General features: G+C 28.8%; 3 protein-coding genes across 3 annotated transcripts in view; 2 read left to right on the forward strand and 1 right to left on the reverse strand.

The window, feature by feature from the left end:
• The window catches only part of LOC136091762 (uncharacterized), a 1,661-nt gene extending 1,246 nt beyond the window's left edge, over positions 1-415 (forward strand). Inside the window, exon 3 of the mRNA XM_065819473.1 lies at positions 1-415. This exon is cut by the window's left edge and continues 586 nt beyond it. Coding sequence (XP_065675545.1) covers positions 1-415 — 415 coding nt within the window.
• An 8,907-nt stretch (positions 416-9,322) lies between these two features.
• LOC136071965 (carbonic anhydrase 2-like) lies at positions 9,323-60,283 on the reverse strand. The gene is made up of 9 exons (XM_065818609.1): positions 60,215-60,283; positions 51,778-51,859; positions 51,602-51,646; positions 32,480-32,707; positions 26,470-26,567; positions 20,165-20,257; positions 15,914-15,989; positions 14,228-14,388; positions 9,323-10,077 (listed from the first exon to the last, which is right to left on the reverse strand). Exons 2-9 carry the CDS (start codon positions 51,839-51,841, stop codon positions 9,862-9,864), a joined length of 981 nt encoding a protein of 326 aa, XP_065674681.1. The 5' UTR covers positions 51,842-51,859; positions 60,215-60,283; the 3' UTR covers positions 9,323-9,861.
• Positions 60,284-70,531: 10,248 nt separating this feature from the next.
• LOC136091763 (uncharacterized) overlaps positions 70,532-71,769 on the forward strand; it is a 1,308-nt gene continuing 70 nt past the window's right edge. Inside the window, exon 1 of the mRNA XM_065819474.1 lies at positions 70,532-71,769. This exon is cut by the window's right edge and continues 70 nt beyond it. Coding sequence (XP_065675546.1) covers positions 70,532-71,769 — 1,238 coding nt within the window.

The raw sequence follows: 71,769 nt of genomic DNA on the forward strand, positions 1-71,769 counted from the left end.
CATTGGTATAACTCCCTCAGGTGCTGTAAGTTTTTTATCACCTGGATGGGGTGGCAGAGTGTCAGATAAAGAAATTACAATTAAATCCGGATTTTTAGAAAAAATAACCCATGGAGATTGTGTACTTGCTGATAGAGGATTTACCCTTGTTGAAGAAGTTGCTACACAGGTAGGGATTTTAAAATTACCAAAATTCACCAAAGGAAAAAAGCAAATGTCTTCTGCTGAAGTCGATGAATCACGTCAAATTGCACATGTAAGAATTCATGTTGAAAGGGTAATTGGACGGTTAAGAAAATTTCGAATTCTTCAGAGCATTATCTCAATAACTCAAGTTGATTTACTTGACAATGTAATGGTAATGATAACATCATTAGTAAATATTAACAGTAGTGTTGTTCCTCCAAGCTCGTAGGAGTGAAAAACCTTTTTTTCTTAAAAAAATTTTATAAATATAATATATCCTTCAGTTTATTTGTATGCATTCCTTGCAGAACCATTTACCTTTAGGGGCATTTTTTATTTCAATACAACTGTAATGAAACCATCCTATTTTGCAGTTTTTTCCATCGCATCCAATCATTGGGGTAAAAATTGGGCGTTTGCAAATGCAGTATGTTTGATCGGTCAAAAGGTTATTTGGATCATTTTTTCTAGACACTATTTCAGGTAGTAAGAATTTTAAAAATATTGTTGTCAACTTTGTTTCCAGTTTTTAACAAAAAACCTTATCAATTGGAACATTAATTAACATTGTATCGTTTTCATTTTTACCTTCGGTCCAAATGTAAAAATGGCAGTATGTAGTATTAGTAACATACATTTCTTGCTGCACTTGAAAGTAATACCGGTGTGTTTTCTTTACTGTATTGTCAAAATTTACAGGAAAATCCGTATCAGTTTTCCAATTTTCTAACCCTTTTCTATATTTATATGGGCACTTAATTTCCACTACCCCTGAACCATGACAATCACAACACACCATACTATCAGGTGAAGCACCAAGGCATAGATTTTTGTGAAGAACATGCAATCCAGTTTCTGTAACAACTATATTTGTATGCGTTTTCGCGACTAGTTGCTTGTAAGACTTTATGGCTTTAGTCTCCATTTTTTAACCATAACTCGTAGGTTTTGTAATGATTTCTGCACTGTATTACATCACTGTGTTTATAAACGACTTAAGGTATTTATCAACGTTTATGTTATAAGTAATTTTCGATAACGATGCGGTTATTCTACCTGCCATGTGCAACTTCCAGATTCTGCTAGCGCTTTGAATCTTTGTAACTTGAAGTAAATTGCTGTACATGTTAAAACTCTGAGTGATTTTGTACTCCTCGTATGATTCTGCGCAATATTTTGTTAATGTGGAATATTCAAAATTAATTGCTGCAGGCAAATATAGCGAAGTAAGTGGTTCCGGCAAATTATATTCATTGTAACTGTCATCCTATTCTGCAGTATCTGTATCACTACAATGTTCTTTGCTTTCATTTTTAATGTCTACAGACTGAAGAATAGCAGCATTCTTATACAATTTTTTGAGTTCTAACAACTTTTTTTTTTTACTATCTGAAGTTGGTATAGGATCCTTAAAGCTGTAAGGCCTTTCATCCTGTGAGTTTTCATTGTCACTAATATTTGGAAGAGTTTTATGCTTCTTTGGTCGGGAAAAATTGATTTTTTTAAGTGTAGCTGGCGTTGCTGATTTACGCAATTTTTTCTAACTGCACAATTTGCTTGTGCAAGATATTTTATTTATACCAAGCTGTGCACATGCAACAAGCTTAAATAACAAAGCACCGATGTGACTACACACAGAGCCCAATCTATAATTTAAAAAAATATATGATCGATTCAACTTCTTAAAACACTTGTTTTGAGAAAAATTAGAATTAAATTATTTAACTAATGCGCTCACCCTGCCATGCATTTGCAATTTGCTGTTAAAATCCAGCCATTAACTTTATTTATTGCTACCCACACATCGTAACATTTCTGCTTCTTTCCTTGTCTTTGACTTGGAAGCATCTAAGACAAATTAAACGTCGATTAAATAAAAAAAAGATAAATCATATTATATTTCACTCAAAATGAATTTTATGGTTTTAACTTTTCAAACATTTTTTTTTTTGTCAGTTTCACTGTAGACTTTGTAATATGCAACGATACCTCAGATTTAATGAAACAAAATTGATTCTTTTATTCAATTAAATTATAGTATACATCCTGAACATGCCCACAAATGTAAAAGTTGTACGATTCCAATGATTTATAGGCTTTCATTGAATCGTGTGTAAAGTTACTTGGCGAGTTAATTTTTTTTTCTTTTTTTTTTTGCGCTCTAGCTTTTGCGGAAGAAAGACATATTATTTAATAGCGAAAAGTTTTTACATAAAAAAAAATGGATATTACAATGAAAAACATCGAAAAAATGATTTCTAGTAAGCTTGAAGAACATAAAAAAAGTATTCTCAAAGAAACGGAACGCTTATTAAAAGAACAGGAAAAATCATTTACCTCAATAATAAGTGCAAATCTCAAAATTATCACAGATAGATTAGACATGCTAGAGAATGACATTAATAACAACAAATGTAAAATATCAAATATAGAAAAAGACCTACGTGACATTAAAGACAGCCTAAATTTTCAAGAAAACAACATCTCGGAAAAAATCTCACAAATAAAGAAATACTACGACAAAGAAATCAATTCATTATATAAAAAATCCATAGATCTAGAAAATCGATCGAGAAGAAACAACTTAAGAATAGATGGAATACAAGAAACACTAGGCGAAAGTTGGGAAGACTGCGAAAAAGCTGTTAAAGAAATTTTCAAAACAAAACTGAAAATACAAAGCGAAGTAGTGGTTGAACGAGCTCATCGTATTGGACAATTTAAAGACAACAAACCAAGAACATTAGTTATAAAACTTTTAAACTTCCAAGACAAAAACAAAATTCTCAATGCTGTAAAGTATCTTAAAGGAACTGGCCTATACATAAATGAAGACTTCGCTCAAGAAACAATATATCATCGAAGAAAGCTCTGGGAAGAAGTTAAAAAACTAAGAAGCGAAGGTAAATACGCCATTTTAAAATACGATAAAATATTTACACGAGATTTTAAAAAATAGCGCAACACACTTTTGTTTTACTGAGTAAACGCGTTCTAAATTTTACATTCTAAAATAATGGCAATAAAAAATAAAACAATAGATTTTGAAACGATGCGCTTTAATGTCTTTGAAACCGCGAATAATATTCTCAATGACGCTGATACGCAAATTTTTCAAACGTATAATTTTAACTCTCGATATTTTGAAACAGAAACTTTCAAAACTGAACTTGAAGCTTATAAAAATAATTTTACGATAATTCACATAAATATAAGAAGCATAAATAAAAATTTTGACAAACTTAAACATTTCCTAATTGATTGCAATTATTCATTCAGTATGATTTGCCTAACAGAAACTTGGTGTTCTGATGAATCAATCCAAAATAACTCTAACTTTCAAATTCCAAATTATAAATTATTATCTTCTGAAAGGAAAGCATACAAAAAAGGAGGAGGGATTGCAACTTATGTTCGGAATGATCAAGTGATAAAAGTGAGAAAAGATCACTCCATTTCTAACCCCGATAGTGAGGTCTTTACAATAGAGATCATCAACTCCAAATTTAAAAATATTATAGTCTCTACCTGTTATAGGCCACCTGAAGGTAATATTAAAAAATGTTCTAATTATCTAGAAGAAATTTTTCTTAAAATCAATAAAGAGCAAAAAAAGTTGTTCTGTATCGGGGACTTAAACATAGATTGTTTAAAATACAAAGAGTGTCCGATCACTAAATTATTTTTTGATAACATGTTTCAACATTGTATTTTACCAATTATTAATAAACCCACACGGGTAACCTCGAATACTATTTCTGCTATAGATAACATACTAACAAACTCATTTCTAGATACCTCCTTAAAAGCAGGAATAATAAAAATTGATATAACAGATCATTTTCCAGTTTACTTTACAATAAAACATGATACAAAAATAAATAATAACTCGAAAAAAAAAAATTTATAAAAGAAAAATAAATAAAAATTCTATTAAATGTTTTAAAGACGCACTATCGGCAGTAGATTGGGTTAACGTGTATCAAGAATGTAACCTTGGGAACACAAACTCTGCATATAATACTTTCACAGATATTTTTCTAAAACACTATAATAATCATTTTCCAATCAAAGAAAAAGAAATAAAAGTAAAACATTTGAGCTGTCCATGGATCACCAGCGGAATCAAAAAATCTTCAAAAACTAAACAAAGACTATATGTTAAATATTTGAAAAACAGAAATGAAGAAAACCTATCTACTTATAAACAATATAAAAATCTTTTCGAAAAAATCAGAAAACATTCTAAAAAAGTTTATTATTCTAAATTACTTCAAAAAACTAATGGAGATACCAAAAAAACATGGAACATCATGAAAGAAATAATCGGAAAAAAGTATATAAAAACAAACAGCTTACCAGATAGAATTATTATAAATGAAATAGAACACAACGATCAGAACTCTATTGCCGAACAATTCAACAATTTCTTTGCAAATATTGGCCCTAACATGGCGTCTAAAATTCAAACCGCAAATAACTCCTTTGAAAATTATTTTACTGATCTAAATAGCGAACTAACTTTCAACGGATTAAGCTATGAAGAACTCGAAAATGCAAAAAACTCTTTAAAAATCAACAAAGCACCAGGAATTGATGAAATTTGTAGCAATATTGTAATGAGTATCTTTCCGATAATAAAGAAACCCCTCTTCGAAATATTTAAATCTTCAATTACAACAGGAACCGTTCCAGAGAAATTGAAAATTGCTAAAATTGTACCAATATATAAAACTGGAGAACCATACTTACTAAACAATTATAGACCAATCTCAATTCTTCCTGTATTCTCAAAACTCCTCGAACGAATAATTTATAATAAATTATACCAATATATGACAAACAACAATATCTTAAATACAAAACAATTCGGCTTTCAAAAGCAACATGCAACCGAACATGCAATCGTAGATCTTGTAAATAGCATCAACTACTCATTTGTTAATAAAGAATTTGTTTTAGGAATCTTTATAGATTTATCGAAAGCATTCGATACTGTTGATCATGCTATCCTGCTAAAAAAATTGGAAAAATATGGCGTTAAAAATGTTGCATTACTCTGGTTTAAAAATTTTTTGCTAAACAGACAGCAATGTGTTAATACTGATGAAAATATCTGTTCAAAATTGCTTAAGATTAAATGTGGCGTTCCCCAAGGTTCCATTCTAGCTCCCTTATTGTTCTTAATATACATTAACGATCTTCCTTAAGTCTTAAACAAACTTGATGTAATAATGTTTGCAGATGATACTAATTTATTTTATTCATCTCAGTCTATTGAAGAACTCTTTGAAACAACGAATATCGAACTTGAAAAACTTAATATCTGGCTAAAATCTAATAAATTATCTTTAAACACAGAAAAAACCAATTACATTTTATTCCATCCCAACCAAAAAAGAAAAAAAATACCTAATATATTACCATTGCTAAAAATAGAAAACAAAAATATTGAAAGAACCTCAATAACAAAATTTCTAGGTTTACTAATTGACGAAAATATTTCATGGAAAGCACACATTGACTATTTAAATACAAAAATAACCAAAAACATTGGCGTGCTATACAAAGCTAGACCAATGTTATCCCAAGAAAATCTAAAACGTCTTTATTTCTCATTTATACAGACCTATTATACATATGGTAATATAGCATGGGCAAGTACCAATAAATCCAATTTGAAATCACTTTATCGACGTCAAAAACATGCCGTTAGAATTGTCTATAAAAAAGACAAATTCACTCATGCTGAACCTTTGTTAAAACTCCTTAATGCACTAAACGTCTATAGAATAAACATTTATCAAAACTTATTGTTTATGCTGAAATATAAACTCGGGCTTGTCCCATCACATTTCTCAAATGATTTCTTTAAAAGCAATAGAAATAGATATGACACTCGAGAAGTAGGAAACTTTAATATACCGTTTAGAAAAACAAAACTATCGCGTTTCACAATTTCATATCGCGGTCCCTATCTCTATAATAAACTGATATCCAGAAATGCCATAATTACAAAATTAGATAACCAAAATTGTTTGAAAATCTTACTAAAAAAATTCGTTTTAAATATAAACAATTATATGAACTTACACTAAACTAATACTGAAACTAGAGCCAAAATTAACGTTGAAGCGAAAATCCCAAAAAACTTCAATAACAAATATTAATATAAAAAATATATAAATCAAAAATAATTTTATTTATGCCTAATCATATATTTATGTGTGCAAAATCTAGCATTTATCAATTATTTTTTATCTTACATTTTATTATATGTGAATCCAATATAAAATGAACTACCATTATATTTTGTGAAACTAGAAACATGTAAAAACAAAAATACAAAAAATATTACTAGTACAAGCGGTTTCTTGATGACAAGACCATCTGGTCTTCTGCAAGTTTCCCGCGTTCTTTTAATAATAATGATACCCTGCAGTTATATTCTTTGTATTCTATAAAGTTGTGAGATTTTATTTTTTCTCCTACCATCATATATTTTATAAAAATTGTAAATTTGTATCAGTTATATAGATAGAATCACAATATTGTAAAGATAAAAGAACAAAAAAAAAAAAAAACAAAAAAAAAAAAAAAAAAAAAAAAAAAAAAGTTAATAAGATAATTGTACATGTCACCCCATGTAATGTCGGGCATCATTGAAACGTCATTCTTTCAATTTACAAGTACGTAAGGGTCGGGAAGTAACATTCCACTTGACAAAGTTAATTTTTTTTTATATGCATCTTTATTCTTTTCTTCTAACGTTGAAAAATATTCAGATTCACTCCACATTTTCTCTTGCGTGTTTTCTTTCTATCGTGCCAGTGTCCTTCGCGTCCGAAAAAATGTAAACGCGCTACGTTACTTTGAAATTCATCTATACTTCGCACAACCGTAAGCCGTGACTGGTGATTTTTTTTTTCATATATTTTTAACAACTCTGCTATATAATTTATAAGTTTGAGCCTAAATTAAACTAATATTGTGTTTACCAAATTCATTTAGAAAGTTTATGTAAAAATTAGAATTTTATAAAAAAAATTAAACGCAAAGAAAATATATGTATTTAATGTAACAACGAAATAAAAAACATTTGTTTTTTCGTACAAATGTATAAGTACAATACTTTTAAGGCAAAGTCTTTCTTAGATCTCAGTGTAGTTTGTGCATAATAATTATTTAAAGTTGTATTAGCAGTAGTATAAAAGGGGCGTTCGAGGCCAAAATTTTTAAACTATATCTATAACCATAAACTCATATCATATTTAACTATAAACTTATCTATATTCTCATAAGTCATTTCAATCATTATACTATCTATAAATTCTTAACTCATTTCAACTATTGTCCTAACCATAATTTTTGAGCTAAAATAATATAATATAAAGATAAAATAATGGTAGTATAACAACCATAATTTATTAATATATTATGGTTACAAACTACTAACTCTAAGCTAAAAAAAATTTTGTAATTTTTTATAAATCAATTTTTTAAGTTATAAGCTCAAAACATAACTGAAATCTAAGCCCAATTGTTTGAAATGCCCAATTGATTGAAATACAAATGAAATCTAAGCGTAAATGTAATATAGCTTAAGCCATAGATCATTGAGGCTCTACGCGTAAAATAAAGCATATCCTATTACAGAGAAACTTCCAGATTGTCAAACTTGTGCATGCCCAGAGTTTAATGTTACCATTAGTCTTCTTCCAGTAGGAACACTGAGTTGTAAACTTCACATGGTCATAACTTTCGAGCACCAGAAAATGTAAAATTTAGTATAAAAATAAATGTAAAAAACCGTGTAAAATTTTTGACCTTATGGTCGAAAATTTTACATTGTCATAACTGTTAAGTTGGAAGATTATTAAATAAAATTAAAAAAACCGGCAATGAATACAAATTTATTACAACAAGTTTAAAAAATATATTTTATTCTCATTGTCCTCACATTAAGGGCGGGGGAGCACAACTCATTAGGTATTTTTGCTCCCAGGCTCTAATAACGGCGTTTTTATGCGAAACACTTTTAATTGACATAACCATAAACATACTTGAGTTTAAAATTTGCACGATTTCTGAAACTGTCTTAGCTAAAACATTAAAAAATTTTGCCCATGGGCCTGTAAAGCTTATCATTAGTTTACTAATAAAGGCTTGCATTAGAATTTTAACTATATCTAAGGCGTATAATATACATCTCATAGTCGTAAAACTGCTTAGTAGGTTCAACGTTTTATTAAAATTTGAGCGTGCATTGGTCCGAGATTTAGCTAACAGAAAAAAACAGCCAGTTACAACATTTATTAAGCAAAGTTCTTGACATGACAACAGGTTTTTAAAAAGATTAGACATGTGCACAACGCGGGGGTAAATTGTTAACTAAGCATTTATTATTTATCGTTTTTTTACCTACAGAAGTTAAAAAATAATAAAAATTGAACTTACATATTTCAGTGCTAAAAAAAACAAAGACTGGAAAAAGTAAATAGTTTTAACAATTTATAGCTTCATAGACGACTATAGTATCAACCAATTAATTGAACTGAAAATTACTTCTTTTTTTACTTTAAAGAAACGTTAACGCACCATTGTTTCCTACTCATCTATTCCATCGCTATGTTTATAAACGGGTTTATAAACAAAAATTAAAAATACCGTAAGGTCATATTTTACTTATTTAAAGCTTCATACCAAAGTACAGCGGTAATACTTTTGATCGCTTATTTTTAAAAAATGTTCCCAAATTTAAACGGCACAAAAATATGGTAAAAATTATGGAGGTACCAAATAAGGTGAAAAAACATTTGAAATTCCTATTTTTGGATTATTAAGCGGAAAAAAGTTTATTAAAAGATAAATTAACTTTATAAAAAAAAACTTCTTGTTGTCTAAAGTTATCATGATTTAATGTTGACAACCGTCTAGGAAAATCAAAAATTTTTCTTGCATGCTTTTTTGTTAAAACATTAGGCTCGGTTCTGCCAAATCCAAATGAATCTTAAGGGCTTCATCTTGCATTCATAATTTATACATAAACATTGTACATGTATAAAGAAGTTATATGTCATTATAAATTATTATTTTACGTTTGTAAATAAGCATTTTCGTACTTATTTGAGTGACGTTTTCACAACCATTTCGGATTTTTTTCATAAAAATAGTAATAATACAACATATTTAAAAAAATATAAAATATACAAATGCTTTAATAAAGTAAAACAAGGACAATAAAAATAAAATAAGTAAAATAATGACAAAAGCTTAACTGGTTAAAAAATCATTCAAAAAAATGTGCTTTTTGTGCTTTTTGTACACATTTTTTGACAAACTATTATATTTTGTTTTAATTAATTTACAAAAATAAACGAAATTTAATTGAAAAAAAACAATATTGGATAAAAAATACATTTATCGACACTTAATAAAAATAAGTGTCATTAAACGTTAAGATCAATGCTTAACTGCCACTAAACATTAAATAATCTGTGTGACTATAATTAATTGTGAATATGTGGATATTAACTAAGCAACTAAAATATTTATTATCACAGAAACATGTAAAACGTAAGAAAGCAATATAAAAAAGTCATAGAAATCTAAATAGACATAAAAAAAGTTTAAAGATAATTATTAAAGAACTTCGTAGCAAACTTCTCTAGATATTTATAAAAATACCGAACTAACGAATGAGAAAATAATGTACAAAGCAGTGGCAGTTAGTAAAGATGACGAAGAAGAACCAGTAAAATAAGGAACACTAGTGAAAACCTTTCTTCCATTTAAAGGCTGTATTGGTCGATCATTCTCTGTTAAAACTTCGGGCTCAACTGAATCACTTACGTTGTGTAAATGTCCTTTTAATAATCGAAAAGCTTGAAGCTAAAAGTTTAGAAAAATTTAAAACAAAATAAAAAGATATTAAAACTTAACTTTGATGTATTTATTAAATTGAAATTTTATTCATTAAAACTCAATTTAATAAATACATCAAAGCGATTTTTTAGTAAAAAATTTTAACTGATAACAATAACATACACAAATTTAACATTAAACTTCAATTAACTTCAATAAACTTTTCACTTGAATTGTTTTAAAATGATTTTTAATTGTTAAAATCAAATAAAAGCACTACAACAATTTTTAACTACAACATTATTATCATTGAGTAGTGCGGAATAACTAAAAATATGTTACAGATTGTAAATTTGGCGAAAAAGGTACGTAAAGCCATTTGTTTATACCGATAAAAGTAAATGATCTAATTTGCTAAATGTCAACTTTATATATTAATTATCTCTAGCTTCTAATCTTATGAAAACTATGCTTGATGACGGTTCTAACTTGTTTCTCATTTATAACATTTTGATGGTTTTCTCATTCCATCACATTGATTATTTTAAGCAGGTACTTTTTCAAGTACCAGCATAACATACTTTTTTGAGTCAAAATTTCTGAACATTTTGAATTAAAATAATTTATGTAAACTAAGTTATAGGCTACTCTTTTCATCGATGATATGCATATTAAAAGAGATTTTGCGACAAGATTTTCAAATTTCTATAAAAAAAATGAAAAAATCGCCACCAAATTTCTAGTACCGCACTTAATTAGTTTCTCTATTTAACAGCTCGTTCGTCAAGGCTTGTGTTTTGGAGTTAAATGTTGAAAAAGGGTTAAAACAAAAAGTTAAAAAATAAAATGAGTAGCCTCCTCAACCTCCTCCAGCCTTAGGGAGATAAATAGATTTAAAAAAAATTTGGGGGAAAACCGCAATATTAACTTGTGCAATAAAATGTCAAAAAGAATATGTATATTCTATACAAACTAAAAAGCGATCTTAACAAACTTAACGTAATTCAATTATATTTCTCTTTAAATCATTATCACATTAAATATGCAAATATTGCTTGGGGTAGTACTTATAAAAGAAAACTTAAACCTCTCTATTGGTAAAAAAAGCGTGTAAAACACTATTTAAATTTCAAGGACTGCTCATTTTTTATATGAAATAAAAGTTCTCAATATATGGATCTAAATGATTTTAATGTTTTAATGCACAAAAAAATATAGCGACTAGACAAATTATATATTAAATAAACAAAAAGTACAGTGAGAATCATTCAAAAAGATTAAGAAATATGATTTTTTAGATTTGCAAGTGCACTATTATTTACTTTCACAAAGTGAATAATAATCTCATTTTCAATTAAGTAAAAATTTCCTCCTTGAATTTATCAAGCCTAGCGAATTTATCAAGACTTGCATATTTATCAAAGATACAGCTCAAGTTTTAGCCTTGGAAAGCTTCAAAAAATGATCTTGGACTTCCTTGAAAGGTGTCAAATTCTTCCCAAGAGAAAATTGTTTTAATGAGACCTAATTTAAGTTGCAATGGTGGCTCGAAGTTGTTCATTAATTGGGCAATAAGTAAAGAAATTTTCCGATAAACAATTTAAGGTGCATTTTTGATTGATATTTGGTATTATCAACAATGCAGATGAGCAGTTACATAAGTAGTTTGTTGATTGTTGCCATATTCACAAGATAGGCAACATCATGGCTCTTTTTTTCCCAGTACAAAAATTACTTACTACAGGGTATAATATTAACATATAAAGTACACTAAACTAAATAGAACCTTTACCAATTGTAATTTCTTAAATTAAACTACATATAGCTGCGGACAAAATGATTAGTGTTTAGCAAAATAACCTAATAAAAATCTTGTCTAATTTCAAGTATAAAATAATATTTTTTTTTACATAGTATGATACAAATGTTGAATAGGGAAATTATCGCTATGATTGGTAGCATTGTGAGTCATAACATTTGGTAGCATTGTTCAAGTTACTGTGAGAATGCCACAAATTATGTACTTAAATCTGTTTTGTTAAAATAACACATCTGCTGTTTGCTGTCATTATATGTATCAGATTTTTGTTTATTGAACTTAATGACATTTTTTAAAGGTAAGACTACTACTACTAGTGTTTATTCAATAAATTATCATTAGTAGTTGGGAAATTTTATTTGATTTAAACAAAAATTATGAACCGTGGAAAGTATTGTAGTGATGAAAAAAGAAAACTAATTGCAAAATTAAAACAACAGGGAAAAATATAGATTGCTTATCCCTCTTGTTTTACAAGTTGAAAAACAAAGACATGCATTAAAATGAAAAATGTTTATGGGTCAAGAGACCAGAAAAAAACAACAACTGAGCATATTGATTGAATAATAAAATACGTTGCTGTTGCTGATCCTTTTGTTTCTTGTCACCAAATTAAAGATGATTTAAATTTAAGAGTTTCTACGAATTTAGAACAAAACGTAGGCTGTTATTAGAAAGAAAATTATTTTTCAGAAGGTAAGTTCCCTTTTGAAAAAAAGGCACATTATAGCAAAAATGCGTTTTACAGAAGCACAGAAAAATTAGTCTGTTTGAAAAATGGAGAAATTTGTTAAACTTCATGGTCTGATGAAATCAAAATTGTTTTATTTGGGTTTTATTTGGACATAGGATTTATGTAAGAAAGCCAAGTAAATCTTCCTGAAAAAGCTGTTAAACATGGTGGATCAAAAATAAATGCATGGGGTTGTTTTTATTATAATGTTTAGGGACTAAACTTAATAGGAAAAACGACCTATAAAATTGATGGATTTATGGACCATTGACATATTTATCTGGAAATTTGAAAAAACACCATGTTACCCTATGCAGAAGAGAGTGTGCTGCTAAATTCGATCTTCATGACAATGACCCAAAACATAATAGTCATAGGGTAAAAAATTTGTTTAAGGAGGAGGGGATTAAAGTTATGGATTGGCCTAAGCAGTCACTAGATTTCAGTCCCATTGAAAACTTTTGAATCAATGCCAAAAAATTGTTTCTAAAGAAAAATCAAGAAATCAACATGAATTATGGAATGTTCATGATTCAACATGAATTATAGAATGTTGAAGACCTCCTGAAAGTTTCTTTAGAACATTTTAGAAAATTCTTGAACAGTAAGAAAAAGTCTTTCTCCAAAACACACAAATTTTAAAATATCATAATTCCAATAAAACAAATTCTAAAGTTAATAAAGTTGACGATGATGGTTATTCTACAACCAACAAAATGGCAGCAGCCTTGTCGAATGAAGTAGCCAGTAACATGAATATACTCCTTATTGAGTCATATTGTCATTGAGGCATATACTCCTTATTGAATCTCAGTAGCACACTATAAAAATATCTGGTCTTTAAGACATTGTTTTGCTGAAGATGTATTAGAAAAAAATTCATGTTTAATTGTGATGACATTGCAGAGTTTTTTTCTTTTTATGATTGAAACTCTTGATTATTTTGAAAAAATACTTTTTATTACTCAATATTTTAGATAACACACTGTAGATGTTAGATAACACTGTGGAGTGAAACACCAAATGTATCTCAGAATACTAAGATTAGGATTATCTAAGATTATCTGAGAATATACTAAGATTATCTGAGAATACTAAGATTCCGTACATGGAAAGATTAGTAACATTCCTAATCTTAGAATTCTATTCAACTTGTATTAGTTGAAGTAAATTTAGTGGATCTATCTTGATCTGTGATGATATCTTGAATGCTCTAAGGTCATTGACTGGAAAATCAGTTGCCAATAGGCTCTTTAAGAATAAACAAATTCTATACAATCTGATGCTTTCTGTAGCATCTGAATCTCAATGAAAATAATTATTGTGGAAACAAGAGAAACAAGCTTAAACAATGATGACAATGATGATGCTGATAATAATGATAATGTTGATGACGATAATGATGATGATTAAATAATAGTATTAAGATATAAAATAAATTAAATAGTAGCATTAAATTTCCACATTTTGCTTTGTGGTAAAAAGTTTTAGTTTAAATTTTAAACTTTTTTTCATTTTTATTTTATCCTTATTTTAAAATACCAAATAAAAATTATTTTTTACTAAGTTTGACACTTTTAAAATCAAAATCTTCTGAAAAATAAAAATTATTTATAATATCAAACCTGACTCGATGAGACTTTCATAATCTTTTGATTAACAATCCACAAGACAGATTCAGAACATTCTGGAGTAGTTAAAGATCCTGCATAATGATAATAGCTGTCCAAAGAGTTTTGTGGGACAAAAGATGAAAGTGGTACAGGTAGAATGTTTGTTTTATTGCCTAAATATGCAAAATAAATTTAATTATTAATTTTTTTTCAACCTTTTTATTTTAATTTTCTTTATCTATACTTTCAGATGCAGCAGAGTGTATAATAGATAAAATAATATAGCTATAGGTGCAGTGGAATTTACATACATTGACTAAGGGTTTTGATTTGGGCAGGTAATCTATCAGTTAAAAAAATTAAAAGATTTTTATTTTATTACAATTTTGCAATTATTAGTAAAATAAATCTTGTTTTAAAAAAGTTAAAAGAAGACAATTTTTTATTATTAAACCATTTATAGTTTAAAATGTCTATAAATATAGTTCAAAGACAAAGAAAAAAAAAAAAAACAGGAAAAATATTTATAACTTTTAAAGTAGAAGAAAAAATCTAACTGTTAAAAAACTTTTTTTTTTAACAAGTTAAAAAAAAAATTTTTAATTAAAAAATTAAAAAGTAAATTAAAAAAAAAAATTTTTATATTTTTTTTTATTATAAAGGCTTTCCTTTTGCAACTTTTTTTTTAACAAGTTATAGATTTGTTTTTTAAAATCTTGTGTTGTTCCAAGATGCAGAGCTAGTTTAAACTATTAAACCACCCAAAATTAACTTTTTAAAATGCTTTTTATGATACACCGTGTGATTACGGATATTTTGAAAATAACTCGCTTTTTATAACAAATTTTGAAAAAATAAACAATAAAACATGCACAATTACAAAATGAAATTGACAATATAAAAAACTTTATTATTTTAACTACAAATTTTACAAAATCTTTTTTTTTTATTAAAAACTTGTTTTTATCCAGAATTAGGATAATGTGAACCTAATACCAGATGCATACAAATAGAAAAAGCACACATAAATACAATAAATTATTTAATGAAACTGTTTTTATTATCTAAATGAAACTTCTAAAATTATGTTATGGTAAAAAAAATTCTATTGGTATTTAATGCATATTAATTTCATAGAAGGATGATAATCAATCACACAAGTAATGCAAGACCAATTAGCACATTGTTTGAGTGTTAGCCATTGTGCATCTGAGGTACTTTGCCTAATCAACATAACAAAAATAACATAAACAAACAGGCTCTTCTATTGGATCAATGTTTTCTGAATCTTTTGGGTTTTTTGCTTGATTTAGATGGCTGACTTGCTTTCAAAAGTTATTTTTTGCATATTCTTTATCTTGAGATGCAGCACTTTTTTTTGCTCTCTTGATAGTTTTTTTGGCATTTTGTTTGTCTAAATTTTATCCTTTTGATTCTTTTTTGCCTTAGTCAAAAGCCTTTTTTTTTCAAATATTTAATTTTTACTTCAAAACATCAGTAATTAGGTGTTTATACAGTATCCTTATAAACACCTAAATAAGTCTTTTTTTTGCTTGTGTCAGTCTTGTTTTGAATTTATTTCAAGAAATATTATCAATAAATCAATTTTGCATATTGTATAATTAATTAATGTTACTTAAATACTTTTTTATAATTGTATAACAATAAACATGAATATATAACAACATAAAAGTATACCAGCATTAATAACATTTCGAATATTATTGAAAACATCTTTAAGTGAATTGTTGTTAACATCAATTGAATTATCGAGCTAAATAAAAATTGAATTATCAAGTTAAAAAAAAAAACTACTGAGCTATAAAAAAAACTAACTTTAAACAAAATAATAAAATTCAAGATATTTTTTTTACAATAATGCAATCACGTATTAATAAAAAAAAAAAAGCTAATAAAAAAAGACACAAAAATCAACAAGTTTATTTGTATTAAAGAAATGCAAATACAAAAACAAAGGGTTTTGAAAACAAGAGCTCTTGCTCTTGACATTAATAACAATTAATAAGTTTGACATTCTAGTCTTCTTCATAAGCTTTCTTCTTATATTGTATTTAGGAAAGTTTTAAAAATTTTAAATCATGCTTTTATGATTAAAGTATTAAAGCAAAACAAAGTCCTATACATGGTTCTGTGTTGTTTCTTATCTATAATAATGATTTCCCTGATAATTTTTCCTTTAAGGTAGCTCTATTCGCTAATGACACAGCTTTATACTCCAGTTTTGACAATAATTCATCAGTTTTGATTGCTTGGAACAGGCAGTCAATTTTTGATGTGATCTCTCGTTCACATTTTGAGGCTTGCATTAGTTGTGAATTGTAATCCAAACAAAACTAAGTTGTTTACTGTTAATAGTTGCTAAATATTTTCACACTAAGACTGAATGGTATGCAGTCATTTAAAACTTGCATGATTTTTTTATTCTGATTTTTAATATCCTTAAGAGGTCATCGTCTCTTACAGGGTAAATTTATGTTTATCTATTAAAATTCATACTTCCACAAAACTGGTAAAAGTTTTCATTGTATCTAAATTTAAATAAATAGAAATACCTTATTTTTTATTATTTACTGGCCAGTTTTCATAAAAAACTCTACTTATTTATCTCTTCTGTAAATTATGTTAAGTATGTAAAATATTTATTCATTTTAAGAACTTTACCCATTTTTTATTTTCTGTTTGTACTTTTTAAGAGTACACAATTCAACAATCTCTTATTTTAATATCTTTATCTACAAAGAAAGTGCTTTACTCCTTTGAGGCAGGATATGAGCTTTGATTTATATATACCAAACATAGACATTTCATAACTGCATTGGCTGCTATCAATTCATAAAAACAAATTTTACTGTGTATTCATCTTATACAAATTTAATATGTTATTTAAGGCTTTAGTAAAATACTAACTTTGCATAGAAAAAAAAACAACCCTTACTCATCTCCATTACAAATTTCATCAAGTTGATGTATGCTTAAATGGTGCAGATATTTCTGCTGTGAAAAAGTTATCTCCTCTTGATGTATGCTTAAATGGTGCAGATATTTCTGCTGTGAAAAAGTTATCTCCTCTTGATATATATAAACTAATTACAAAATTTATTCAATTAGCAACCTTTTTACTACTTTAAGTACTGAAATAAAAACATGTCTCTAACAAAGTTTCCATACATTTTATATTGAACTAGAAAACATCACTGCAACATCAGGAATTATAACCACAATATAAAAAAAATACTTATTAATTTATAATTACAAATTAAATTTAAATGATAAAATTAAAAAAATAACTTTTAATCAAAAATTAAAAAAACAATGATAAAATTTCACAGCATAAAAAAAGCAAAAAATAAATAAAATATAAAAAAAAGTATAAAAATAAGAATATAATTTCATAGTATCAAAAAAAATAAAATAAAACAAGAATTATGATAAAATAAACTAATTTAAATTAAATTATATTTCATTTCTAATATTAATAAATACATTTATTATTATTAAAATATATATAAACTAGAACTACAAATTTTGTTAACTATATACAAATTTGTCATTAAGAACTTCTTATATAGGTTTGATAAAAAATATTTGTCATGTGTATAAATTACTCAACATTCTAGTCAAAATAAAATTTTATAAAAGAAATATTAAATATATAAAGTATAAGCTTATACAAATAGTTAAGTAAGAATTTCATACAATTAGGAGTTTTATGATTGATTAGGAAAGTAAAAACTTCTAGTTTAGATTTCTGATAAATCCAAATCACTCCAGATTTTACCTTGTTAATAAGTCATTACGATTTTGTCAGTAAGGTTGGCGTCAAATACAGTCTTCTCTGTTTAGCCAGCGCTTTCACACTTAAGTCTTTTTGCGCTCGCCCACACGCCCCCAAAAACTTTAGTGAGCGCATAAAAAAGCACTTGCCAAAAAAATAAAAGCGTTTTGTTTTAAATTGCAACAAAACCTTCTTGTTCAATTTAAATGAAAAATGATTTTTTTACCAGTTTATTTTTTAATTATTTTATCTAACGGGTGATAACTAAAAATCCGGACAAAGTTTTAAGGATCATAACTTCCTTGTTTTTTAATATTTTATAAAAGTAAAAAAAGTATTTTATAGAGAATTATTTAATTTATTTAATATAATATTCAATTTAATTCAATCACTCCATTTTGTCTGACACGGTCAATAAAACTCTTGGTGCGACTAACTGTTTCTTGGATAACATTAGGATCAACTTTGGTCAAACAATACTTAATTCTTTCTTTAAGTTGTGAAAGTTTTCTTGCTTGGTTATTATTCTTATACACAAGACCTTTTAATATTGACCAAAAATTTTCAATGGGCCTGCATTTGGGAAAATTTGGCGGATAATCTTTTTTTGGTACAATTTCAATATTTTTAGCCTTCCAATACGCTTTTGGCATAATGAGCAGATGCAAGATCTGGCCAGAACACAAAATTATCATTAAAATGATGCTGAATTTATTAGCTACTTGCCTATGTGAAATACCATCTTGATGATCAAACGTGGTTTTAAGCTTAGAAACCTTACTTTTGGCTATACGATAACTTCCAGGCTTTCTTTCATGTCCAGATTTGTTTTCAGCATGTTTTATCATGTTATAAATGGTAGTTCTTGGAATATTTTCAGCAAGAAAATGCTTTACTGTGTATGTTTTGCTGAGATTTATATTTTTCAAATAAAACTCATAGACACATTTCTGTTGCTCATCTTCATTTTTTCGGTTCACTTTCATTTTTAAATGACTGATTCAAATACAATTTATGCTTTTCTAAAAAAAGAATATGTAAGCTAAATAAATATATTTTAATTATTATGTATACTTATTTTAACACAAACCAAAATTAACTTTAACTTTGTCCAAATTTCTAGTTATCACCTGTTAGTATTTATTCAAAGTACATTTTCGGTATTTTTATTTTAACTTAAATAGCAGAATAATTTTTTCAATCATGCAGGCTAACTTAAAAATGACCATCCTTGCAGCATTAAATTTCAAACAGAGAAGACTTTTGTTGAATACGTATCTGAAATTGTATTTGATAGTTTTAGGCTAAATTGGTGTATTTGTATTTGCATTGAATTTGATTAAAAAACTTCTTAAATAATTGCATTAGTATTTGTATTTGTAAATGTAACTGTTACAATGTTTTTCCCAAAAAAAAAACCCTAAACCAGTTGACCAGTGTTTTTTAGGGAAAAACCAAAAGATTTGTTTTTTTTTTTACATTTTTAACACTAAAATAAGTTAAAAATTTGTTTTAAAGGAATATTTATTAAAAGATTTGATTTAATTCTTCAATTTAGTATACAATTTTATAATTATTGTATTAAAAAAATTTTTGTACATTTTCTAAACCATACAAATATTATACAATGTACATACAAATATTAGTATAAATACAATTCAATGTATATTTCCTAATATAATATCATTGTTTCATTATCAGGGAAAGCTGTTACATGATACAGTTTTATTCATTCTTATAAAATAATTTTTTTTTTTTTTTTTTTTTTTTGTGTGGTTTATTTAGATCAATATTACTGCATGCACCTTCATTAGAAATTAAAGCTACTAATGAAACAATACATCACTCTGAATTTAGTTTGAAACCAGGAAAGACAATGTGGAAATAACTCAAAAACATGCACTTGGTGTTTTAATACCTCTTAATTTATACATCTTACGTTTTAATACATTTTAATACAATACTTGGTGTTTTAATACATACAATACAATATTTAGTTACATCAAAGCTAACAAAATACTTGTTATAATATAAAAAAGGAAAATGAAAAACTTTTATTAAAATAAACATTTTAATTAAGATAAAAAATTTTTAAAAGGTTAAAAAGATTTTTAAATACTAATTTTAAATTTAAATAAGTAAATTATGTCAACCTGGTAAAAAATTCCCCACACTAAAACTCCATCAGCGTAGTTAAGTGAATTGCTGAAGTTTCCATAATCATTTAAATAATGAACAATGTGTACCTGATTAAAACAAAAAAAAGATGCATTATCAATTTAAAAAAATTAAAGTTTACTCAAAGTGATAATTAGGCAATAAAAAGTACTGTTTCTAATGTTGCAGACTTAAGTGTGATGCCAAAATATTTTATACATCTGAGCTCAAGAGAATACAAACCTTGAACAACTACAATTGGCAATTTTTTGGTAAACCTTTTTTGAATATTTCCAATAGATTTTATTAACATTTTGTGTTGCAACCTAACTGGAGAACAATATTCAATAATTGGTCTTAAGTGGTAAATGCATGTACAAACATACTAGGATAAGTTTTTAAAAAATTTAAGATATTTGCTAGATGGATGATTCTAGTAAAGTGTTTTTTGTAGTTTTGTAGTGGAAGCGCGTAAGTACTACAACATATTTTGGGTTAGATAACCGATCTAAAATATAATTACCTAACTTATAGTTAAAACTAATACTCTAATGCATTGGAGCAATGTGCTTTTGCATTAACCTATGTGCAAAACACTTCTTGCTGGCAATTGGCAATTACCAAGTTTCTGACCAAAAGAATAACTCCATGAAGAGCAACAGCTAAATCATGGCTTTGATTCGTATTATGATATGAGCTGTATAACTTTAAGTTGTCAGCATAAAGCTTTATCGTACATTCAAAATTATTTACTACAGATGATAAGTCAGTAATAAACAATAAAAAAAAATTTAGTCCTAGTGCACTACTCTGAGGTGGGTATGGAAAATTTTAAAAAGTGCATTTCATATTTTTAAATTCTGTATGCATGCTTTCTTTACTCAGTCCATAAACTTCTAGTCTAACTTAAAATACCTTATAAAGTGAAAACTTTTTTAAAAAATGTTATGCATGTTTTAGTAAGTGAAAGTGTTTTACTAATATCTGGCTGTACACTGGCTAAATTGTTTATCTGAATATAGTTTTTAGTTTTCTTCCTTTGTGCTTACACCTTTTCTTTTCTAATTTGGTAATTAAAAAAATTTGTTTCAGGAATATAGGTATCTTACTATTTTTGCAATAAACTGATTACTTTATTTTCAAGAGATCTAGAAACTAAATAATAATTAAAAAAAATTTCTAGTTTTGAGGTTTAATTTTAGATTTTATAACAATACATGGTGTTGAGAAAAACTCAACACCATATATTGTTTAAATTTAACAAGCTTCTTTAACAGTTTGTCAGAAACATATTGGATAATAAATCTACAGTATATAATGAAATGTTTAAAATTACTAATATCAAAATAAAATATCAGAACCATGCCAAAAATTAAAAAAAAAACAATTCTAAAGTATAGAATTTTAATTTGTCAAGCCAGCAGTTGTTTAATTTTCAACTAATTAGTATTATCTATTCAATCTAATAAAACTTAAAAATTTTCATAAGAAAAAGATAATATGAGAATATGTCATTTTATATACAGGATTGCCAGAAACATCATTAATGTAGAAAAAAACAATTGGAACCAAAGATGGAACCCTATACGACCCTAGAGGTTACTGAAAATAAAAAAAAGTGTTGCTTATTAGGCAGAACTTAGACAAGACATTATAGAGCAACATACAACAAAAAGTGTTGTAACTAGAAAGAAAGTATCTCAAACCTTTAAAAAATGCTCAGATAACCCATACAAAGTTTGTTAATTAAAAATAAAAAGCTAAAGACATACTACAAAATTTATCTTATTACAAAAGCTAAAATGAGTCAATTGTTAACAATAGTAAGATGACTGATTAGACAATAGTTAAAAGTACCTATCACAAAAGGTTTTATAAACACAAACAACAGCTGTTATTTTCCAGCAAGTAACAAAACTAAGTTGAGCATTTGTTTAATAAATTATAATGTATTGAAGAAGGTTAAGAAGGAGAATTTTAGGAGCACCATTTTTTTAGGAGAACATTTTTTAAATTACCTTTTTATGATTATATATCTTAGTTTAGGGCCCTGCTTGGATATAGTTTTAGACCCTAAAATTTCTTAATTGTAAAATCGCATAATGGAATTAAACAACAGCTTTTTTATGTATTGCTGCATATTTCTTAAACAAATGTTTCTTTAAAGTACTTTAACTTAAAATATGTTATTATAACATAAACTAAAATACAGTAGAACAATCATTAAAATTTCTATTAAATTTCACATTGTGAAAAAAGAAGATTGAAAAAATCAAATGAAAAGAAAATTAGTTGTTCACTTTGTGTTGGAATTCATATTTTAAATCACTTCATATTTTAAAACTTTGCTCACAAACAAAGCTTATAAATCATGCGCTTTTTTTTAAAACTAATCAATGTAAATAAGTTAACCTGTTTTTTGCAACTAAATGATAATTACTCTGACATAAAGATGTCACTGATTATCTGTCAGTTTCATAGCACAACTAAACATTGATTTCGCTGAAATAATCTGTATAGACACTATCCAGTTAAGAAACCACTGACATCTGCAAGAAATTTGAAAGCGAGAATGAAATTTTCAAAATAAAATATTAGTTGAACAGTCAATGACTGGTCTAAAGTCTTTTTCTCTGACAAATCAAAATTATTCAGTAGAGCCATTCAGTGGTGACAGAAATAGTAATGTCAGAAATCCAGTAGGTGACAGTCTCAATCCAAAATATCAGTAACCTATTTTAAACAAGACAAAAGAAATGTTATGATTTGGAAATGTTATGATTTGGGGATGTTTTAGTTGTGACAATGTGGGTCTAATTAATTGCATAAGAAAGTAGAGATACTATAGTTTTTACATTGACCTCTTATAAATTTGAAAAAAAAATTAGGGAATTCTTGGAGATACCAATACTAAAAAACTGGCTCATCAACTCAATGGAAACTAATTTGAATAATGGTTAATATTTAAACACGTTTCATTCCGATCAAAAATTGGCGTCAATTTAATGTTTTCTTTTTACAAGTTTTTTTAATCTAATTTGTAAAATGTTTTGTAAAAATATCTAGTTTTAAAGTCTGATAATGAGACTGTCTTGTGGTCTCAGAAATAATACTAATAAATAAACAATTTGGTTTTTTGAACGTCTCCATAAAAATAAATAGCTTTAAAAATAATTTAGTATATTTGTGGCTGGATTGCTCAGTGGGTTAGAGCGTCAAACAAATTGTTAAAACTTAGATTGTAGTGCAATATAGGTTCAAACCCAGTCACTGCCGACTCAACGATTGAGTAGTACAAAGGTTGGTCAAAATGTATACCAAACTATTGCATAAAATTCAAATAAAAATAAAAATATATAAACATTCATTCATAATGAAAATAAATTTGTTGCAGCTAATTCTTGAAGTTAAGCTTTCATGAATTTGCACAACTTCATCAAACAAGAACATATTGATATCATCTTGATATTGTTGAATGATTTCTTCTAAAAATTTCATAAGCTTTGCATTTTAAATGTTTAGTTCAATCAAAAATACAAAACTTATGTAAGATTATTAATAAACATTCATTCCTTTTTCAAATTTGAGTGAATTAGTGAATTATGTCTTATAGCATTAATAAAAACAATTTTTTTAGGCTTTTCTTTTAGACTCAAAACCCTTTTTTCAATCTTGGAATAGTAAAGAAATTATTTCCTTCTTAAATGCTTTTTGTATGAGTAATCTGTATCAGTAGAGAAAAATTCTGTCAATTTTTATGAATAGCAAGAATCTATTAGTTTAAAAGATTTTTCATGCACCTTTCTTAAGACCAAAGTTAATCAATCTCAGTGTTCAATGAATGAATAATAAAAATTTGGGTTTAAAAAATCTTGAAACTTCAGCTAGTTTTTCTAGTTCAACAAGTTTAATTTAAGAATAAAATGCTTACCAATTCAATTTAAAATTTATGTGATCTTAAATAAAAATAAATAAATATAAAATAAAAATCATATTAATAATATTTTTTTTAAAGTTTCGAAAAACCCAAGAAAAAAAAATTTGTGAACCTATTTTAAGGCCCCTAAAATTGTGGGGCCCTAGGGCATGGCCTAGTTAACCTAAATATAAATCCTGCACTGGTTGCAATATGCAAAAGATTAAATGGCTTGTAAATGAATCTGATGAAAAATAATGATTTAAAGCAGAATTATTTTAAACCACAAGTAACTAAAGTTCTTGAATGACCTTCACAAAGTCTAGATCACAACCAATTGAACATCTTTGGGAGAACATCTACAAGCAATCAGTTAGTACAAAACGAACCAAAAAAGACCATATATTTGCTTGGATTGAAAAATTTTGGTATATTCTTAGCATTATTTCTTGTGATGGTATCATTAATTTAGTTGATTCAATGCCCTATCCCTGTGATGCTTATTTGAAGGTCACCAAATATTAACTTTTTTATTAAAACTACTTTTTTAAAGTTTTTAAATTGTTAAAAAAAAAATTATTAGTTTTTGAAATTTTTATGTAAAAGTTTAGAAAACTTGTTTCTAAACTTTTACATAAAAGTATTTTTCAAAAACTCTAAGTTTTAATGAACTGTTATAATTTATAATTTTTGTTGTTTGTATTATGAATTGAACTAACATAAAAAAAAAGAAGTTACAAAGTTAAGAAAATTAGAGAGTAAAAGAAAAAGTTGAGAAAATTTAGAAGTTAAAAAGAAAGAAATCAATTGAAAGAAGACAATTACAATACTGTGTGTCATAACACTGTATATTGAGGAAATATGTCAGGAAATATAACAACCAGAGTCAGGACACATGATGACAACAATCTGAAAGAAAAATTTAAATAAATAGTTTTTTTTTTGAACATGAAGAAACAGTATAAGTAAAAATATGCAACTTTGCTGAATAACAAGTCAACAAGATTGGGTTTTGTTTGGTTGAACAAAATGTTTGTTGAACAAAATGCTTGAAAAGCATGAAATGGTGTTCAAACAAATAAATCATGGTAGCATTTGTAAAAAATAGAATAAGATGCAACCTAACAACAATGGCTCAAGTTTAACAGCTTGAGCAGGTCTAACTACAAAAACAAAGTGTTTTTGGACTTTATCTGAAAAAGTGCTTCTTTAGAAGATTCAGCACAAATATGACAACAGCATTTCGTATAAGGATGGATAAGAGATTTATAAGGTAAGTATGTAAACACCACCAACCAATATATATTTGTGCCTATCTATACCTTTAGTAATAAATTTTACCTTTTTTTTTTTTTGTGGATCTATTTTAAATATGAGGAACACTTACTGACTTAAAACTTTATAAACAAAAACAAAGAGGAATGTTTCTTATATACTTTTTTAAAAAAACTATTTTTTAAACAAAAATAATTTAAGTTAACAGCCTTTGACAGAAAAATGATGAAAAAATATTATAACTTTTTTGTTTTTTAAACTTTTGTCACTACTTTTTTGTTCAATGGTTTTGTCAATGAGTTTGCGTGACTGGCACAATTCTTACAACAAATAAGAGTAACATATTCAATTCCTTCTCCCCTTACAAATTTGCAGTCAAAATAGCTTTAAAATCCCATTTATTGAATGAACTTATTCTTTTTATTTTCTTTAGCAGCTTTTTTATATTATTTACTTTAAAAGACTATAAAATTACTGCATATTAAGCAAAGATTTTTTGTCTCAGCACTTGAAACTTGTACTTGGTATAAAACTCAAAAATATAAATAATAAAAGTCTTATAAATAAAAGTATTTTGAAAAAAAGTATTATAAATAAAAGGTAGATTCTCTACAATTTTAACTGTGTCCTCAAACATAGAAAAAATTTCGTCATAAGATGTTCTGCTCTTACCTTTAACCAATAAAATTACACTACATTTTTAAACACAGTGCTTATGGTTAAATAAATCAATTTGACTGTTCCCTATTAACCTCACTTTTTCTACCCATACAAATTCCAGCATATTTAAAAAAAAGTGCAAGATTGAAATAAAAGTTTGAAAAGAGTCTGTCCTTTATTTAATGTTAGTAAAAATTTCTATTGATTACAATGCATGAGTTTTGAGTTGTTGCATTTTTTCTTCAAGTTATTTGATAAAAAAAAAAAAGCATTTGGAATGATAAAAAAACCACCCCATCATATTGCCATTGCAGTATTATGTCATCATTAATGTTTTTGCTTTATTTATATAAAATGATTTAATCTTTTTCTAAAAATTAGTAATAAATATTAGTATAATAATATGCAATTATTCAGAATATGTACAAAAATAATTTAAATCAAATTTACTTCAAGTGGAAAATGCTTATTGCTTAGTAAATGTTCTGAACCAACTGTATCATTTTCACCCCAATGAAAGTGCAATCCAAAAAAGTTGTATTGCTTTCCTTAAAAAACAATAAAACAATTAATAAATGACCTAATAGCATTTAAATTATTCACATGAAATAATATAAAAATAAATTATTCACATGAAATAATATAAAAATAATCTAGCATTTTTTTTTTATCTTCGCTTCCAACAAGGCTGCAAGTAACGACTTTTAGATATGGAAGTTATTGGAAGAGAAAAGATAAAGTTTGTTGAGCAAGATAACAATTGACAGACGACTAAAAGGATTGCAAATTGTAAGAATCAGGAAAGCAAGATGAAGGAAGTGAATTCCAAAGAAGAGACTTAATTGAATGACGAGTAACACAAGAATGAATTTTAGTAAATGGCACAAGAGACATTACCTCTTTAGAGCAGTGCCCATTTAAGCATTTGTAGAAAAAAAAAGAAAAGCAGCGTTACAGCAATGTGATAATGGTTGGAGATTGGCAGCAAGAGCAGGTTCAATTATGTTTACAATGCGTCTTTACACCTTGCCTAAAAGAGAAAGGACATCATCAGAAGATCCGCCCCAGATATGGCAACAGTATTCCATACAAGGAGGGATTTGAAATTTGTAGAGATATAAAGAATAAAATCTGGAGTAAGAAAGTATCAAGCTCGATAAAGAGATTCAACCTTAGCAGATGCTAATTTTGCAATGGATTTGATATAAAGTTTCCAAGAAAGATCGGAAGTAAGAGTTAATCTTAGAAGATGAAAGGTAGATGACTCATAGAGTACATTACCGTTCATAAATATAAGAAGATTTAAATTATTGCGATAACAATTGGCTGAAAAAATTGAGTTTTATCTGAATTAAAGTTTACTAGTCATTGTAAGCCCCATGCTGTAGCAGAAGTGAAATCCTTTTCAAGCTCAGATGCCCCCTCCTACCAATCAGAAAGTGTTAGCTTCTTATCATGACAAGAATATTGTAGTATCATCAGAACAACGCCACCTTAGATGTGAGAACAACGCCACCTTAGGTGTGAGTATATCTGGAAGATCGTTAATGTAAATTAGAAAGGATATAGGGCCAAGGATTGAACCTTTAGGAACCTCTGAAGTTACAGGATATGAAGAAGAGTGCTGTTCCTCCAGGACAACTTTTATACTACGATTGGAAAAGAAGGACTCAATAATCTTAAAGATGTTACCAGATTCACCGTAAGAAGAAATCTTATGGAGAAGACCAGCATTCTAAACTTTATCAAAAGCTTTAGAAATGTCTTAACTCTCCACCTCTGTCTAATGCACAATAAAATCTATTGGTTATTACAGTTAGCAAATCAGTTGTAGAGCAAGAAGATCGAAATCCATATCAATGATTAGAAAGTAAGTTATTAGATTCAAGATGAGAGATTTAGTGTTTGTTAATTAAAGATTCAAAAACTTTGCTTATGATAGGAAGAAGGCTAATGGGGGGTAGTTAGACGAGTCCGATCGCTCTCGAATTTTTTGAAAATAGAGATAACAGATGCCACTTTCCAGCACGCTGGAAAACATGACTCTGATAAGCACTTGTGAAATACTTTTGAACATGACTCTGATAAGCACTTGTGAAATAGTTTTATAAGTATAGATGACAGCTCCGGAGAACACTTCTGCAAGACTATAACAGGTATGTTGTCCAGACCACAAGCTGTAGAAGAATCTAAGCAGGAAGCCACTTTAGATACAGAAGTTGAGTGATTTGAATGTCAAGCAATGGATCAACCTGTTTGTTGGCTATATTAGGCAGAACGCAACTAGTCGAATTAAGAGATTATATTGATGAGAAGTTCTTAGCAAACAACTCAGCTTTGTCTTTAGGTGAGGTGAAAAAATCTGAACCATACAAGAGAGGTGGAAAAACAAATTTGCTCTTATTATTAATACTGTTAAAGATTCTCTAGAAGTCACGAGATACTAATTTTTATGATGAAATACGAGATTTTATGACCTGAGAATAGCAAGCTTTGGTATTAGACATATTTACAAAGTAACATGTAAATATTTAGAGTATATGCATGTAATATGCCCATAGTGTAAACATGTGCACGATATTTTGTAAATATGTGCTACACAATGTTATCAAATTAAATAGTTATGTATAAATATAAGTCTAAAAAAAATCATTTCAAATGTAATATTATTAATATAAAAATATTATAATAACATTTATAAATTCCATACAAGTTAATGTTGCTGAAACTCCTTAATTTTTTAAGTTACAAAATAAACAGTTATTTATTTTTTTATAAGGTATAAATGCTAAATTTAAATCAATACTAACTAATCTGTGAGTCTATGGTTCTGATTTTTTTTATTTGAGTTGACTTAGCTTGAGTCAAGTTTAGTTAAAACTAACTTGGATGTACAGTTCATTAAACTATAATTTAAGCTTTAGCAAATTTGTCTCTGTATATTAGATTACAAGTTTATATAATATCCATTAGGTGCAGCAAAATGGACAGAAGAAAAAAACAACAGGCAGAAGTTGCTTTAGCAAAATGCAAACAATCTGAAAAACAATAAACTCCAGATCCACATTTTATTTATATTTGTGGAGCACAATGTTCCTCTTCCTGACTTAGAATCAACTCTCCTAAGGAAAAATGTTAATACAATCATACCCATGCAAATAATAAATGACATTATTACAAGAGTAGAATATTCATTAAATAAAACAACATGTAAGCATGGGCATCAGAGAAATATAAAAAATAAATGCATTTGTTTTCCAAATAATTGTGGAATCCTTCCTAAAACAATAAAAAGCAAATTTATTAAAATCTATTTTGCAGCATGATCCATGTAAGCCAGTAGGACCATTTGAGAAAGTCAAAGATAGGCAGTGTTTAGCAAAGAGACTTTAAAAAATAATTTTAAAGAAGATTAAAATGAAGAAGACTAAGAAGATGAAGGAATTAACTCATAGGTCTAATCTTTGTAGGGGCCTTACTGTTTGTCCGGAGGGCATTATTTGCAGTTCATTATGTTCTTGAATATTATTTCGAACTTGAACTCTATCATTGTTATGTCTTCCTTTAGCAATGTCATTTTTATCGTTCAGTTTATAAAAACATCTATGACTGATTCATTTAAACTTTGGAGTACGGTGATGCTAGTGTGAATTGTGACAGGATATACCTGATTTGCAATATCAACATCAAAAAAAAAGGTATTTGGTTTTTTCTTGAATTGCTTAGATGGACTTTCAGAACAGTTGGATGATATTGTCTCATTGTACAGAAAGAGCGATTGAACAATGTGAGCGGGCGGCTGATCTCTTTATCGTTCTGTGTATGTGTTTAACTATACCGTTACCTTGAGCTCTATGGGCTGCTCGATATTTCTAATTAACATACCATTCTTTAGCAAAACTAGTTAATGCGTTGGACCAAATTTGTTATCCATCAGAAGACAAACAAGCGGTCCAAATAAAGAGAATATTTTTCTTTAAAATTTTTAGAAATAAAACACAAGGAATATTTCTGGCTAAATGTTTAATGTATCAAGCTTGTAAGTACAAACTTCCTGCCACCAATTTATGTTTAATGAGTTCACTTCCCTAGCTGAAAAATTGTGATCGTGTAACTTCATCAAAAGGTTCAAATTGTACCACATTATCTTGTTTCCATATTAGTTTCCCATTTTTATTTCTTTCAACTCTTATTATTAATGTAAACGTTTTTCATGCTGCTTTTTATTTTTAAGTACCTAATTTACCTTATTTTAAAGAGCTTCAGTAAATAATAAATTATTGTTAATTAGTAACTCTTTTAGTAAAATGTTTTAAGTATTGTTGAATGGATAATAATTGATATCATTGTATGTTTATATTGTACGCTTATAAGTATGTTGAAATTTAGCAATAATAAGAAATAAATGACATAAATTCCGTATAAAAGTTATCTGTACTTTATTATAAACAGTTTGGCACTTAATTTATGCAAAAAAGTTGTATAGAATTCATGACATAAATATTAGTACATATTTCTTCACCGGAATAAAAATTATATAATTTTTTTGGCATGTCTTCATAATGATTTTCTCATAACATTCCTAATTATCAAAAATTCTTTAAGGATTTTCTCTTATTTTTCACAATGTTATCACCTCATTTAACATGACTGCCAATACGATTGTTTTTGTTTGATGTCAGAGCAACTTAATGGATTGTTGGAGTCATTTCCCATTTATAATCATTGTTTGATACGGCCACAGTTTCTTATCAATATGAATTTGAAGGTAAGCTTTTTTGCGATTCAAGAATCTTTGCATTTTTTATTTTCTCCAGCGACGCAGTTTCTCTTGACAAATGTCCATATTTGCTAAGTGACAATTTACAAATTCGTTGAGAGCTGGATTTCCCAATTATCAATTACAGGCTCCTTACTCCAGTTCCATGTTGTTGTCCACTTTTTCCTGTCGAACTTTGCTGTGAAATCCTAATGTTTTATTTCATTTATTTCGTTCGTTTTATTTTTAGTTGCGTTAATGACATCAGATTTATTTCATTTATTTTGTTTTTGTTTTTCATTATAATAACAGCGCAGTATTTTATTTCGCTTATCTCATCTTTATTTCTTGTTGTATTAATGACCCCACATTTTATTATGTTTATTTCTTTTTCTTTTTTTCTTGTCGTAGTAACAGCACCACGTTTTGTTGTGTCACTTGCTAACATTCAGACAATACGGTTTTAATCTCCATACTTAAAAAAAACTCCTCCAAATATTTCAATCACATTCATTTTAGGTGAAATTGAACTGAAATTGAACAATGCAACATAAATGAACTTTTTCTTAGATTTCTTATTATAACAGATACAAGTGCTGAATAATAAAGAACCAGCGAGGCCTGGATGACAATGCAAGGCTGAAAACTGAAGAAGATGCAAGGCCAAGTTATGATGGCCCCAGTGTAATGAGTGGAAAAAAGGTTAAAAACTATTTGGGGGAATAATAACTACTGTACCTGTGTCATACATAAATTTTCTTTTCTCATAACCAAATTTGGTTATTAATGATGCAGTTTAAGCCAATGTAACAACCATAAAGTTCTTTAGAACACAAAGTCATATTTTCCAATTTTTCGGATCCAGTTTAAAACAGACAATTTTCGAGAAGACAATTTTCTAGAAGAAATTTAAATCAAAGTGAAACTAATTGCTTTGATGCTAGAATTAAAATGAAAAGTAAATGCATGTTTTCTCTTTATAACACTTTCAGTGACTGATGCATCGTGTGAACAATATAATACTTAAGATTATCACAACCTTTCTACGGTCTACAATTTTTAAAAATTGATATTCTAGATTGGTTTTACTAGCAATTAAAAATAAAGAAGCTTTTAAACAAAGAAAAAGTCATTAATGATGACAAATTATGTGTCAATAAATTTGCTACATAAAAACCTCCTTCAGAAACGTTATTCTTATAGAATAGTGGTTAAAAAAAACACTTTCAGTGTGTTTCAAGGTTGTTATGTTGTTTTGTTTGATGCCAGAATTAAAATAAAGAGGAAATGCATTTTGAACAAAAATTTTGAAACAAAATTTTTGTAAATTATAGTTTCACATGATAATTTGTTGGCTGACAAAAGCTCACAAACTTAGGAGTTACTATTTGTATATTATATTAAACAAATAGAATAAAATATTTTTATGCCGCAGTTTTTTGTTAGAAACAACTTTAGCCAAAAATAATTCTAGGAAAAAATATTGCTTGTAAACATATAAACAGGTGTAAATAAGAAAACAAAGAACCATTTGATGATAGTGAATACCTTTTTAGTAGATAGGTAATCCCATCAGTAGTACATATGAAATATATTTATTTATTTATAGGAATAAATAGATTTAAGGGGAATACTTAATACTTACTTTAATAAAACTACCTTAAATATAATATTAAAAAAAATTATTTAACTTAAAAATACCTTTCCAAAGTAGTCCAACTGATATGCTACTATTTGAATCCATCCCTAATATTACAGTATGACCATTGTTAGTCAGATAGTAGTTAGAATTATTAAACACAGTTGAGTAGTTAAAAAGAAGCAACGGAGTAAGAGAATCATTATAGATAGCCTGATTCTCTTGGATATTAATGGGGGATTGCTTTGTTCCATTACATTGAGGGTGGTCATAATACCAATACATTGGACCTGAAAAAAAACTACACCAATTAGAAATTAAATTATGGTAATAACATATACCTATAAAAGTTTTTTAGTGATGTTTATAAGATAAAAATACTATGACTCAGAGATGTCAAGTTTTCAAAATTGGTATAAGAGAGACTTTATTACATTGCCGAACCACAAGGTATTTGCCTACTAAATATCTTTACCATTAAAAAAAAGAGGAGGTCTTTAAAATTAGACTGACTGAATATATTGGAAATATTATCACTTATTTCCATCATCATAGTACAATTAACTATTAACATTTTGAATGTTCTTGGTTATAACAAAGATTATCAAAAATTTATAACCAAATATTTTGAAGATAAATTTTTTCCTTCCTGCATACACCAAAAAAAGTAAAAACATAAAAAACTCCCTCTTTTTTATTAGCAAGTTCTTATTAGCAACTGGATGGAATATTAGCAAGTACTCTTTCAATTCAAATGAGCAGACCAGAAAATCAACCATACTTTAAATATGTTCCATCACCTAGTGTCATTGAAAAGACTCTCACTTTAAAGTATAAATACTTTTTCAGTGATATTAGGTGATGGATCATATTTAAAGCATGGTTGACTTTCTGGTCTGTTCATTTGAATTGAAATAATACTTGTTAACATTCCATCCAGTTGCTAATAAGAATTTGCTAATAAAAAAGAGGGAGTTTTTTTTTAGTTTTTTTTTGGTGTATGCATAAAGGAGATAAATTGTTCTTCAAAGTTTTATAGACTCCTGCAAAATGGGGGGAACTTGACAGTTCTGGCTATGACTATGTGAATTTTCCACCCTCCCCGAAATGAGGTTTTTAGTAAATTTCACATGGATTGTTAGATTAAATTTAATAACTGTGGATGAATTTAAATTTAGTATAATATAGTAATTTTTCAACTTTATAAACTTATTGCCCTCGCATTTGAGGTTGAGCTGCAAACATTTTTGGGTATTTTTGTTTTTAGTCTACAATAATCGCAACTTTTTGAAAAACATTCTCATGACATAAAGCACAGCTGATTAGCATAACATTTTTGCAAAACTGGATAAAAGCATTAATTTTTTTTACATGTGAAAATAAGTATATATTTTATTTAAGATATGGTGGTACATCTAGTTCAACCAAAGAGGTATAATAGACAAGTTGAGCCCTGTGAGTACAAGACGTGTTTAAGATGTAAAAAATATGTTTTAACGTATTTTACACGTCTTGTGCCCACTAACAGAGAAACTCCTGGAACAGAGTCAGTACAATAGACCTGAATATTAAGTATGTGAGTGTACCATTACCCTGTGTGGTTCTAAATTATTAACCAAGTTAAGCAACATAAACTTAATTGCTCAAGAGGCTAAGTATCATACTAAGTAATCTGTACAAAAAAAAATGTGTTTTAGTCGAAGCAAGTATAGTGAAACCTACTAAGCAGATAATGAAACTGATTGTGTAATAATATTACACAAATTATACTACACAATAATATTACACAGTGGGCTCAAACTTTTTCTTTTATGATGATGATGATGGGTGCAATATTTTTGTCTGACCTCAATTTTTTAATACAAGGTAATATCAAAGATACACACATATTTGTAATATGTGTGTATATATTGTTTTTTCGATGATATTAGCTTGATTAAAGAATAAAGGTCAGACGTATTGCATCCATCATCATCAACATGAAAGAAAAATTTCAAGCCCAATTTCCTGACATGCGTACACAACAGGATGTTTGAGATATTTTTTGATTTTGAGATATTTTTAATGAGGAAAAGAAAAGGAAAAAGCATAGTATCAAAAAACCAATTGCACTCTTTACTATGATAATCGCATTGACATAAAAATAAAGCAAAATAAAACTCTAATTGCACTCATAATAAGGCAGCTACTTATTCTTTATCAGTGCTGGATTTCCCAATAGACCAGACTAGGTCACGGGCTTGGGCCGTCAGTATTTTGGGTCCCCAAAATTGGATGGTAAAGTTAAGATAATATAAAAAAAAAATAAACTTATTGAGTTGTAACATGAATGTTGTGTTAATGCGATTTATGTATACATATATGTTTTGTATTACACTATATATATACTTTATGTATTTTGTTATTTTGTTATAGGCTAGAGTTATTATAGCTCTTTTGAGCCAACATAATTAATTTGGTTATTCTTTACAATCAAAAGAGCTAATATTATTATGAAATCAAAGAAAGATGGAGCGATTCATGAAACCTGATAGACTTGGTATAGATCCAAACTCAACAGATGCAGAAAAAACACACAACCACTGGTTAAGAACATTTTACAATTTTGTAAGTACAGTTGATGATAACTCCATTAAGCTTAATCTTCTAATAAATCATATTGAACCTAATGTCTATGAATTCATATCAGAGTGTGATGATTTTGAACAAGCAACAAGTATTCTCGAGTCTATCGACTTAAAACCAAAGAATGAAATATTTGCCAGACACATTTTATCAACACGGAAGCGAAAACCGAGTAAACCAATAGATCAATTCCTAAATGAACTTAAAAATTTGTCTAAGGACTGTAAGTTCACTGCTGTAAGTGCTGAACAATATAAATCTGAAATGATTTGCGATGCGTTTATTAGTATTTATTATAATTAGATTCGCGATGCGTTATATATAATTAGATTCGCGATGCGTTTATTAGGCTTACTCTCCAATGTTATACGCCAACGCTTACTAGAAAACAAAACATTAGACCTTTCATCAGCCTTTGACCAAGCTAGATTTTTAGACGTCGCCCAACAAAATTCAAACTTATACTCACAACCAACTATACCTATCTCTGCCTCTATTCAGGAAATCAAATCATCTTTGCAAAATCAATCCATGACTTTATAATCACTTAGCTGCTTTAGTAAAATCAAAACAACTGTGCTGGTTTTGTGGAAATATCAGACACCCACGTACTAAATGTCCTGCTCGTGAAGCTATCTGTCACAAATGTAAAAAAGTTGGTCATTTTGAGAAACTTTGCAGGTAATCTAGTGTTTCTGCTGCCGTTCCTAAAATTGATGATGATTACTTCTGTGCCACCATATCAGCTTCGGCAAACTCTCCTTTCAGAGTCTGTCATAACATCATTATTAATGATAAGTATAAAGCAGAAGCTTTAATTGATAGTGGGAGTACAAATAAAAGTTTCATTAATAATAAACTAGTGGCCCTACTCAATCTAGATGTTATTTATGAACAGAGTGTAATCGGAATGGCATCAGCTTCTTTATCAGCAAAATCAGATGGATATTGCTATGTTTCAATAACTCTTCAAAACAAAATCTATAACAAATTCAAGTTGCATGTGCTAGATAACTTATGCATAGATGTTGTTCTTGGCACAGATTTTTAAGAGTTGCATGAAAGTATTACCATTAAGTATGGTGGGAAAAGACCACCCATAACATTCGCAGCTTTAACAACAATGAAAACTGAACCTGCTGAATTGTTTGCTAATCTCACGAAAGATTGTCGACCGATTGCCACTAGATCTAGAAATTATTCTAAAAGAGATAAAGAATTTATTAAATCTGAAATCCATCGCCTGGTCCAAGCAGGAATAATAGAGCCTAGTAATTCACCCTAGCGTGCCCAGGTCCTAGTAGAAAATGAAAAGACTAAACGTCGTATGGTTGTTGATTATTCTGAAATTATTAATAAGTATACTCAATTGGACGCATATCCTCTACCTAAGATTGAAACGATTGTAAGCATAATTTCCAAATACAAAATTTATAGTACTCTCGATCTTCGCTCAGCATACTACCAAATACCTTTATCAAAAAAAGATCGACCATATACTACCTCTGAAGATGACTATAAGTTGTGGCAATATACTAGAATGCCTTTTGGAGTTACCAATGGATCTGCATGTTTTCTACGCAAAATAAATAACTTTTTTAGAACATATAAACTAACTGACTGCTTTCCTTTCATTGATAACATTACAATATGTGGTAATAGTCAGAAAGAACATGATGAAAATCTACTTAAATTCAGATTAGATGCTATTGATGCTGGGATTACATTTAATGAAGAGAAGTGTGTATTTTCAACTGAGACCTTAGATTTTTTAGGTTACCGTATATCTTATGGGTCCTTGAAACCAGATCCTCAGAGACTTGCTCCTCTTATTAAATTACCTCCACCTGATAATGCAAAGTCTTTACAGCGTATTATTGGAATGTTCTCATACTATGCAAAATAGATAAGAAAGTTTTCAGATAAAATTAGACCTTTGAACTCTGTTACCCAATACCCACTCAATCAGCAGCAAATATCAGCTTTTGAAACATTAAAAAATGAGCTTGTTCAATCTTCCATGCAAACCATTGATGAGAATACACCTTTTACTGCAGAGACTGATGCTTCTGATTTTGCCATATCCGCCACGCTTAACCAAGATGGAAGGCCTGTTGCCTTCCATTCACGAACCCTTCAAGGGAGTGAACAATACTATTCATCAGTGGAGAAAGAAGCTCAAGCGATAGTCGAAGCCATAAATCATTGGCGCCATTTTCTTTTGGGTCGACATTTTATTCTCATCACTGACCAACGATCTGTGGCATTTATGTATGATTATAAATCAAGCAATAAAATAAAGAATGATAAAATAATGCGTTGGAAAATAGCCTTGTCTCCATATTCTTATGATATCCACTATCGCCCTGGCCAATGTAATAGTGGTCCAGATAAATTAACTCGTATTAGATGTGCAGCAATAAGTTTAGAATCATTATATGATTTGCATGCTGCACTTTGCCATTTTGGTGTTACTCGCCTCCATCATTTTATTCGATCAAGAAACCTCCCTAATTCAGTAGAAGATGTAAAACAAATATGTAAAGATTGTAGAATATGCAAAAAAATAAAACCCAAGTACTATCGCCCAAATGATGTGCACCTAATTAAAGCAACCCAGCCATTCGAACGTATATCTATTGACTTCAAAGGTCCATTACCTTCTTCTACCCCTGAACAATATATGCTAACAATTGTAGATGAATACTCACGTTTTCCTTTTGCTTATCCTGTAAAAGATATGAAAACTGAGACAATAATAAACTGTTTAGCTGATCTTTTTTCTTTGTTTGGTATGCCTAGTTATGTTCATTCTGATCGTGGATCCTCATTAATATCTTCTGAATTAAAGCATTGGTTTTTATCAAAAGGGATTGCAACTAGCAGAACAACCCCTTACAACCCGACTGGAAATGGGCAAGTTGAAAGATACAATAGAATTATTTGGAAATCAATATTACTCACTCTTAAATCTCGAAATCTGCCTATATCATCATGGAAAAGAGTTCTACCTGATGCACTTCATGCTACAAGATCCCTATTATTTACTTCTACTAACTGTAGTCCACATGAACGTCTTTTTAATTTTCAACGAAGACCATCATCTGGGTCCTCAATTCCTTCATGGCTTGTCAACCCGGGACCTGTACTTATAAGAAGAAATGCGATGCAAAGTAAATATGAAGATTTAGTGAATGAGGTTCAACTCATCGAAGCAAATCCTCATTATGCTCATGTGAGATTTCCTAATGGTCATGAGACAACAGTGTCTACTAAACAGCTGGCTCCCATTGGAACAACTCCTATAATACACACATCAAACAACAATTTAGAAATAACAACCATCGATAACTATCACCCAACCCCTAACGATAGTAATGAAACTCCTTTAATCTCCAAAAAGGGACTAGAAAACAAAGTGAATCCTATAGAACAAATTAACACTATGCCTTGTAGATCTTCACGAATTTCTAAAGCACCAGAAAAACTTAACTTATAAATACCCCTGAACACTTTTAAGAGGAGGGTGAATGTTGTGTTAATGCGATTTATGTATACATATATGTTTTGTATTACACTATATATATACTTTATGTATTTTTTTATTTTGTTATAGGCTAGTATTATTATAGCTCTTTTGAGCCAACATAATTAATTTGGTTATTCTTTACAATGAAGAAGTATTAAATTACTTTTAACAAGGTTTATCAGGTTCTATGAAATAGAGTTTTTCTTGAAATAGAGCATTTCGATATTTCTCAAATATTCTTAACAAGTCAAACTTACCCAACTAGTCACTACTAACTAAAGATAAGTTACATATGCCGACTCAGCGTATGCATAGCAAACGGTTGAAAGAAAGACTTCAATTTGTTAAAAACGTCTCAATCATCTTGTTGTTGCACAACAGGATGTTTGAGATTAATGATGATTTTTAATGAGTATTTGTTTTTAATGATGAAATTGTTCAACACTTTCTAAAGTCAAGCTTAGTATCAAAAAGCCATTGCACTCGTTACTATGTTACTCGAAGATTAAAGTTTTGACATAAAAACCAAGCAAAATAAAGCTCCAGTTGCATTCACAATAAGCCAGCTATTTACTTACTAAAAAGTAATCAAGTTATTATCACGAGCGCGTTAAAAGCTCACAAAAATGCAACCAAAACAGTTCTTAAATTTGTTAATGCAATTTTGACAGCATTAAATGAGAATGCTGAAAATCTCTATCAAAAAAATTGAAATAAGGTGTAAAAGCTGTATTGTTTTAATGTATTTGTTTTAATGTGTGCAAATAAGATTGGTATTTTGAACTTATTTTATACTCATTTGTGAAGCAAAATTTTAAATAGCTTTTGATAAACGAGCAAAGCTCATCAGTCAGAAAAAATTAAACTCAAGATTTTCGCTTTGATGTTATCTTTGTTAGAAAGTATGTTAAGCAAAATGTGAGAGAGCTCTTATGAATTTGAAAAAAATCAAAATCAATCTTTTCAGGTATTTATTATGTGGGATGTTATAACGTGAATTTGTCTAAAAAGAAGAACTCCTAATAGGGATGCTCGGCAAGTGATATTGACTGCTTGAGATTTGCTGCGACAAATGTTGAAACTTTTGTTTCAACATTTGTCGCTTTTTAAACTAATTCACTCTATACAAGACTTCAAGCAATCACTATTAAGTTAGAAGTTATTAAAAAGCGAAGAATAGTTTTAAAGAGCCTAGAAACGGTTGACAGAAGACTTAAAAAGTTCTAGGTTACGCGAGAATGAGTTTCTGATTGATGGAAATAGAGATAATAGCTTGCTTGTGTAACGACCATGTTAATAATTGTAGAAAAGAGGAAGAAATGTAACCTTATGACAATGAGAGGTTTAGTTAGACCTGCTCTAGCTGCTAAGCTAAACCTTAGCAGATGGAGCAGGTCCAACTAAATTTACAATGGATTTTTTGGACTATATATAGAAAGAGCATCATTAAAAGAACCAGCCCAAATATGACAACAATATTCCATACAGGGACGATTAAGAGATTTGTAGAGGTATAGAGTGGAATCAAGAGTAAAAAAATGGTGACCACGAAAAAGAGAAGCAACCCTAGCAGATGCTAACTTTGCATTTGGTTGTATAAATAATTTAGTGAATGATAAATCAAGAAGATAAATTTTGAGGACTCAGCAGGAGGGTTGTCATTTGTTAATACATGAATTTCGAAATGATTTGATTTTGAAAATGATTTGATTGAAAATGAAAAAATTAATTGATTTTGTTTGCAGTAAATAAATGAGATTTGTTAAAGTTAAAACTCACAAGGTGCTGCAAGCCTCAAGCAGCTACTGATGAGAGATTAGATTTGAAATTGGCTGGCTGTTCTAAGCGATCGAAAAAAGAAGACTTCTAGTAAAGACAGAAGTATAAAATTAAATTTTCAGAACTAGAGCCACATTAAATGTAAGATTGTCATGATGATCATTAAATTATTACATTATATATAACGTATATATAATGCCTAAAAAATTGTAAATTATGTTAAAAATAATGTTTTAATAGCGATAAGTTTACATCTCATAAATAGATGTTTTACTTTAATTCTGCTGATAGTTATATTCTTAAAGTTCAAAGTTGGTCAATTGCTTATTGCTTAGACGATGTTTTGTCTGACTTTTTTTTTCCCGTGAACTTTGGGAAGTCAGACGAGAAAACTTTGGTTTTTGCGCTAATGCAATTTATCATCTTCCGGAACAAATATGTTCCTGCGGCTTTGCTCTGATCTTTATGAAATATCGTAATGTTTCGGGGGGTTTTATTTTAAAAATGCGCTAAAATTTTTTTTTATTAAACTATCAGTGCTATTCAGAAGCTACACTGAGGCATATTCGTTTAGACGCATCAATTTTTTTCGCTTTGTCTTAATTTTTTTCTATGAATTGTCAACTGATATGCTTGCAAGTTATTATCAAAATAATTGTTGTATTGTGGGCTAATAAAAATCACAAAAAAAACTTTTCTATGTGTCTTTATTAACATGAGAGTATTTTTGATATACAAAAGTACATTTTTTAATTGGAATATATCTATAGACGCAGTCATATTTTTGACATTAAAAGATGGAAATTAGTAATGCATATGTCCTCCATTTCACTGGATCACCTCAAAAACTCTACCTTTGATTAACTCCACTAGTCGTTGAAGTGTAGTTTGATCCAACTCGGACCATGCTTTATGGATTTTACACTTTGACTCAGTAACGGTTTTAAATTGGTGTCCGGCTGCTTTAGCGTCATAAACTTTTCTTGATAGCATTCCCCACACGTTCTCGATTGGATTTAAGTCTGGGCTACAAGCTTGCCATTCGAGAACCGGGATGTTGTGGTCTTTAAACCATTTCATAGAATGCCTAGATGTGTGAATTGCAGCATTATCTTGCTGAAATATGGCATTATCGTCTATGTTTTCATCCATATAAGTTATGAGAACATCATCCAACATTTCTGTATACTTTATCGAGTTCATTTTAGGCAAACCACAACACAGAGTCAATTTTCCTGAATAAGAAAATCCACCCCAAACCATTAAACTTCCTACTCCATAGTTTCGTTTTGTTTGTAGGTCATTTATTCCTCTTAGATCATGTCAATAACAACTGTAAGAGTCTGGACCATCTAAGTTATATATTAATTCTTTCTTTCTTAGCAGTTAAACCTTACAATAAAATATATTTTTCAACTTAGCTTGCTTTAAAAGATTTAGACTAGGCTATTTTTTCACAGAGGAGAAATAATAAAAATTCAAGCGGTTAAAACGTTTTTGTTATTTAAAAGATATTAACTTGAGTAATATCTTTTAAAAACAAAAAATAAGTTATATGCCGCCTAAATATCTCATCAAACTTTCACACTTTTAAAATGTAAAAAACTTAAATGAAAATTTTTAAGTTTTTTTTTTAAACTGATCATCATATAATTTCCTATTCAACATATAATTTAAAGATTTTTTAAAGGTATCAAATTTGATACAAATTTTCCCATAAACGCAATTCCCTATGCGCATTCGATAGAGATTTTTTTTACGTCGATTTAAACTCTAACATGCCAAATTTTAGCTTTACACGAGGATATTTTAAGCTATTTTGTTGCTGTCACTACGGTTTTACATTAAAAGTATCGCTTTCTGTTTCAACTAGTTTCAAAGTAATTTTTTATCTTTTATTTCATCCTAGCTAATACTCGACGTTGCAGCGACGTCGCAATAAGGTTGTTACTTGTTTATAACATCAAACGATCTTGTAAAGACGCTGCTACGACGTCAGTTTAACAACGTCTTTTTAAAAACTCTATACGGACGTCGTTGCGATGTAACGAACTGTTTCAGTGAAAGTGTGGCATTCAGATCCGAATTACATTTTTCTTCACATGTACATTTGAAGCGCACAATGTAAAAAAGTATCAAGTGTTAAAAAAATTAAAGTTTAGTTTTATTATATCTGAATGGAGTAAAAAAAAATCTTAAAAAGTAAAAAAATATCATTTATATCGAACGTCCCGGGAATCAAAAGAAACCGTCACGGAAGACTCCAAAATAATCCTTTGGAGGGAATGATCCTCACACATTATTGTTCTCAAAAACGCAAAAAATGAAATCTTTTGTGATTGTCCGAGAAAAAAAATCAGTTTGAATTTTTTCATTTATTCCTTAAAATCATGAATTGACAACTTTGACTCTTTTAGAATTTTTACTGCATATCTAAACAAATTCTACTCAAGCACTCTTTAGATATGGATACTGAGATGAATTTGACCAAAAACATCTTTACTAAGAAAAAATAAGTAAAATATAAATATATTGATATAAATCCTTTTTAAAGCTTTGTATCTATTCTAACAAGCATAAATGATACCATTTCCTGATATGTAATTTTTTATTAGACAGGATTTGTTAGATCTTCCCAATATGTCTAAAGGACCAATCTTTAAATATTTGCTTTGTGCTATATTTTTAATCAAAATTTTTTTTCTGAATTCCGGGAAATAGCACTGACAAAATAAAGTGTGCATTACCTACATATCTGTGCATGAGAATTTTTCTGCTTCAGATCCCATTTTAAAGGTAAATTTTCCATAAAAATCTAATGATGACAAGGTGTTTCTTGACCAATAACTCATTTTCTTTTTAATTTTTAAATACATTTTCAATTCCAACTTTTGCTAGTCACTAATGACAGCCCTAATCATATGCATAAAAGTTGTGATTTTCTTTAGGTCTGCTTTGCGATCATGCCTAATTCAGTCAAGTCCCATGATGAATGCAGGAAAGCAGTTTGTTTTCTCTGCATGAGAAAGTGTGTCAGAGAGGTGACAGGCCACTTGATACAAGTTGTGCAAGAAACCCTTCCAACTCCTATAGACTTCAGTGACTCAAGAGTGCCCAGAGGCATTTGTGACACATGTAGGCTTGCATTAGGGAAAAAAGCAAGGGGAGAGTCTGTCACCATTTCTCTTTTCTTTGACTTCTCCTCTATCAGGATGAGACTAGTTACAAGAGAGCAAGCATGTGACTGTCTTATCTGTAAGGTAGGGCGGATGAAGTTCCTTGAAAAGCATCCTCTGGACAACCCACCGTCTTCAAATTCAGCACAGCCTCAAGCAACACAGTGGAGGTGCTCAGACTGCCTTTCAATCATTGGAAGAGGGGTGCCACACAACTGCAGCAATGCTTCCTTCAATGAAAATATGACAGCTTTTGCATTTGAAAACCCTAAGGTTGGAGAGCAAATTGCAGCATCAAGTAAAACTTATTGTTCTTAATAGGTACTGCTACATTATTTTCGTGGTTTAAACACTTAAGAGATTTTTGTAAATTAGTAATGAGAGTTACTCAGTGATCCTAGGTCCATCCAGTGCCAAAAATCTCTTCCCTGAAGCTGATGTTTTGAGCGCTCGAGACTTAGTGCAACTTCAAGCCAACAAGGGGCTGTCAAATCAATTTGTAAAGAAGCTAGTGTCCACACTTAACCACTTTTCCCAGGCTCGAGTCTTTGGAGCCAAACATTCACGCAAAGTTTGCTGAGCTTGGCACAATACTTTACCCAATCTACAATTGAGATCACCACTGACAAAACAGAAAAAAAAAGTCAAATTGTTGTTCCCTGCATCAAACTAGCAGACTTTCTTGATCAGCTGCTGCTCCAAAGAAAAATTTACTCAGAACATGTCGTGAAGCTTGGCATTGATGGTGGAGGAGGCTTTCTCAAGATCAGCCTCGGAGTTCAAGAGGCTGAACAACCTGAAGACTTACAATCTCCCCTTCGAAAAAAGACTCTGGCTTCACAAGTGGCAAAAGACACAAGCGTCAAGCGCCAGCTTCTGGTTGCCATTGCTAAAGATGTTCCTGAAAACTACACCAACATTCAGAAGATCCTTGACTTAATCCATCTTACCTTATGCTAATCTCTTCAGAAGTACATGGTATGGTGTTTTGTTTCTGTTTTTCTTTACTAAATTTGAGCATTTCTTTACCCAGGATTGTGCCTTCAATATTTTTGGCATCATCAACACTCTTCAAAAGTTTGATGCTGTAGTGTCCTCCTGCTTTGGTAGCACCTTTGATCCTCACTTCGCTTCAAAGATTCAGGCCTTCAGAGCATCATACCTTTTTCTCCAAGGGGTCACTGTCACCCCAAAAGTTCACGCAGTGTTCTTCCATGTGGAAGACTTTATTCTGTTGAAAAAAGAATCACTTGGCAAGCCACTGAGGCACTGCATCACAGCTTCAAATATCATTGGGAAAGATACAAAAGGCCCATCAACCATCCAGAGTATGCAAAGTGGCTCAAAACATGCATGGTTGACTTCAACAGCAAGAGTGTCTAAAGTCATCAAGAGTTTATAATCTGTTTGGATTGATTTAGGAATCCTTTTTAAAGATTATTGTGTACACATTCATCATAGTATCTATATCTAAAGAGTGCTTGAGTAGAATTTGTTTAGATATGCTGTAAAAATGCAAAAAAAGTCAGAGTTGTCAATTCATGGTTTTAAGGAATAAATGAAAAAATTCAAACTGATTTTTTTTTCTCGGACGGTCGCAAAAGATTTCATTTTTTGCATTTTTGAGAACAGTAATGTATGAGGATCATTCCCAAAGGATTTTTTTGGAGTCTTCCGTTACAGTTTCTCATGATTCCCGGGACGTGTGATATATCTTCATAAATGGCAAATTTATAGATGTATATATATTTGAACAAAATTTAGGATAAAATATTTTAAAGCAGCCGAAGCGCAGTGGTTAGAGTTCTGGCTCAGAACCCAGAGGCTCAATGTTAGTTCAAGCCCAAAAAGTGACATTAGTACGGAAGGAGGCGTAAACTTTTTGTTAAATGCTCTCCCGCGGTGCTCTGTGATAAGATCGTAAGGACTTCTGGGAGCATCTAAAATAACACCCTGGAAATGACATCATAAAAATGTTACACTATACGACTTACAAGCGACGTCGAATCAACTAACCTCATGATATCGCTACGATATCGTTGTGCTTTTTTTATATATGCGTAAGAAGTTATTTTTTACATATGCGTAAGGAGTGATTTATAGTGTTAAAAGCTTTAGATTGATTGATAAAGTTATTTAGTTTAAAGTGGTACCAGGATAAAGGCAACTTTTTTAACAAAAAATTAAAAACTATCAATAGACTTTAACTCTTTTCTATGAATGAACAACAAAAATGTAAAACAGTACCAAAAAAAATTTTTAAGTGATGACGTCATTATTTAGGCGCATAATTAGTGCTATTTTACCACTAAAACTGCCTATTCTCTAATCTTATCTAATATAACTAATTCTTTAATCTTATCTAATATAACTAACACAAAAAACTCAAAAATTCTCTAATCTTATCGAATGTAACTAACTCAAAAATTTAGAATGTTGTTTAAGAAACAGAATTTTTTTAAACATTTTTGATTTTACAAGGTTGACATTCAAACTTTAAGATATAAAAATTAAGGGAAGTTTGGGACCGAAACACAATAAAAATGAGTTTAAAAAAATAATTAAAAAATTTTGCTTCACTGACAACATTCCTAATATGTTCATCTTTAAACCTGCAAAATTTTAGCCCATTATCTAATTTCTATGAAAAGTTATTTTTTCTTAAAAATTAAGGTTTAGTGAGAAAAAAGAAGTTGCAAAAAAGCTAAAACAAGTTTTAAAAAGTAATATATTGTAATTATATGGTAACACAAACTTAAACATAAACGTACAGCTTATAGCTTAATATAATATTTAAGGAAAAGTCAAACGTCTTGAACATTGTTTAGCAAAAATTTGAAGTTAATTGCTTTTTTAGTTTAGGAGGTATTGGAGAAAAAACGTTGCTAAGGTCGTTGCTAAGGTCTTTAAAAAAGGGCAAATTTGATTAAAATTAAGAAAATCTTGGACTTTTTGCAAAATTTTACCAAAAAGTTTTACAAAATTTTTGGTAAAATTTTGTAAAACTTTTTTTTAGTATTTTTCAAAATTTTACCAAAAATAGCCATTTTTTACCCTGGTACCACCTTAAAACATAGTTAATTAAATGTATTAAATAAATAACTCTACTATTGTTTCTTTTATTTCAAATACTATCTATACTAATATTTTCTATAAGTAAATGAATAAATAATTCTACTATTAACTCTCTATATGTGTAAATATATCAACTATTGATCACTTTTTCTATTGAATACTTTTTCTATTTTTTTTGAAACCAAACTTCTTACTGCTCAGCATCATATTGATTTCAAAAGTTTTATAACCTAATGTACATTATAAGCTCAAGCAGTTTTTAGGAACAAGATAAAAAAATATAGGCTTATTTTTAGAAGGGTTTAACTCACCCACAGAGTTAAACAATAGATTAACAGATTGATTCTATTTTAAAAACAGACTTTTATAATTACATATCCTAGAGGAGTTCTTTGAAGTCGTAAGCCTATAGGAAAAACCAGCAAAATCAAGGAATTTTTTAAAAGATTTTTACAAAAAATATAATTATTTAAGGTCAATAGTTACAGGCTAAAAAAGGTGATTTTTTTCAGTCGAAATAAATCACCTTTTTTAGCCTGTAATAAAGTCGAAAATATTCCATGGCAAGACAGTACGTAAAAATATGAGAATATAATGAAAATGTATTTAACAATATGCACTGATATATAACTGATATATGGTATATAAAAAAAACGCCAAAAAAAAAAGGTTAACACAAAAAATAATTTTTTCACGAGTTTACGATTTAAGTGTTATATATATATATAAAGTATTAAAATTAAGAAAAGAAAAGGTGTATATCCTGCCATATTTAAGTCATGAAACGTTCTTATTTTTGCTTTAACAAAAAAATTAAATTAAAATTGGCTAAAATAATGTAAAAGCAAACGAGAAAATGTAAAAATAGCTACAAACTTTATGAGAATGGGGGAGGAGCGGTTGTGAGGACAAAGTGGGATGGTTAAAAACATATAGAAGATGGGGTGGGGATAAAAACAGAGTGTGGTAATGATGTGGTGACAGTGATTTTAATAGCCTATTTTAATAAATTCAATGATAATTAAAAATATATCTTCTATTATTTTTTTAATAGACACTTTTAAACATCAGCTTTGAACATTAATGGAGAATAATTTAGAACCAGTTTCTAACGTATTCTAAGTTAATTATACATATATTTTTTGTTATGCATTATTTATTATACAAATATTATTAACATATTTATTATACATATATTATGACTAATCAAATGTTGCTCAAAACCAGGCTTGTGGAGCCGCAAGTTTTTTTCACGGCTCGGCTCCGACTACAAAGAAATGTCTGGCTCCCGGCTCGGCTCGGGCTATCGGAAATAATAAGTTAAATTTAAATTTTGAATGAAAATTTAAAATATTTAGGCTTGTTTCCCAAGTCGGATAAAAACTACACCTATTAGTTTTTATTCAACTCATTTTTAAAATGTGAATCCATTACTACCACATATTTATATTGTAAAAAAATGATTTGGGGGCAAAAAAGAAAACAAAATATTCTATTAATATTAATTTTTTGCTATATTATCATTGTATTTCAAACCCAAAATTAAATTTCAAACAAGTCAAATGTATTCGTTATTTGTCCTAAGAAATACCAAATCATCAATAAGATCCTATGTCATATGGCTTCTTTGGTCTGGCGTCAGAAATTTGAGTGCTGAAAACACCCGCTCAACACTAACTTGCGTCATTGGAAGCGTTGTGACAATTTTGCACGATGATTGTATAATCGAAGGGAAAAACTCTATTCCTTCCAGAGGTTTTTTGCACGTCAAGGTTTCTTTTTGTTTCAAAAGGTCGTGCGCTAGTTTACGTAGACTTCGAAGTGCGCCTTTAAATTCTCGCTCCTCAATCCCAATGTTCTGAATAGATCCTTGATCAGATTGCTGAATTTTTTTTTTCTTGCCTGCTCCATTCTCTTAAAAATTTTATTTCTTGGAGACAAGTCTTTCATTTTCTCATCCGAACTCTCGGTAGAAAAAGTTTCACAATCTTCCTCCAATCTATGAAAACCAAACTTTTGCTTAATAATCTTTTTTTGAAACAACCAGAGAGTGTTCTCAGCAACTACCTAAAATTTTTAAAAAGATAACAAAATAAATTTGCTTTAAAAAACTCTAAAATAATAAATATATTTTCAATTTCTAATCGAAGTAATCAAAAGTAAAATCTTTTAATCAAAGTTTAAAAAACGTTCTCACAAAATAAATGATGAGAAAAAATACCTGTTGTTCTTCGTTTAGAAGACACTGATAGTGTAAGTCTGCAAATACCGCTGCACAGAAAAAAGGATTACTTATTAGGATTGCTAGTTTCCATAGATTGTTTTATGGCTTTAGCAAAAACAGATTTCTTAAAATCACCCTCCATTAACTGTTCTTTTAACAGTTCCCAAACATAGACAAAGTGCCCTGGCGTGAGATCCTCAAACTGAAAGATTTGAGTAGCAATAGCAGGTTTTTCAAGAATACTTTATAATTCATTTATTTGTTTCCACTGATATGGCTGAACTGCAAAACTCCCTATTGTATATTTTCCTTCCAGCTCTTCAACAACATCACGTAATTCTAAAAGACGCTTAAGCATTTTAAATGTACTCGACCATCTAGTTACATTGTCTATAACTGCCACCTATATTATAGAAGATGTTTTATTCTTGAAATATAAAAAATAAACATATTTATTAGTTTGTATAAAAAATTTATAAAATTACTTTAAAAGGTTTTGTATTTTTGCAAAATTCCATAGCAATTGGAGCACGACAAGCTTTTGCAACTTTACGAGTACGCTCAAGTATTACTTTGATTTCCGACTCTTTCATTGCATCGGTAACAGCAAGTTGAAGGGTGTGTGTACCACAACGTTGAAGATAAATAGTCTTCATATTTTTGGAGATTTTGTCAAAGTAACCATCATGCTGCTGTTCACAGAATTCAGAACCCTCAGTTTCACTACTTGCATCTTCAATAATCTGTTTTTCTGTAATATCATCTCCACCTTCATCATGATCTTCACTAGGTAGTGTTCCTATAATCTTGTTTATCTCAATCGTCTTCCCAAAATCATTCACCATTTTAATCATGTTAGACCCATTGTCAGTACTAATTCTAAGGATTTGTTTTTTTCGGATGCCAAACTTATCAAGTACGTTTTCAAGTGCATTGTGAATATCTTCAGATTTGTGTCTGGTATGTAAGTCGATGACTGCTAATGTTTTGATTAATATTTTGCCGCTAGAGAAAAATTGAGTATTGACTCCAAGAAAGCTTCGCCGATGTCTTGATGCTCCATCAACTTTTAGGAAAATTAGTTTTCCATTCAAATCGCTTGTCAAATTTTTTTCAGCTAAAGTCTGAATTTCCTGACGCATATTTTCACGACTGATCTTTATGCCAAATTTTTTTGCCAAATCTCGGGTGAAAGTTTCTATTCCATCTCCGCTAAAAATGTTAAACGAAGCTCCATTTTGAAGTACTAACATATTTAAAGCTTTTTTGAAATCTTCTTTCGATATTGTTATAGTAACTTTGTTAAAAAAATTGTCAAGTCTCTTTTGTTTTTTTTGTCCACCAAAAGATAGGGAATCTCCATTTCTTGACAAAGTAACTTCGGATACATTTATATTCCTTTTTTATGCGGCTTTTTCTTTTCTTACTCCTGAACAATTTTATGATGAAGTATTCCGTGGCTTTTCTTAATGTGACGTTTCATATTTGAGGTTGGTTTTTTTACTCCTTTTCTATCCAATAGCATTTTAACTTGCGCGCCACAAATTTTTTTAGTTTTCACTGAAGGAAAAGCATTTCAATTCATCCTCGAACATATCTTCGTTTACAACCGCGGTGTTTTTAGTCACATCAGTCATGTTAAATGCACTAACAACTTTTTAAACAAAATGCTAAAATGGAAAAATTAAACTTGAAAAATATAATCCTAATTAGGATTTATTCAGACCAACAACAAGATAAATCTGTAATTAAACTAATTGAACCTTCTAAATAAAAAGTTTTTAATTAATGTTGCTTTATTAGGTTTTAAAATAAGTTACCTTAACTCACCAGAAATGAGGATTATTTAAACAAAATATCGCGGAACATATTCTGATTAAAACTTGTAATTTATTAATTCTTCACTTGAATTCCAATATATAAATTTATGTTTACATGTATTTTAAGAATAACAGTGTAAAGGTTTCGCGCCAGTTTTTTTTTTACGAGTTTTAACTTTTTTAATTGGTTGCTGTTTTTTTAAATTACTTATATAACGTGCGTACATAAGAAAGAGTATATCAATTACAAATAACAACTAATAAATTTGCTTGTCGGAATTTTTTTTAACAGTAACAATTATAACAAAAATAATCGTAAAAAGACACCCAAAAACAAATTTCTCGTTACCTGAAACGTTTTATATTAAAAGAAACAATGATTGAAACTTTATTTGATAATGAAACTTTATTTTTAACTTCTGAAGTAAGAGATCTAGCTACTGCACTACGGCTGCTTCTAAAATTGCGGAGGGGGTTTGGGGTGGACAAAATTCCTCCATTCCATTTATAATATCGCCCAACTGCGGCTATTAATGAATATAACTATTATTTCTCAAAGTCTTGAACAAAAAAAAAATATTTTTCTTGACTATCTTACCAATATTACATGTTACATGCATTATGATTTAAAATTAAACCAACTGGGAGGCTAAATAAAGCTAATAAAAACATATTCTAAAAACAGAAAATTATAATATAAGTGTCAATAAAGCAATGTTAGCAATTGATATTATAACAATTTAAAACAATTTAATCTACAAGTTCGTTCAACAATGAGTGAATAATATTTGTCTACTACTAAAAACAACATTATATTCCATTAAAAATACAAGAGAGCCGTGAGCCGCTAGATTTTTCCGGCTCCGGCTTCACCAAAAAACAGCGGCTCCACGGCTCCGGCTCGGCTCCACAAGCCTGCTCAAAACACATTACAAAACAAATAATAAGATCCATACCGGTGTCTGAGTCGTATGACCATTCTCCATGATGAGAACTCTCGTCTAAAATTCAATTTTATATATATTTTTTTAATCTTATTAATAATATCGTTATAATTTTTTACAAATTCTTTTATAATTTACCAACATAAATTTTTTTATAATTTACCAACATAAATTCTTTTATAATTTACCATTTCCAAGTACAGTTATAGCCAACTGACAACCAACAATCGCAAAAATTATTCTATGAATCATTCTCTTACAACTTAATTGCTAAAATATAAGATATTTAAAAACAGTGCATATTACTTTAGTTATAAAAGTATAAAACTAAAAGTAATATTAAAAAAAACTTAGAGAATACTTTTTAAATGGAAAACCACACACTTTCCTACTTGAAATAAAAAAAATTCTCTCTACCCCAAATGAGTGGGCAATAAATTAATATAATATACTTTGTAGTATTTTATACTAAGCTTAAATTCATCGAATGGTTTTAAACTTTTCTTTAATAATCGTTTAACGCTCAGAAGATTAATGAACACTTAAAAATTATCAAATAAAATTAAAAACCTGTCGATGAATTAAAGTTAAGATAAAAAACTGAAAAAATAAATTTTATTAACAAATTGTCCACCCTGCCTATGCCACTGAGCTACATTAGTTAAATTTTTAAACGCACACATGTAAATATGATATATATATACATATATATATATATATATATATATATATATATATATATATATATATATATATATATATATATATATATATATATATATATATATATATATACATATATATATATATATATATATATATATATATATATATATATATATATATATATATATATATATATATATATATATATATATATATATATATATATATATATATATATATATATATATATATATATCAGGAACGTGGTGGCACGTGAAAAGCAGGTACGAATTTCCAGAAGAGGGGCCCGGTGTTTTGTTGGAACTGTACTAATAATGTCTTGTATAGAACTGCAACTGAGGGGAATACAGCATCTAACAAAGTATTCAACATAAAATTACAAATGGTGAGGAAAAAAGGCAAAGTTTCGTTATCCTTCTCAGCAGCTTTTCTGTAGATCTCCACAAAATCAACCATTTTAGTCGTGAATGTCATTTGAAATTTGTTCAAAACAATTGATTACTGCAGGGTTAAGTGTCAGCAGTCAGTCTGTAGCATTTTGTAAAGCACTGAAATAAACATTGTGGGTAGCAGTCAGTTCAAGAGACTGATTTACATCCTTCCGTATAGGAAAGTCATTAACTTCTGCACATCACCAGGCTTGTTTTCTATTATAAAAAGGTTAACAGAAACAACAGAAGATTTTGCACAAGCTTTTCATAACCATATTTGTTCTATGACATCCACAATAAATATTTATTGCCATGGAGAATACTATTTCAAATGTGTTGCAACTCCTTTGTTTATTCCTTGCATATTGCTTGCATCATCAATAAACATACCCACACAAATAACGTAGATAGTTGAATATCTACGTTACTTAATTTGAGTTCATCTTTGATTTTTTCACTTATTCCTTCAACAGTAGTTGTTTCAGATTCAACTATTAAAATCAGATGTTTCTTTACAACGGCCTCTTCTGCAGCAAGCATAACATAATGTAATGCAATAGAAGTTTGCTCACAAAGTGTAATATCAATGGTGCCATCAGCTGATAGTGAAAAGAATACTGAATTATTTTCCTCTTCTGAAATATCCTTCCTGACCATCTGTGTCATAATATGAATTTGCTTGTTTTGTGTATAATTAGAAAGAAACGTAATTCTAGCACTCCTTCCAGCAGATTGTTTTTGAGTACTGCGAATATTTGAAAATTTTTCATTCAGCACCTCATCATACTGGCTGAGTAAATTTAACAAATTTAGATATTTACCCGCACCCGTAAAAGTTGGCTTCCTCATTTTCATGTAAAGAAATGCTCTCTGCGATCAAATATTGAATAGCATCAATAACTCGTATTAAGTATTGATGTAGTTTCTCCGCTTCTTTACGTTTTTCGTTCAGATGTCTCATGGTTTCAATATTTAATATTTTATCAATTGTGGAGTCTGATAACGCATGAACCATAGCTTCAGCAGCATTTCGATGGTCTTTCTGGGTGCAATGCTTTGTTATGATTTGACTTAAGTTTGACCTATAATCAAACTCATCACGTAAAGAATTTGTGTCCTCTCTTGATCCAAAGCATAAGCAAACAATCCAAAAAATGTTATCTAGTGATAGAGAGTAGGTTAGCCATGACCTTTTCTGCACAATTTCAATGTCATTAACTTTAACTGATTTATTGTAATATTTAGATTAGAACCTTGAATGTTTTGTTGGCTGATTTAATCCTAGTACAATAAATTGCTTTTCATCAATTATCTTTGCATTTTTCATCTCTAGAAATTTAGCTGGATCATTTTCATTGATATTTACAATGTTGTCTGGTTGCTTCTGAATAATCTTTTCTGCTTGAGTTAGTTCCGCCGCTGCAGTTACAGGGACTTCATAATTACCTATTTCTACAGTCAGCCTCTCAGTTTCATTAATGTTGTTCTGCTCCTTTATCTGCCTTAATTATGACATCTTGATTATTGTCTGTTTCTTGTACAGATAATTGGTCTCTGTTATTGGCTCTGTTTCAATAATAGCTTACTTCTGATATTTACAATGGAGTTGATGTTAATTCTACATTCTCTGCTGCTGTAAAGTATGTCCCAGATTTTCTCTGTATTGATGGCACTTGCATTGACGCGAAACCTGCCGTTAACTTTAACTACTTTGAATCATTATCAGCTGCTTTCAACTCATGTTGTCGTTTTTGAGCTTTTTTTTTCCAGCACCAGTTTTGTATTTCTATGTTTTCTCTTTCTTTTTTTTTTCATTCATTTCACTTGAAACATAAATAAATATAAAATTAAAAATATGATTTATGACAGAAACCAGGGTGTTGGTTTCTTTCGTTTGAATTATAACTACGATCGGTCCATGGAATTTATAAATATTAGTACTATTTATAAATTCCATGGACCGATTGGGAGTGGACTGGAGCATATTGAGTAGTAGTGAATGAAAGTAATAACAAAAATTCATTAAACACACAATTTTATTTATCAAACATATATTAATCATATGTATTGATGCAAAGCAAATGAATTCAAGCATTTTATATATTTATTGTTTCGAACTTTTCAATAACAATATCCTCCTTTTTTTTTGTTGATACGATGGTTAATTTCATTAGATAAAGAGGAGACATCGTTTAAACGTTTGTCACTACAGTGCTCGTTTTCGGTATTCTTTTCGTTTAGCAATACGTCTGCCTCTACCTTTTTCTGTTTCAGCCGCCCTTGCCTTAACATATTGTTCTCTTCGTTTTTTTTGCCGAGATGCTCGTTGTTTAGCTGATTTATTTGCTCTAGTTCGAAATTTCCTTTCCTTTCTCGAGCAAGACAAGCTAATCGATAAACTTCAGTTTCCAGCTTTCTTTTTTATATTTGGCTTTATTCTTTATATTTCTACGTTGATAGGATGTTTTGTTTTACTTATTTACAATAAAAACTTTAATTATTATTTTTAATTACTATTTATAAGTAAAGTATTAAAGCATAACTTAGTTTTTTATGGTATAAAATCTATCAATTTCAGGTCAACAACGTTTTTTGTTATTATTATCCAAAAGCGATTTTATTTACTTACGCTAGACAAAGTTTGTTGTTTTTTGTTTGTTTGAATTACTTATCTTAACGATTTCTTTTATTTACGCTAAATAAAGTTTAGAGTATTACTTCTGTTATTACCGCTGACCTAGTGTTTGTTTTGCGCGGATACCAAACAAACAAACCGACGTGAAGGCAAGTCAAATAAAATATAAAAAATGCCCTGATAGAAACTTATATAACTAAAACAATTTTTTTCTCTTTGAGGATTGGGGGCTCAGTTTCCTGAGCCAGAATCAGGGCCCAGTACAAGACCTCGTACCCTCGTACCCTTGTACTTGGCCACCACGTCCCTGATCTATATATATATATATATATATATATATATATATATATATATATATATATATATATATATATATATATATATATATATATATATATATATATATATATATATATATATATATATATATATATATATATATATATATATATATATATATATGATTTGAGTGTAGACATCGTGTATAAGAGTGTATGTTATATTAATAAGAAAACATCAAACAATGCGAATTCTCCTAATACAAATAATAATTTATTTTAAGAAATTTTCATTGGGTTATGGACACCATCATCTTCAGCTCGTAAAATATTACAAAATATTTTGAACATTAAAAAAATTTTGATAAAAAACTTTTTTTACTGACGTCAGCAGTTGAAGGGCTTCTTTTTTCGTTACGCAAGAATATAAAAAATTGAGTCCAAAATTTAGTTTTGACAAACTGCCCATTATCGAGATTTATTTCGCCATTCGATGGGAAACATTGGTGCTTCTGTAATTCGAGTGCTTCTCGTACTTTACGGTCGAATTTTTGTATTTCAACTTTAAGAGTTTTAGTTTTCTCCCAATTTATTTTTTCAGAGCAAAACTTGCTATGTGTTGCAATTGCTGACTGATAATGTTTGCCATCATTTAAACTTTTTTGGTGTTGTTGAGCTTTTGTTCTAATTTGTAATTTTGTTTCTCCTACATATTTTTTTGAGCAATTGCATTCAACTAAATATGTACAAGGCTGGCTATTTTGGGGCAATCTAGATTTGTTTTTACATGTTAATATTGTTCTTAAATTAGGATTTGATTTAAAAATTACTCTATAGCCAACTTTTCTAAATATTTTCCTTAACTTTGGTGATAGTGAAGATATCCACGGTAATGATACTGTTGGGAAAGCATTGTTCACGGATTGAGTTCTTTACGAACCGATTTTTCCTAAATTGATTTGCAATACTTTTTAGTTAGCTTTTGGTGTACCCCTTTTCATTAAAAACTTGAATAAGAAAGTTTATCTCATTTTTTAAATGTGTAACACGGCATATGGAATATGCCCTGTGGACATTACCTTTGAATATTGCGCATAAAATTTTGGGGTCATGATTCTAGTGCGGTTTTATTTAAATATTTTTAATGGCTTCTTTTCTGTAGACTTTAAACTCATACTTACCTTTGCTGTTATTTATTATTGTTATATCTAGGAAACTCAGAGTTTTTTTATAATTTTCTGTCTCAATTGTGTATTGTATTGCAGGGTGTTGTTTATTTAAGATTATTTTGATTTTCTTTGCTTCTTGGATGTTTGAAAATCTAGAATGGCTATCATCAACATTTGTTTCTGATATAGTAAGCTTGGTAGAACATTACGCTTACTATAGCCAGCCTGGTACATATTTAGTCGAATGCAATTGCTCAAAAAAATATGTAGGAAAAACAAAATTACAAATTAGAACAAAAATTTAACAGCACCAAAAAAGTTTAAATGATGGCAAACATTATCAGTCAGCAATTGCAACACATAGCAAGTTTTGCTCTGAAAAAATAAATTGGGAGAAAACTAAAACTCTTAAAGTTGAAATAAAAAAATTCGATCGTAAAGTACGAGAGACACTCGAAATACAGAGACATCAATTTTTCCCATCGAATGGCGGAATAAATCTCGATAATAGGCAATTTGTCAAAACTAAATTTTGGACTCCATTTTTGATATTCAACTGCTGACGTCAGTTAAAAAAAAATTTTATTAAACTGTTTTTTAACGTTCAAAAAATTTTGTAATATTTTACGAGCTGATGATGCTGGTGTCCATAACGCAGTGAAAATTTCTCAAAATAAATTATTATTTTTATTAAGAGAATTCGTATTGTTTGATGTATATATCATTTTAGTTCCGCCTATGAAAAATGCTAGTCATGTATAAAAACCTTTGTGAGCAAAAGTTGATATATGCTACGAGGTTTTTTAGTTTTTTCAAAACTCAATACATGACCACCACTTTATATTAGGTACGCGTAAATCTGACCTAAACAGAACCGTTTTCTTTGTCCAAATTTTGTGCCACGCTTTATTCAGTATTTTTAAGAGTGGCACGGTATGAATATGTTTTGCGGTTGTTTTTTTTTAGAAATTTGTATAAACATAGATTTTTTTTTAAATCTAGAATAGTTTAACTTTAATTTTGCACGGAAATCTTTATTGTAAAATTTTGCTTATAATGAAGATATCCTTGTTTAAAACTTCCTTGTCTTGTGTGCACCAAGTATGTATTAAAGGGATGCTGAGGCTTTATTCTAATATATTCAGACATTAGCAAAAACTTTTTTTCTTGCTACCTGCCAAATTTCATGAAAAAAAAAGCTTGCCAAGACACCCTACCAACTCACCCAAAAACGGTACCTGTATTTAACTTGAGTTCCGCTATACACACGGGTAGTTGGGGGAGGGCGTATCATAATTAACATTTAAACATTAATAATGTTTAAATGTTTATTATTGAATAAAATAATATTGAATAGTATATATAAAGTATATATATATAAAGTGGTAAAATAATAAAATAAAATAATATAATAATAAAATAAAAAAATTATATAACAGTAATATAAAAAATATTTTAAAAAAGGCAAATTTTCAATAAAAAATTTAAATTTTCTATAAAAAGTTCTAAATTTTGAATATAAAGGGTGTTATAGACGCTCTTTTAACGCCTTGTTTACGTCTTTTATGTATTGTAATTCTCCTTTTTAAGACATTTCTTTAGATACCAAGTTTTATGAACTTTGATAAGAATTGACAAAGTTATGACATTTAAAGTTAAGAAAATCTCTAAATTTGGTCACCATTTCTTCAACAAATCCATATATTGAAAATTCGACACTTAAAATGCTATAAATTTTTTAGAGTTGTTCGATTTTAGTAAGTTTTTCACCTTTAAAGTGCTGTAATAAAGCTCTTTCCAATAATATATAACAATCTAGTATTTGATTAAGTTGAAAATTTCGTGTCACATACCTACTAATATATAGGGTCGAGTCTTCCCCTACGTGACTTTAAGAAAACTTTTAACTTTAAAACTTCATAACTCCAAAACCTTAACAGATTTAAATTTAGCGTTTTAATACGGATTAAAATTTTATACTCAATTATTAACTAAATTATATTATTCAAAAGTGAGTAAAATTATTTTTTTTAATGTTATTTTTAGTTTTTTGTGAGATAAAGTACGATTCTTCACCTATCGTGATATGCCCACAATTGATTCTTCAAAAACCGGTAATGACAAAATCGTATATATTTTGATTTTAATTTATTTATTTATTTACCTTAAGAAAAAAATGCATAAATTCAATATGATTACTAAATAAAATAAATATTGGTTTTTTAGTTTTATAAAAATTATTCACTAAAGAACATTCTCTAAATTAGAACTTTGTTTTTTCTTAGATATATTTTTTTAATGCGATTTTTTTTTTTGTCGTTTCCTCGCCGTAATTTTAGCTGAAAGTGCTCACCGCAATATATTAACTTAACTTTTATAACTTTTTCCGAATATTTCTTTTCATTCTTTTTTTCTTGAATCTTATTATTATTATAATTCATTTCATATTGCAAATAAAAATAAAAATTAAAAATCATATCAAATAAATATTCCCTAGGGTTAAATTACCTCTACTTAATAATTTAGATTAATCTAAATCGTTTTCTAGAGAGAAAAAAAAACAAAATAAAACACTTCGATAAAAAATGTTTCGGTAAACGGTAAGTGCTAACTAGTATAGTTTTTGTAATCACCTACCGTGTCAAGGATTAAACAATTTTATACAAAAAATACAAGTATTTTTTGGTAAAACTTTAAATATTCAATGTTTTTACGACATTTTACGCTTCAAGCATAAAAAAAAAAATATTTAATTTGTAGCCATAAAAAAAAAAAAGATAAACTTTTTTTGAATGTCGAAGATTTTCTTAAAAAAGCATTAAAAAACTATTTGGGGATAAAAAACTATAAAGATCTTAAAACTATAAAAAATAAATCTTTTAAAAAATATATTATTACCGAAGTTAGTTTTGAATAAAACAATACTAAAAAATAAATTGAAAAAAAAAAACTAATAAAATTTGCTGATTTTTTTAAAAACAACGTTTGGGGCTTCTTCACGGTAGGGAAAACCCTTTGAACTTAATATCATCTTAATTTTACTTCATAAATTCACAATATATATATGTGTGTTTTTGTGCGTGCGTTATTGTGTCTGTGTGTTATATATAAAAGCAAAGTTCCGTTTTTTGTACTAACTTGTTGTCGTTTTTATTTTATTAAATATTTTTAGGTAATCTGTTTAGAGCATTTTTTCATTTAATATTTTGAGGTAATATTTGTTTAGCAGTATTTACAAATTTTGTATCTTTATTTGTAAATTGAATATCTTAAATTGTAAATTAAAGAAAAACAAAAAACCAATGTTTATAGCATTAATAAATTATATAAAGTATTACTTTTACTATTTTAGGCGAAAATAGTAACACAAAATAATAATAACTAAATTACAAAACACTTTTTGAACTAGTTAATGCCAAACTTACCAAAGACGTACAATTAGGACGATAGATGTTAAGCGCATTGATTTTATGCGAAGATATTACCGCTATTAATTGTTATAAACAACAAAAGCAAAAGGAATCCTTTTATTTAATTATACGTCAAAATGACGATTATCAAATTTGAAAAAAAATATAATATTAAGTGTTGTAAATAATTAATTTTACAATTTTGCTTAAAAATTTATCTAAACGCGTAATAACCCCTGCAAAACTTAATAAAAAAAGTTTTTAAGTTATAATCAATCAACTCATCAAGAACTCCACTTTTAAATATAAATTCTTTTAACATTAAAAATCAAAAGTTCCAAGACAAAAAAAAAACTCTCAGTTTTGACGTCCGTCAAAAATGAGAAAGATCTTCAAACTTTATCTTGAAGAGGTTAGTAAAATCAAATTGTAGAAAATAGTGATCGCAAACAATCATTAGTTCGATTTATAAATGGTTAGAATATGACTTACGCGCATAGGATTTTAGTTATTAGCGGTGCCTCTGATCTATAACAACAAGTTAAAAGTCCATCTATTTATACGTCCTTACTAATACAAAAAAAACTTACCACTTAAAAACCATAGTATTGAATAGAGTAGGAGGCAAACAGTAGCGGATCCCATTGGTGTCTTTCTCCAAAAAAAAGCCAGAACATACTGCTATCTTTTATGATCACATAAGGTTCTGGTTTCCGTCTCCAGTTGCTTCCGTTTCTCAATTAGCGGCTAATTGCCAATTGATGCGGAAATTAAGCGGAGGCAAAAAAATTTACGCTGTTTATCAACTATGGTGTTAACTACAACTTATGATTGATGCAGCAAACTCGTTTTTAAAAGATCTTGCTCATAAGTTTATTCCTCCAAAAAATAAAACTATTTTATTTATTTAATGATGCAATGCTTTTTCATATCATGTTGGGTTTGCTCCATGTCATAAAATTATCTCAAACTGTAAAAGTTTATGCAAAATATCTTTAAAATTTCATTATTGTTTAAAAACTTTTATTGCATGCATTAGGATGTTTGAAATTACCAAATTTAATGGCGTCATGAATTATAAATATCTTAAATCTCTTTTGTGTTTAAAAAGGCTTTATCCTCAAATGTGTGGTGTCAAGCATTATTTTAAACAAATGTATTTTTTATGGGTGTAACGGATTGGAAATTTGGAATTCCGGCCGGAACCGGATTTGCCGGAACTGTTAAAAAAAGTCTGCACCTTAGCATCGTCGTTACATAATGTATATTTATAGCCTGTGGTATATATATATATATATATATATATATATATATATATATATATATATATATATATATATAACCTATTTCACTAACTTGGTTCTTGTTTCATATTAACGCAATAGACTTAAGTCTAATATGCTGTTTTTATTTGTTTCTTATAATTTTAATTATTGAAAGTTTTAGCCGGCATAATATTTATATTTAAAATTATTTTCTTACTTTCTATATTTCCATTTAAACTATTATTGAAATATGCACTGTAACTGGCATCCTATATTTTTTATTTATTTAAAATTTAAGTAACAATTCAAATAAGAATATTCTCAGAGGCAGGTAACATCTTTGATGCAAAAAGAGCTAGTTTGTAGCCCAAAACTAGCTAGCAACTCTTTTTGCACCACAGTATTCCTAAACTTTTAAAAATCCTGACATAATTGATTACTGTAAATAAAATTGCATTGTGTTTGTTAAGAATTTTGTATTTTCTTAGTCTGTGCCACGTGTTTAAAAAAAAGATAAACACTAAATTCTGGCATTCCGGCTTGAAATATTGTAATTCCGGCTGGAACCGAAATAACCAAAAAGTCGCAAATTCCGGCCGGAATTCCGGTACATCCCTAATTTTTTTCAAATGTATTTATAATGATTGTAACCCAGCGTTATGTTAAAATTAAAATGTTACATGGTTTTTCACCTCATTTCGACATTGTATCACCTCATTTTGACATTGTATCATTTAATTTCGACATTGTATCACTACATTTTGACACTGTTGCATTCAATTTTGACACTGTTGCATCACATTTCAACAATTTAAAAACACAATATTTTGAATAAAAAATTTCATATTTATGATGAAATTATTGTTAATTAACTTTGGTTGTACTTAATTGTGACAATAAAATAATAAATGTGGCTATTTATTTAATTCTAAAATAATTAAGTGGATACTGAAATCAAGAATATGGTTTCAAAAATAACTTTTTGGATTTGGTTGGAGCTATATTAATTTTAGACCATGTTGGTTTTCATAACGATACTGCTGTTTAAGATAAAATAGTACGTGCTGGTCATTCTTTGATGTTTTTAACTTCATATTCTCCCTTTTTAAATCCTATTGAAAATATTTTTCTGAATGGAAACAGTTTATCAGAAAATGTTTGACTAAAACGGAAGAGGAGCTACTTGAAAATATACAAAATGTTCAATATTAGGGGAAGTTGAGCCATAGTTGGTAAGACTTCTTAAATTTACTTTTTAAATTGAGCAAAAGTTAAAATATGACATTTTGAAAAACGATAAAAGAAAAAAAGAACTTTATTGATAACAAAACTTATAAAAATATTAAGAAATTAAAAACCTAGTTAAAAATTATTATTTATAACTGGAAACTAATAAACTCATGTTCATGTAGTTTTTTAGTTTAAAATTGCATGAATTTTATTTTTAAGATCATTAATGGGCCATAATGAATCATCAACCTATTCACTGTACCCCAATTCGCTGTGCCCCAGCATAACAAATTAAGTTTAAGTCTAATTTCTTGGGACATGAGTGTTGTTAAAGGAAAGTCTAAACTACTATAAGGAAGCATAAATGTCAATAATCCGAATAAAAAACTTCAACTCTTAAAATTATTTGAACTATGATCTTCATAACAAACATGGGAACGTAAAAAAATTTACTATAGTTAGCTAAAAACAAAAATTACCTAGCATGAACCGGTCTTCAAAAATTATGTGGTGACAACTATGAATAAAGATTGCTGACACATTAGCACATAAAATGATTACATTATAAAGATGAATAAAAATCTAATCTTTGAGAAAATACCTCTTATTCACTGTGCCCCGATCAATTGTATTCACTGATTATAACTGTATCAGCTGTATTCACTGAATACAAACTGTAATAATTATTTTGGGCACCAAGTATTAAAGAATAAAATTACTTAAAAAAACATTGTCAAAATGTACTAATACAATGTCGAAATTAAATGATACGTTGTTGAAATGAAGTGGGAAACCCTGTATTGATGAATAAACCTATAACGTTTAAGAAAATTAAAGCAGTTAAGAAAACTGGGCCCACAAAATCAAATTAGAAAAAATCAAAAGTTGTAAATGTAATTGAAAAATTTCTTTCACAATTACATTAAATTTAACAATTTAACAAGTTTAATAATTGGATAAAAGTGACGTATTTCAGGAAGAATAATAAAAATGGTGAATATACTACAGTACTCCATACTACATAATATACTTCAGTAATATAATATATTACAGTACTACTATGCTACAGTACAAATTAAAGATCTTTTAGAAACACATGAAAGCTTTTTAATAAAAATTTGAACATTTGAAAAAATAGAAAATGGGAGGTGGATGTTGAAATATTTTTGTATCACATTTGTGCCTCCTAAAAAAATAAGATCTTCCATTACTAAAATATTTAAGACTTTTAGGTTCTGGTGGTGGGGAATGCATACCCCATCCCCCCAGCCCCTGGATCCGTCACTGCTTTTGAAGTATCAGTTTTAGTTTTCAAGTGCTTTATTGGATCATAAAACGGTATTCGGCCGAATAGTTTGCAAAATTCTGCCGAATACCGTATAGTAAAAGAAGTAGCCGAATACCAAATAGTGACCGAATATTTGTGACATCTCTAGTTACAAGGATTCTCCCAATACGACTTGAAATTGCTTTGATGTTTGTGACTTGATTAACTTTTTTTTCATACTTCCATGATCTAAGTAAAAAAAAATTATTCAACTGAATGTTTAATAATCTCTCTGTAAATAATGTACCCTATAAAAGTCAGTACAGTTTTAAAAAAAATGACTCTACTTAGCAATTGTTAAACTCACTCAATGACAACAGATTCCTTGGAAAAGTTTTTGATACTATAGGCCGGTTGAATAAAAAAGAGCAATTGCTTTTACTCAGTAATTGATCAGCTTTACGTGAATAAAAACTAAGCAGTTTTGCTTAAATTTTTTGTCACGTAAAGTTAAGCAGTTTACTCAGTAATTGTTCAGCTTTACGTGAATAAAAAGTTGATTAATATTGCTGAAGTTTTTATTCACGTAAAGCTGACCAATTACTGAGTAAAAGCAATTGCTTATTTTTATTCACCCGGCCTTATATATCACAACATTCTTATAAAAATACTGAAATTTAAAAGCATTATTAAAAAATTAAAAAATTGTAAACAAAAACTGTTAATATTAATGCATCTTCATCCACCAATATTTTGGAAATAACATATGGAGCTCCGCTAAGGGTGGAATTAGGGATGGCAAAAATCCCGGAAATTCTCAATCCCGGGATTTCGGGATTACAAATTTGTCCCCGGGAAATCCCGGGATTGAATGAAAAACTTACAATCATAGAAGATAAAGCCTGCGAAGAACTTTTATTTATCAAACACTATTATATGATTAATAAATAACACAAAATAACAATGTTTAAAAATAATATAAGTATACATTAATATATAAGAGTTATAATTCGTTTTGAAAGCTCCACCTTAAAAAACTCAAAGAGTCAATCATTTCATCGTTTAATCGTGTTCGATTTTTAGAGCATAAAAACCCAGCGGCTGAGAATGCTTGTTCAGACTCTACACTTGTTGGTCGTATAGATAGAATATAGTTATACACTTTTTGAAGGTGATCACCTTTTGTGCCACCACTTTCAAATAAAAACATTTCTTTTTGAATCTTAGAAGTTATACTTTCTACCCGTATAGGTGTTGTTCGTATAGTTATCAGTCCTTTTTCCATAACTTCGTTTAATTGTTCACTAATTGTTTTGACTTTCTTATCACCTTCGTCGCTTCTTAAAACCTGGTTTAGCTGAACATCACAACTGCTGTCTGCTGCTGATGCTATATCTGCGGGATGAAAACGCTTTATCATGCTTACTATAATCTTTTTATTTTGATTACTTGTATTTGGTACAAAAACATCTGTGATTTTCGTTGATGTAACCTGGCCATTATGAAGATAATAAACTAAGCTACTTAATGGTGTTCTCCTCTCTTTAATTCGGTGACTCAAAGCAGCATACAGTTTATTCCCGAATTCAGATTTTTGTTGTTTTATTTTGGTCAACATAAACTCTAATGCAATGTCAGCTGTAATTAAAGTTGCGTCTCGTCGACAAAGTGCTTCCACAGTGGCTTTAACAGGAGTCAAAAGTGCTACTAAATCCGATACAATTTTATATACATTTTCGTCCATCTTAATTGAATCGTCAATTTTGGAATCCAATTCTAAATCTAGAAATGTCTTTTTAACACAATATTTTAATTTGTCAAATCTTTCAAGCATAAGCAATAAGCTGCTCCATCGGGTTTTACAATCCATAATCAAATGGATGACCTTTCCAAACTCAATTTTTACGTACTTTTGTAAATAATTTTCATTTTTGGTTGGGGACATTTTAAAGATTTTTACAATTTTCCTGACCTTTGTTATAACAGGTCCAAAAACTTGGTGTTTAATAGTAACCTCAGAGGTTTCATTAAACAAAAATGAATTATTTGAATCTTGAACACAATCTTCATCTTCAGAAGCATAGTCATTAATACAATCATTATCTTTTTCTTCATCACTGTGGTTCTCTAAACTTGCAAAGGTAGTGTGCTCATCATCTAAAATTTCATCGATTTCCAAGTAATTGGGGTCATTTTTATAAACAACTGATATTACTGCCAGCTGTAGAGCGTGGGCAAAGCATAGTTGTTGATCACTTTCTATAATTTTTCCAAGTTTCTTCATGACGCTTGCACCATCCGTGGTAATATCAATGATATCTTCCTCAAGTTTTATTTTAAAATTGTTGAGTCTTTCGTTTAGAAGTGAAACGCACTTTTCTGCTGGCATAGATCCTAAAATGCAAATCAAACCTAAATTCCAATAACTTTTCAACCCGTGTACGTTCACATTCATGTATCTGCAGTTTCCAAAAGAAGTCCACTCATCAAGCGTTAAGGAAAACTTGAAGCCTCTTGATATTTGATCAATTATTTCCTTTATAACTAGTTTTTTACCCTGTTCATAGTAGTCTAACACCATTTTTCGAATAGTGTTTCGTGATTTTGGGACATTTTTAAAGCCTCGTGCAACTAACCCAGCTCGTATATCAGAAGAGTTGCAAATTGTATTAAATGATATATCATCTTTTGCTGCCATACGGGCAAATACTTCAGGTAGGCATTCATCTTTTTTCGATGTTGTTGGAAAATAACTTGTGACTTTCGGTTTTTTATTTTTCGGTTCTAATAATTCTTTTGAAGTTGAAGGTGTCGTGGATGAATTTGAACCCTGCGATGTTGATTTAATTTTATGTATGGAAAGTAAATGGGTATGAAGACCTTTTGTTGAACCACCAGCAATTTTTAATATTTTTTTGCATGTAATTACTTTGCATAAGGCTGTTTCATCTGCTCCTTTTAAAAAATGTTTCCATATGAGATTTGTGCTGTTGAATTCAGCGTAGTTAGTCATGATATTAGGCTAATTTCTATCTTATTGAAAAAATAAAGTTATATTTTAAGCTATTTATTGACTAATTATCTTTATTCATAATTCAAAATGAACTTATGTGAAAACAATTATACTTCGAATTAATAAATAAAGTTTATTTAATATACCTTCCGTATTTGATAACTTTTAATGTTAAAGAACTTGTGACAATCACGCCAACGTTAAGAATTTAAAAAATAAAAATAAAACATTGCATGGAGAATAAGCAGCTCAACAAATTTTATAGCGAAAATTTAGACATTTTAAATAAATAAATTAAGTTTAATCAATTTTTGTTTTTATTTATTGTTTATTACACTCCCGAAATCCCGGGAAATTTTAGCGACTAATCCCGGGATTTCGGGATCATGAATTTGTCTGTAATCCCGGGATTTCGGGATCCCGGGATTGCCATCCCTAGGTGGAATACAAAAAGCGAACTTGAGTGAAGTTGGATTTGAACTTTGAAGTCTGACTTTGTCAAGGTAGACTTTAAAAAATAGCTTAAGCAAATGCGTAAACGAAACTTTAAAATTTTAAGATTGTGCTTGAGAAAGTCAAACTTGAAAAGCTTAAATGGCGTTGATTTGAAGGCGAAATCGGAAAAAAAAAACTTTGCAACAAATGGCAGCAGAGCATTGCTTTATTTAAAAGGTTTTACCTTTTTAAATAAAGCATTTGCTTTATTTGAAAAGGTAAAACCTTTTAAATAAAGCAAGTTAACTATTTATTTTTAAATAATACTTCTGAGTTTTACAATTTAAAATATCAACTTACAAAAATAAATTAAAAGGTGTTACAAAAATAACAATTTTTGCTTTTGTATTATATTTTATTTAAAACTTAATGATTTAATAAAAAATCACTGGATTTAAATGAGCATGCTTGTGTTACGTTCTATTTAATGAAAGTCTCTAACTGCGATGTCATAGCTGTTTAACATTCAAATGACACATATGCTATGCAGTTATCAGCAAAGCATATATGTCGAATACAAGATTTTTATTTTTCATTTTTCTTGTTGAAATTTTTATTAAAAAAAAAATTTATCTCCAGCAAGACTGCAAGGAAACACCAATTAATTTGGGAGTTAGCGGAAAATTAAAAACTATGACAACAGTTTTCAATACCAGGATAAATAAGATATAAATAGAGGTAGAGAACAAAATCTGTGGAAGAAAATGATTAACAATAGTTAGATTTTATCTAATGTACAACAGAACACTTTTGTTATAACGGTTAACAAGTCAGCAGTAGAACGATAGGATTAAAATCTGTATTGATCAGGGGTGAATCCAGCATTTTATGGTCTTTGAGATAGCTAACCTCCAGACACGGAGCGAACTATCAAAACAACTATATGTTTATACTTATGTCAATAAGGATGCTCTGGCATAGAATTGCCCCTCAGTTTGAGCTGACTAGTATCATTGAAGTGAGAGGAAGAGTGTAGCCATTTGGTTCAATATATGAATTTATTTAATATATGAGAAAAAGTTTTTTGCATTTATTAAATTTATTATATAAAAAATAAAAATTCGGCTAAATAAATCTATTTATTTTTTTAATTTTAGTAAAAGAAAGGAAAAGAAGATTGGTGAAACTAGCCTAAACAAACTCTAATATCCTAACAAGAGACAACGTTTTGCAAATATTGCTACAAAGTTATTCAACTCTATTTTAAAATTTTATGGGGATAATGCAATATTAGAATTTAAATTATTTAAGTTTTAAAAAACTTAAAAATTATAAGTACATTTTTAGGATACAACTATTGATAGAAAAAAAACTTAACTTTCTTTCTTGCTCTTTACATATAGCTTTTTACAATATTATTAATATTATATACCAAATGACCAAACGAGTAACTGAAGTTTATATTTAAAATAAGGTCTTCGGATATTTACAGAAAACTTGAAGGACCAGAAAAGCTTAAAAAAATAACAAAAGTATTATGACATTAAAATAAAAATTTACAAAAAAATGTTGGCAGTGTTAGATATTAATACACCGGTTTTAATAAACACAATTTTAAGGATTATTTTATTAGAGCATTTCTATGTTTTTAAATGTTTTTTATTAATTGAGTTATAGATTTACTTTATCTCTAAAAAGGATATTCTTTTATAATATTTTTCGATTATCTATGTTTTTATTATTCGATAAGTTATTTATATTTATAAAAAGAATCGGGTCACTATTTTAATTTCTCCTTCAAAACCTCTTGTAGATGCTTAGGAACCATTTTCCTCATTATAATTTTGCATTTCATCGTGTGAAGGATATGTTTCATTTATTGTTCCAATATATCCTGGAAATTGCCGCCATTCGTAAAATCTGAAAAATTTAAAAATACTGTTAATATATAAATTAAACTTCAATTTCATAAAAAGAAGCAATAGCTGATATACAAGATGTTACAAATAAAATTATAATTATGTGTGTGTATATATACTTAAGTATACACACATATACTTATAATTTTATTAATAAGATCTTGTATATCAGCTATTGCTTCTTTTTATGAAATTGAAGTTTTATTTATTTATCTTTTATGTGTTTTTCTTTCTGTAAGTTCATCAGTAAGATTATGATGAACCTACAGAAGTACTTCTGTAGGTTTATCATCATCTTCCTGATGAACTTATAGAAAGAGAAACAGCATGTTGAAGCAAATATTAAATAAGTGTTTCTACTAATTTATACATATACATACATATATATATATATATATATATATATATATATATATATATATATATATATATATATATATATATATATACGGAAAAAAACACATACTGAATCTTTTTAGTCCCTGTGTAACAAGAAACTTTAAAATATTGACATATAAATCCAGTAGTAAAGTTTATCTATACAAATTGCAAAAAATCTTTTATCTATTCGGAAAAAAACACAAAAAACTAACAGTTCTATTTGTGTTAAAAAGTCCCTGTGTAATAAGTTCACAACAAGAGGTAATCCACTGTTATTGAGGGTGGTAGCCCTCTCAGCTATCAATTTTAAGTTCACAACAAGAGGTAATCCACTGTTATTCAGGGTGGTAGCCCTCTAATCAAGAGAGTAGACAATGTCAGTTAAGGAATGAATTTAGATTTTCTTAAACAGGACAATTGGCCAAAATTGGGTGCCGGTTCACACTCTCAAACAACTAAAGACATTCATTATTGGTGTAGCCAGCTTTCTAACGCTTTTTTGGAACTCTTTGAACGCGTGATAAAACTAGAATCAACAAAAACCGAGTCAAAAGTAAATGAAATTTTTAAGCTCATAAATCAAGAGAATGTAATACCAAAATTTGTTAGACGGCTGAGATCTAAAACTAATAAACCAGGTCCAATTCTTGTTGAATTAGCTGAGGATATTCTTCGCAACACGATATTAGCATCAGCTAAAAAATTGAAGTAATGTCGCACACAAAGATATTTATTTTAGTCCAGATTTGACTGAGGCTCAGAGACTCCAAGATTTTAACCTCAGAACTGAAATAAATAAAATGAATCAAGCAAGACTGGACAATGACCCCTTTTGGTATGGCATCCGTGGCAATAAGATCATCAAATTCAAAAAGAAATAAGATCAATAATTGTATACATAATTCAGTTTCAGATTGCAATGAAATTAAAAAGCTGTCATGTTTATACCTAAATGCTACCTCTCTCGATAACAAGTTAAATGAGTTTAAAGTGGTAATTGAGCAATACAAATCAAATGTAATTTCTGTGACTGAGACATGGTTTAAAAGTGATTCAGTTGTAAACATTGAAGTTTACCATCTGTACAGAAAAGACAGATCAGACGGACGAAAAGATGGTGTTTGTTTATATATAGACAATTCATTAGACTCCTATGAACTAAATGATGCTGTTCTAAATCCCTGTAAACTAGAACAAGTGTGGGCAGTTGTTTATTTTGATAATGACAAGTATTTACTTGGATGTATCTACAGGCCAAATGATTTTTTGGATATAGCAGAATTTGATGTGTTTTTTGGCCTGGCACGCAAATATATAGACAAAAATAAGTTCAAAGATTTACTTATCATGGGCGACTTCAATTTTCCATCAATCAACTGGTCCAATGGCTGTGTTGATGCAATTTCAAATGAGAATGGAATTGAATATAAATTTACAGATATTTTAAATGATAATTTTCTTTATCAGCATATTACCATACCAACTTTCCAGCTGTCAGATGAACAACTTGGGAGTACCTTAGATTTAATCTTTACAACTCAATCAGCGAGTGTTAACGAAGTAGATTCAAAATTTGTTCTGGGAAATATAACCAGAGGCCATCTTATAATATGTTTCAGTTTCATCTTGTCTGATAAAGCAATCCGTGACAATAAAAGTAAGCAAAGGTTTATGTTTGCTAATTCCAATTTTGAACTAATATCTGATCTAATTTCAAATGTTGACTGGATACAATGCTTCAGTAACAAAAACGTACAAGAAATGTTTGATGAACTGATTTTTTATACTGAGGTGGCATGTAATCATTTCACTCCAATTAAAAAGACATTTTACTCTTTAAAAATTAGACCAGCCTGGGTTAATGCTAGGGTAAAGTTTCTTATTAGAAGCAAACAAAATTCAAGATATAAAAACTCTTGTAAATGGAAAGACCCTGTTTTGAAATCTAAATACAAAATGATTTGCAAAAATGTAGCAGACGAGATTAAAAAAGTGAGACAACACTTTGAGTTTAATCTGGTAAAAAGAGCCATCAAGAATCCAAAGCTTCTCAACAGCTA

This window comes from Hydra vulgaris, chromosome 15 (assembly GCF_038396675.1).
Source record: "Hydra vulgaris chromosome 15, alternate assembly HydraT2T_AEP".
NCBI lineage: Eukaryota > Metazoa > Cnidaria > Hydrozoa > Anthoathecata > Hydridae > Hydra > Hydra vulgaris.

Excerpts from the sequence above, each read along its gene's own strand:
- LOC136071965 (XM_065818609.1), bottom strand. The coding sequence starts at position 51,841 with ATGATTCATAGAATAATTTTTGCGATTGTTGGTTGTCAGTTGGCTATA. Across the intron at positions 20,258-26,469 it reads ATAAGCATTTTCCACTTGAA|GTACACATTGTTCATTATTT; the intron begins GTAAATTTGATT and ends TGTTTTAATCAG. Across the intron at positions 10,078-14,227 it reads TGAAAGTCTCATCGAGTCAG|CTTCAAGCTTTTCGATTATT; the intron begins GTTTGATATTAT and ends CTAAACTTTTAG.